This window comes from Bos indicus x Bos taurus, chromosome 11 (assembly GCF_003369695.1).
Source record: "Bos indicus x Bos taurus breed Angus x Brahman F1 hybrid chromosome 11, Bos_hybrid_MaternalHap_v2.0, whole genome shotgun sequence".
In the NCBI taxonomy this organism is placed as follows: domain Eukaryota; kingdom Metazoa; phylum Chordata; class Mammalia; order Artiodactyla; family Bovidae; genus Bos; species Bos indicus x Bos taurus.
In genome coordinates, this window is record NC_040086.1 from 47,957,331 (window position 1) to 48,025,754 (window position 68,424).

Below are 68,424 nucleotides of genomic sequence, written 5' to 3' on the forward strand. Positions count from 1 at the left end.
TCAGACTCACGTCCATCGAGTCAGTGATGCCATCCAGCCATCTCATCCTCTGTCGTCCCCTTCTCCTCCTGCCCCCAATCCCTCCCAGCATCAGAGTCTTTTCCAATGAGTCAACTCTTCGCACGAGGTGGCCAAAGTACTGGAGTTTGACCTTCAGCATCAGTCCTTCCAAAGAAATTCCAGGGCTGATCTTCAGAATGGACTGGTTGGTTCTCCTTGCAGTCCAAGGGACTCTCAAGGGTCTTCTCCAACACCACACTTCAAAAGCATCAATTATTCGGCACTCAGCCTTCTTCACAGTCCAACTCTCACATCCATACATGACCACAGGAAAAACCATAGCCTTGACTAGACGGACCTTTGTTGGCAAAGTAATGTCTCTGCTTTTGAATATGCTATCTAGGTTGGTCATAACTTTCCTTCCAAGGAGTAAGCGTCTTTTAATTTAATGGCTGCAGTCACCATCTGCAGTGATTTTGGAGCCCAGAAAAATAAAGTCTGACACTGTTTCCACTGTTTCCCCATCTATTTCCCATGAAGTGGTGGGACCGGATGCCATGATCTTCGTTTTCTGAATGTTAAGCTTTAAGCCAACATTTTCACTCTCCACTTTCACTTTCATCAAGAAGCTTTTTAGTTCCTCTTCACTTTCTGCCATAAGGGTGGTGTCATCTGCATATCTGAGGTTATTGATATTTCTCCCAGAAATCTTGATTCCAGCTTGTGCTTCTTCCAGCCCAGCATTTCTCATGATGTACTCTGCATATAAGTTAAATAAGCAGGGTGACAATATATAGCCTTGACGTACTCCTTTTCCTATTTGGAACCAGTCTGTTGTTCCATGTCCAGTTCTAACTGTTGCTTCCTGACCTGCATACACATTTCTCAAGAGGCAGGTCAGGTGGTCTGGTATTCCCATCTCTTGTTTTAAAAAGTACTTTATTGCTTAAAAAATGCTATCACGTAAACCTCCAGCAAGTTGTAATCTTTGCAATATATTGAGTAGTATTAGCCCAGAAGATAAACCAGTCTCCTTACCACTGGCTTACAAGGCCCTGGCCTAACTTACACACATCGTGATTGTACTGCCTGCCTCTTTAGGGTCATGCTCTACTTGTTCTCAGCTTGGTGCTCGTCTGTCCCCTCTGCCTCATGTTCTCACCCCTCTTCTAGGCTTTATCTGGCTAGATCTCACTTTCTCCAGAAATGTTACATCTCCTACCCATCTTTTCTTTCCTCTCCAGGCTTATGAAGAGACACAGATATCTTTACAGTGAAAGCTCTGATGGCAGTCACCCTACTCAAATGATCAAACTTACCTTTGCAAATAATGGAGCAACCCCATTTCTCCTTGCCCTTTCCTCATATATGCCCTTCTTTTTTTTTTTTTTAAGGCCTCACCATTTGGCATGTGGGATGTTTGTTCCCCGACCAGGGATTGAACTCACACCTCCTGCATTGGGAGTGCAGAGTCTTAACCACTGGACCACCAGGGAAGTCCTGCCCTTCTTATATCCCAGAGATAGCTGGTATATGCCTGTCCTAGTTAGTTGCATTGTATTAAAACTACACACATGTCTTTTCCAGGTGAACTCCTTTAAGGTAGGAACTTGCTCTATTCATTAAATATATCAACATGCTTGGAATAAAATGGAGGTAATACCTTTGAATGCTAGACATGCTATGAAAGTATTACAGTAAGGTCAAGGAGTAAATAGTCGATAGAGGTTCAGGTCTTCAGGGAAGGTTGCATCAGTCAGTTCAGTTCAGTCGCGTCCGACTCTTTGCAACCCCATGAATCGCAGTGTGCCAGGCTTCCCTGTCCATCACCAACTCCCAGAGTTCACTCAGACTCACGTCCATCGAGTCAGTGATGCCATCCAGCCATCTCATCCTCTGTCGTCCCCTTCTCCTCCCACCCCCAATCCCTCCCAGCATCAGAGTCTTTTCCAATGAGTCAACTCTTTGCATGAGGTGGCCAAAGTATTGGAGTTTCAGCTTTAGCATCATTCCTTCCAAAGAAATCCCAGGGCTGATCTTCAGAATGGACTGGTTGGTTCTCCTTGCAGTCCAAGGGACTCTCAAGGGTCTTCTCCAACACCACAGTTCAAAAGCATCAATTCTTCAGTGCTCAGCTTTCTTCACAGTCCAACTCTCACATCCATACATGACCACTGGAAAAACCATAGCCTTGACTAGATGGACCTTTGTTGGCAAAGTAATGTCTCTGCCTTTGAATATGCTATCTGGGTTGATCATAACTTTCCTTCCAAGGAGTAAGCGTCTTTTAATTTCATGGCTGCAGTTGCATATGTACATGCTAAGTCACTTCAGTCATGTCCTACTCTGCAACCCTATCGACTGTAGCCCACCAGGCTCCTCTGTCTATGGGATTTCCCAGGCAAGAATACTGGGGTGGGTTGCCATTTCCTTCTCCAGGGGATCTTCCTGACCCAGGGATCCAACCCAGGTCTCCTATGTCTCCTGCATTAGCAGGCAGATTCTTTACCTCTGAGCCACCAAGGAAGCCTAGTCCATGGAAGCATGACTCATGCTTTAATTGTGAAGCATAGCAAACAATGCTTTTGTTTTCCTGGAGGTAGAGAATTGAAGGAGAAATTCAAGATTGACAGACTCTGAACTGTAACTTTTTTATGTTTGAATTCTTAGAGCGACCTAGTGAATTTAATTAAAAATTCCAAGTATGTAGGCTTTCTAATTACTGAACTCTGGTTAACTGTAATAGTGGGATGCACAATTGTGTTCTGCTCAAGAGTTTTTTCCTCTATCTTCTCTATTTCTTGTGGAAGTATTTTCTTTCTTTAAAAATGATAAGCTCCCTGAAGGCAGAAGTAATGCTATAATCTACTGTTATATCCTTAACATTTTAGACCCAGAGTAGATATTCAATAAAGAATATTTGCTTGAATTTTATAAATCTTCTCTAATTTTGCCCTTTACCAAACTGTTCACCACCTGTCTAGTATGTTTAGTCAGTGTTGCTATTCTTAGTAAAATTCTACAAACTTTTTCATTTGGGAATGGACTTTGAGAACATCATCTATTTGTTGATAAAGGGTCTGGTGACATGTTTCTGCCTGGGTAACAATCTGGAGTTTGAGGAGGTCTTTTCACAAAGACAGAGTCGTAGAGTTTCAGACACAGCAAGAGGGAAGTTAGAACTCTGATATTTTCAGGGCCACTTTTGTTATGTTGTTTAAATGCTCTCCATTTAGTTTTACTAATTTCCTGAGCCAAGTGGCTAAAAACAATAGGTTTCTGGAACAAAATGCCTCAAGCTGACTCCCAGCTTTGTTGCCAGAGGCTTGGATAGGAAGCATCCCTTAAAATGCCAAACAGGAATATCTTGGGCTTTTAAAACAGTATTATTCAAATTATTTGTTAGTATTGAGCATAGTGGACTGTAACCAATCTTAATATATAATATTTTGCTTTAATAGCACTTAATGGGGTTTTTAATGAGAAAAAAAGAGCATTCTTACAGTTTTATTGTTGAAAATAATAGAATCTGAGTGGCAGAAACAAGTGTGAAGGCCCCTTTGTCCAATATTATGCCTTGATTTAGATTGTTGATGTCTCTCTTATGAATGAACTGACACACTCATCATTTAACGAAAGATTTGCTACATTTGCAAGAATCTTCAAACAGTTCTCCTGCCAGGATCCACAGAAGAATATGCAGTTAACTGGCAGTAGAGCAACAGCAGGTGCTGGAGACCCAGATCTGGACAGGTGGCAGGACACTTCCCATGTCGCTATCTTTGGGAAGGAAGATGAGTCAGGAGTTCATCTGTTGACAAGAACTAGTTCTGATTAACCAACTTGCTCTGAAATATGTTATGCTACTTACATTTATTCATCAAAATGGCATCTATTTAACCAGAATTTTTATTCAGAGAGAAATCTGTGAACTATTAAAGACCATCCTCAAGAGTTTAGCACCAAACTCATCCCCTAGTATCTCCAAAACAGCAATCAGGAGACATGAGAGCATCTTTCTCCTGCTTCAGCCAAACATACTTTCTGCTGTATGGAGTGAGAGATGACAGAATTCCAGACCCTGCTGTATTTTCAGGGCTGTGGAAAGGATGAGAGGTAATATCACCACAGCAGAAGACAGTTCATGGTATAATATGCACCAGACTGGGCTATACAGAAATCAGAGAAAGGATCTTTTATAATTTCAAATTTTCTAAGGGCTAAAATAAGACTATAATAATTCATTCAGTTGCATTCCTTTAAGGAGGAATGTATCTAACCCATTTTGGAACAACATATGTGTTTTATTTAGAATCTGGTAATCAGAGACCTTGAGTTTGTTCAAACAGCTAGAAGTTTTAGTCTAGGAGAATGTGGTGTTAATTGTAAGTTGCTTATTTATCTGAAAATTATGCCATAGCCTGAGTGCAGTACTAGTATTTCCTGAAATAATATTCTTATAGAGTGAACCACAGGTGAGAAATGGAAAAGGCTTTTGATGCCTTGTAACATGTATTAATCAGCTTAAGAAAAAAGTAGAGGAGTAGGACAGGAGAGGTAGGGCTTCTCAGTTGGCTCAGTGGTAAGGAACTTGCCTGCAAATGCAGGAGATGCAAGAGACACAGGTTCAATATTTGGGTCAGGAAGAACCCCTGGAGTAGGAACTGGCAACGAACTCCAGTATTCTTGCTTGGAAAATTTCATAGACAGAGGAGCCTAGTGGCTCCTACAGTCCATGGGGTCGAAAAGAGATGGACATGACTGAGCAACTGATCACACCCATACAGGACAAGAAAAGGATGGAACAAATGAACAGTACCTTCTTTAACCATTTTCAGAAGGGAAAGGCTACCCACCCACTCCAGTATTGCCTGGAGAATTACATGGACTGTGTAGTCCATGGGGTCGCAGAGTCAGAGACGACTGAGCGACTTTCACAGGGAAAATGTGTTATTTTTTTCCCCTTTAAAGTTTTTACTGAAGGGCAATGTATCTCCACGCATGCATGCATGCTCAGTTGTGTACGACTCTTTGCAACCCCATGAACTATAGCCCCCCAGGCTCCTCTATCCATGGATTGCCTAGGCAAGAATACCAGAGTGCGTTGCCATTTCTTTCTTCAGGAGATCTTCCCTACCCAGGGATCGAACCCATGTCTCTTGCATTGGCAGACAGATTCTTTTAACACTGAGACACCTGGGAAGCCTGACTATATCTCCGTCAGTTCAGTTCAGTTCAGTCGCTCAGTCATGTCCGACTCTTTGCAACCCCATGAATTGCAGCACGCCAGGCCTCCCTGTCCATCACCAACACCTGGAGTTCACTCAAACTCAACATCCATCAAGTTGGTGATGCCATCCAGCCATCTTATCCTCTGTCATCCCCTTTTCCTCCTGCCCCCAATCCCTCCCAGCATCAGGGTCTTTTCCAATGAGTCAACTCTTCGCATGAGGTGGCCAAAGTACTGGAGTTTCACCTTCAGCATCATTCCTTCCAAAGAAATCCCAGGGCTGATCTCCTTTAGAATGGACTGGTTGGATCTCCTTGCAGTCCAAGGGACTCTCAAGAGTCTTCTCCAACACCACAGTTCAAAAGCACCAATTCTTCAGCGCTCAGCTTTCTTCACAGTCCAACTCTCACATCCATACATGACTACTGGAAAAACCATAGCCTTGACTAGACGGATAAATATTAAATGTCAAGATTATTAATTTATTACAAACTCAACACACTCATGTAACCCATTACCCAGATTAAGAAACTGAGCAATTGCCACATCCCAGCAACCTCCCTTGTTTACTTCTTAGTCATTACTTCCACCATCCTCCCCAAAGTTAATCTCTGTGATAACTTCCAAAACCATAGATTAGTTTGGCTTCTTTTTGAGTGTTACATAAATGGAATCATATAGTGTGTGGTATTTTGTGTGGTTAGGGTTAGGTCTCTCATTTATATGTTCATGAGGTTCATCTCTATTGTACGGAGCAGTCATTTGTTCATCATTATTACTGCATAGTATTGATGAACATGCGACAATTTATACATTCCATTATGGGGGACATTTAGCTTATTTCCAGTCTTTTACAAGTATAAATAGTGCTGCTATGAACATCCTTTTATGTGACTTGGGTCACATTTCTGTTGAGGGTGAAATTTCTGGGTTATTGAGTGTCCCTCAGTTCAGTTTTGATAAACACTGACAGTTTTCTAAAGTGGTTCTACCAATTTACACCCTCCCCAGCAGTGTATGAAACTTACAGTCGTTCCACACTCTTGTTAAAATTTGATGTTACAATTTTTTTCATTCTTATAATTAGTGGGTTTTGTTTGCATTTCTCCAATGACAGCTGACACTTGACACATTGTCACATGTTTATTGGTCATTTGAGTTACCTCTTTTGTGAAGTCCTTCTTCAAATCTTTTCCCCATTTTTCTATTGAGTTACTGTCTCATTGAATTATAGGAGTTATTTATATATTCTGTATGTAAGTCCTTTGTCAAATATACATATTACATATTTTCTCCCTGTCTGTAGCTGTCTCTTTAGGGGGCAGGATGGATTTTTTTTTTAAAAACATTTTTTCCCTCGGAAATTTTTAGCTATACACAAAAGTAAAGAGATTAATATAATAAAATCCCATGTACCCAATTTCAATAATCATCAACTCACAGCCAATCATTTTTCAGCTATATGACTATTAAAAATCATACTTTGTACTGCCTTAACCTGTCCTTTTATTTCCATTATTAATGCTTTAGGCCTTTATTACCTCCTTCAGTGTTCATTTGTTTATCCTTCCTATATTTATTGAAGTTGAACTAATAATAAAACCCAGTGAATGTATTTCTGTACTTACATTACCCGAGTTCTGTGCATACGGTGGCTCTGTTGATCACTCGCTTTTTTTTTGCTTAGCCTTCTCTGGTCCTCCTCTACCTGATTTTCCTTCCACTTCTCCTATCCTTTGTAATTTCCTTTCTGGGACCTCCTTCCTCCTTACCTCCTTCAGAGTTATTCTCCCAGGGTTCTTTTGCACTTCTCAATTCATTTGGGTGATTGCATTGATACTCATGTCCTTGACTCCCACTTATATACTGCTGACTTCTGAGTTTATGTCTCTAGTCCAGAACACTATTCAATACCAGATCTCCATACAGAGCTATCTTATGAGCAGTTCACTTGGGGAACCCACAAACATCCATGGCACACTTGTTGACTGTTGACCTCTTCACACCCTGTCACCAATCTATTCTCCCATTCTCCATTATACTAGAATTCTAGCTGAACAAATATCCAGCTATCAGTATCTCTCAGCTCCCACTGTAGTTAGGTGTGACCAATGTGAGTAATTCCTATCAATGCACTGTAAGCAAAAGCGATGCATGCCACTTCTGGATCTTGACTTAAAATATTGGGTATGTGTAGTATAACTAACTTTCTCCCCTACATCAGCTTGCCAGATAAGGTGATGACTTGAAAGTCAGGTGTGACCAGTGCACGGCGCTACCTCACCAGCCTGAGTCCTTGCATGACCTCACAGAGCAGAGCTCCCTGACTATGGAGACTAGACCATTCCACAAACAAGTACACTTAATATTTAGATCATTGCATTTTCAGGTCTCTCTGTTATAGTAGACTAGCCTTTAACTATTACAACATCTCAGTCATCTCATGTCATATCAATTACAGCATCTCAATCATATCGTATCAAAAATTTACTAATCTTCCTTCCACCTAAATATTCTGTGTCTTCGGTTCCAATACAAGTAAAGGCTCTTGCAGTTACGTTATCATTTTCCTCTCTCCATCCCTTCATTGAGTTTTCCTAAGTGCAATTCATATTATTTCTTAATAATGACACAGGACTTCTAGCCATGATGGAGGAATTGGTAATAGACTGGTCTTGCTGTAACTGTAAAGCCAGACCAAACTATATGAGCAATTGCTTTCAGGCAGTGGACAAACAGGCAGCACAAGACTGAAGATCCCTAAGAGAAGGGCAACTAACGGTAAGCTCCACAATTACCTAGCTCACTGCACAGAACAATTTCCTGATTGTATACAGAGAGCTTGATCTCAGCAGAACACAGTTGTCGCACCAAGATTCAACCATGATGTTCCATGTGTCTGTAGTTCATTTTTTGTATTGCTGATTAGTATGCTATTGTATAAATATACCACAATTTACATATTTATTTGCTGATGGATATCTGTTCCGTTTTTGCTATTATGAATAAATCTGCTTTGAATATCGCTATACAGTCATTTGATGGACATAAACATGTATGTTGAGTATATAACAAGGGATGGAGTTGCTCTAACATAAAGTTTTTACATCTTTAGCTTTAGTTGATACTGCTAAAGAATTTTCCAAACTAGTTGTACCAATGTACACTCTAGTCAGCAGTAGATATGAATTCTCATTTCGGGACTTCCCTGGCGATCCAGTGGTTAAGACACCACACTTCCACTGTGGGGGCATGGGTTTGATCCCTGGTTAGGGGACTACGATCCCGCATGCTGTGCTGCGCAGCCAAAAATGAGAAAAATTCTTGATTACTCCATATTGTTTTCCTGCACTTGATACTGTCAGTGTTTTAATATTAATCATTCTTTTTCTCCCACTTTAATTGAGATATGTGATGTATGACACTGTTTTAAGGTATACAGCATAATGATTTGACATTTATACATCATTAAATGATTAACACAATAAATTTAGTGAACATCCCTCATTGCATAGATACAAAATTAAAGAAATAAAAATGTCTTCTCTTGTGATAAGAATTCTTAACATGTACTCTCAACTTTCATATATAACACGTAGCAGTGTCAGTTATATTTATCGTGTTGTATATTACATCCCTTTGGAGAAGGCAATGGCACCCCACTCATGGGTGGAGGAGCCTGGTAGGCTGCAGTCCATGGGGTCACTGAGTCGTACACGACTGAGCGACTTCACTTTCACTTTTCACTTTCACTTTTCACTTTCATGCATTGGAGAAGGAAATGGCAACCCACTCCAGTGTTCTTGCCTGGAGAATCCCAGGGACGGGGGAGCCTGGTGGGCTGCCATCTATGGGGTCGCACAGAGTCGGACACGACTGAAGTGACTTAGCAGCAGCAGTTAGCGGTATTATTTTTGACTGGAAGTTGGTACCTTTTGAGTACTTGCATACAGTTCCTCCTTCCTCCATATCCTACCTCTGGAAACCACAAATATGATTTCTTTTTCTATGAGTTTGTTTGTTTGTTTTTGAAGTATAATTGATCTATAACACTATGATAATTCAGGGTGTACAACATGGTGATTCGATTTCTTTTTGCCAATTTTAAAAAGTCAAGGTGTAGTAGATACACAATATCATACAAGTTCAGTTCAGTTCAGTCGCTCAGTCGTGTCCGACTATTTGTGACCCCATGAATCGCAGCACGCCAGGCCTCCCTGTCTATCACCAACTCCAGGAGTTCACTCAGACTCATGTCCATCGAGTCAGTGATGCCATCCAGCCATCTCATCCTCTGTCATCCCCTTCTCCTCCTGCCCCCAATCCCTCCCAGCATCAGAGTCTTTTCCAATGAATCAACTCTTCGCATTAGGTGGCCAAAGTACTGGAGTTTCAGCTTTAGCATCATTCCTTCCAAAGAAATCCCAGGGCTGATCTCCTTCAAAATGGACTGGTTGGATCTCCTTGAAGTCCAAGGGACTCTCAAGAGTCTTCTCCAACACCACAGTTCAAAAGCATCAATTCTTCAGTGCTCAGCTTTCTTCACAGTCCAACTCTCACATCCATACATGACCACAGGAAAAACCATAGCCTTGACTAGACGGCCCTTTGTTGGCAAAGTAATGTCTCTGCTTTTGAATATGCTATCTAGGTTGGTCATAACTTTTCTTCCAAGGAGTAAGAGTCTTTTAATTTAATGGCTGCAGTCATCATCTGCAGTGATTTTGGAGCCCCAAAAAGTAAAGTCTGACACTGTTTCCCCATCTATTTCCCATGAAGTGATGGGACCAGATGCCATGATCTTTGTTTTCTGATTGTTCATACAAGTTACCGGTGTATGATACAGTGATTCACAATTTTATACTACATTAATATTACTATAAGGAGAAGGCACTGGCAACCCACTCTGGAAAATCCCATGGATGGAGGAGCCTGGTGGGCTGCAGTCCATGGGGTCGCTAAGAGTCAGACACAACTGAGCGACTTCACTTTCATGTTTCACTTTCATGCATTGAAGGAAATGGCAACCCATTCCAGTGTTAGTCGGACACGACTGATGTGACTTACCTGCAATATTCCTATAAAACATTGACTATATTCCCTGTGTTGTGCAATATACCATTGTACCTTATTATATATATATAACAGTTTGTATTTCTTAATCCCTGTTCTTTTAATGCCCCTTTCCCCTCCCTCTCCACTGTAATAACCACTAGTTTGTTCTCTATATCTGTGAGTCTGCCTTCTTTTTTGTTATATTCTTTTTTGTTATATTCACTAATTTGTTTGTGTTTTAGATTCCACATATAAGTGAGATCATACAATATTTGTCTTTCTCTGTCTGGCTTATTTCACTTAGCATAATACCTTTCAAGTCCATCCATGTTTTCACAAATGGCAAAATTTTATTCTTTTTATGGTTGAGTGGTAGCCCATGTGTAATCTGCTGTTTAATTCATTCACTGAGGTTTATTCAGTGACTAAGGTTTTTATTTCTGTTGTTATATTTTCTTACATCTAGAAATTCTTTGGTTCTTTTTCATTTTTATGGTCTCTTGTTTCTTTAAGTCCCTCTTTCATTTCTTTGAACATTTTAAGTATAGTATTTTTATTTTACATTTGAGAATTCTAATATCTGATGTGCTTTGGACTATAATTATGATTTCTTTTAAATTTACTCTTGGCCTCACATATTTGCATTTGGAAAATTTTGTTTATCTTAATATGTATGAGACACAGGTTTGATCCCTGGGTCAGGAAGATCCCTTGGAGTAGGAAATGGCAACCCACTCCAGTATTCCTGCCTGGAAAATTACAGGGACAGAGGAGCATGGTGGGCAACAGTCCATGGGATCACAAAGAGTTGGACATAAGACTGAATGACTAAGCATACAATCTGTAGGAATACTGCAGTGCCTGAATTTGGGGTATATTCTTTCAAAATGAGCTCAGAATGTTCTGACAGGTACTGATGATGCCGTCCACTAAAGAACAGTTTAAATTAATATCTAGGCTTGGGATTTCCAACACTGTGAGAATATAGTATGGCTTTAAATCCATATAAGGGCATATTTATAATGATGCTTTCTTAAGGAAGCCTTCTATTTTTATTTTTCCTTCAGAGCTGTGGCCTAAAACATTTCCTTCTTGGCTGCCTTTGCAAGCAGATAAGACTTTTTTCCTAGCCTATTCCTTCACTGAGGATAAGGTCATCATGGCTCCTAGCTTCGGGGTGGGGGGGTGTCTCAATTTTGCTTCACCATTTTATCCTGCCAAAGGCCTTGCCTTCTGTTCCTCTATCCAGTCATTAAAATCAAGCGTACTATTTGATTCCATTTACACAAAGTTCAAGAAGAGCTGAAACTAAATCTATAGAGATAGAAATCAGACTAATGGCTCTCTTTTGCGGATGTTGACTAGAAACAGGGATGATGGAGCCTTCTAAGATTTGGAAATGTTTTAAATATTGATCTATGGGGTCCCGCGGCGCTCGCAGAGCAGGAAAGAAGTGGTGTAGCGCTCGGCGCTCAGGGGGCCCTGTTCCCGGGGTGCCTCCGCCGAGGGGGACAAGCCCGAGGCGCGGCCAGCAGAGAGCCAGCGCACAGCAGCCGGTGCGCGGCCGCGGCGAAGGCGGGGGAAGAAAAACACCCTGTTTTCTCTCGGGCCCCCACCGCGGATCATGTACCAGGATTATCCCGGGAACTTTGACACCTCGTCCCGGGGCAGAAAAAAAAAAAAAAAAATTGATCTATGTAGTGATTCTGTAGGTTTACACATATGTACAAATGCACAGGACATACACTTATTTGAACACTTACTGTCTGTGTCATACTCTTTTTGCAGTACACAAACAGGGTTCTTGGTTTCTGTTATTGGCAGATATTACTGATTTCCCTTATTTTTCTGAGAGACCAACCATGCACATAAAATAGTGCAGCTGTATGTTATTAAAACTATGTGGTTTGCAGTGAGTTTTTCAGAATTTCCAGTCCCCAAAACGTTGAATGTGTGAGCTGCATGCTCACACTTTCCGATTCTGATACTGTTTCTTGGAGACTTTAGTAAAGTATTGCTTAAAAATTCAGTTTGATTTTTCTTATGGTTTAAAATAGAACTTGTCCAGTTATATTTTTGATCTGCTTTGCTTTTATTTTTAGTTTTTTATTGGAGTATAGTTGATTTATAATGCCACTTTCTGCTATACATAAAAGTGAGTCAGTTATACATATACATATCAGTTCAGTCGTGTTCAACTCTTTGCGACCCTATGGACTGCAGTACACCAGGCTTCCCTGTCCATCACCAACTCCTGGAACTTGCTCAAACTCATGTCCGTAGAGTCAGTAATGCTATCCAACCATCTCATCCTTTGTTGTCCCCTTCTTCTCCAGTCTTTAATCTTTCCCAGCATCAGGGTCTTTTCCAATGAGTCAGTTGTTTGCATCAGGTGGCCAAAGTATACATATATCTACTCTTTTAAAGATTCTTTTCCCATACAGGTTATTACAGAGTATAAGTACAGTTTCCTGTCGTTCGATTTTTTTTTAAGTTCAGGCTTTGTCCCTGCTGTGCTGTGGAGAAATAAGAAAAGGCATGTAGTCTCCCATGAGAGGAGCTTTGGTGATAGAAATGGTGCTCTAGAGGGCAATACAGGGTGGCTGCAGTGATTACTGTGATTTCCCAGGGATGGTACTCGCTTCAAGCCAGAGCCAGTCATCAGATATGTACTTACCCTTCCCAAATGGGAACTACCCCTACTTTGGGGCACGATGGAGGATAGAGGTTTGTTGTTGTTGTTTAAAGAATTCAGCTAACTGGTTTGCCTCCACCCTCTATCACTTTATTTCTTCTTTCAAGTGTAGGACCCACGTGTATATGTGAAGATTGTTGGAAGTTGAATTGTGCCCCTTCAAAAGATGACATTCTAAACCCCTAGTACCTCAGAATGTGACCTTATTTGGAAATAGGGTCATTGCAGATATAGTTAAGATGAGGTCATGCTGGATTAGGGTGAACCCTTCATACAGTAGGACTGCTGTGCTTACAAAGAGGAGAGTATCCCTGTGGACTGGATTGTGTCCTCCCCAAATCCATGATACATTGGAGCCCTAACCCGCTGTGTGATGGTATTTGGAGAAGGGTCCTTTGGGAGATGATTAGATTTAGATGAGGCCTTGAGGTGGGGACCTCATGACAGATTAGTACTCTTATAAGAGAAGGCTATGTCTCTACCATGTGAGATCCTAGCAAGAAGGCCAAGCCAGGAAGAGCGCTCTCCCCAGGCTGGCACTTATCTTGGACTTTCAGCCTCTAGAATTACTAGAAAATAAATTTCTGTTGTTTGAGCCACCCAGTCTTTGGTATTTAGTTTTGGCACCCCAAGCTGACTAACACAAACACTACATAGTAACGGAGGCAGAGATTGGAGTGATGCAGTGGCAAGCTGAGGAAAGCCAGTGCTTGATGGCCATCACCAGAACCTGGAAAAGGGCAAGGAATGATCCTCCCCAGAGTCTCAGATGGAGCATGGCCCTATTGAATGGCCCTACTGATACCTTGCTTTTGGATTTCTGGCCCCAGAACTGTGAAAGAATAAATTTATCTGGTTTAAACCACCTGATTTGTCATACTTTGTTAAAGTAGCCTCGTAGAATCTAATGAAAGTTGCTCAGTCATGTCCAGCTGTATGTGACCTTATGGACTGTAGCCTGCCAGGCTCCTCTGTCCATGGGATTCTCCAGGCGATACTAGAATGGGTTGCCATTTCCTACTTCAGGGGATCTTCTGAACCCAGGGATCGAACCCAGGTCCCCTGCATTGCAGGCAGATTCTTTACTGTCTGAGCTTGAAGGAAGCCCTAAAATAGGAGTCTTAATACTAGAGTCATTGTAAGGTTGGTGGAGGAAGGTTGGAAATGGGCAGGAGATGATTCAAAGTTTCTCTTTGCCTTATCTCAAGTCATAAACTGTGGTCAGGAGTCCCTCACACTGGAGGTTAGTCAGAAATTAAGAAATCCACTCCAAAATTATTATATAAGGTATGGGAGGGAATTCAGTTTCCCAAAGGTCAGTTTATAGCTAAAATTTTGAGAGTCCATCTGTTGTATAAAACAAGGTATATCTTGTTTTTATTAGGTCAACATTCCTCCTAGGAATTGGATTGTGACTTTCTTGCCCAAAGCATTTCATCAAACTGTCTACCTGGTGTATGAGGAACAGTTGTAAGCCAGGAAGCTCTCTAAGGTAGGAAATCTTACCGAAATAAGCAAGGACAAACTGGGGGAAGGAAGGCAACAGTACTTTCTATTTGTCATTTCAAATTTAGGGAAATTTTAAAGCACTGGGCATTGAGACACCTTTCAGAACATCTGTTTATAATATTTTTCAGGGATCAGGAGGAGAGTGCATATAAAACCTTAAAAATGTGTGTGAATAAATGTCTGTGTGAACATATGGAAGGGAGTGCAATCCTGTTAAACACTTGCGGTGCTTGGCAGGAGTAAAGAGCCAGAATGCCTGCTCACTTAGTTCTTCCCACCCCCTCAGATGTGAGTCTCAGCAGGTGGGAGGATCTGGTGCAAGCTTCCTGAGGCCTGTGTAGGAAGGATAAATTACAGCCACAGCCACAGCACTGTTTGAAGTGTTAGTCACTCAATCATGTCCAACTCTTTGCAACTCCATGGTCTGTCCATAGAATTCTCCAGGCAAGAATACTGGAGGGGATAGCCATTCCCTTCTCCTGGAAATCTTCCCGACCTAGGGATCGAACCCAGGTTTTCTGCATTGCGGGCAGATTCTTTACCATCTGAGCTAACAGGGTTGTCCAATGCCAAGGCAGTATCAGAAGACGAATAGAGAGTATATGTTGCTGTAAGAGTGGAGTCCTGAAAATGTGTGGAGGGTGCACAGTGCCCTTCCAGTCACTGAGTAGCAACTGTATTGATGTATTTTTAAGGCTCTGTCAGTAGCTATGGGTGGCGTATTTCCATAGGCTGCCACATGCCAAATCAAATGTCCTATACACTCTGACCTCTCTGTCCTTGAGGACCAACTTTATTTTTATTTACTTTTATTTCTTTGGCTCTGTTGGGTCTTGGTTGTGGCACATGGGGTCTTTAGTTGCAGCACATGAACTCCTAGATGCAGCATATAGGATCTAGTTTACTGAGCAGGGATTGAAACCAGGGCCCTTGCATTGGGAGTGAAGAGGCGATGACCAGCTTTAGACAAGTGCATTTAGTAAATGAAATGCTTGTGATCCCAAACCCCCATCCAGTAACTGGGAAGGCTCTAGGCACATGCTGTTTCTTTTGCACTGGAAACTCTTCATCTCTCCGCTTGCTCATCCGTCAGGGCTCAGCTTATACAGGCATACCTTGGAGTTACTGCGAGTTGATTCCAGACCACCTCGATAAAGCGAATAATGCAAGAAAGCTTGTCACATGAATTTTTTGGTTTCCCAGTGTATATAAAAGTTATGTTTACACTACACTGTAGTCCATTAAATATGCAATGGCATTATGTCTAAAAAATGTACATATAAAAAATACTTTATTGCTAAAAAAGGCTAACCATTATCTGAGGCTTCAATAAGTTGTATTACTTTTGCAATAGTAACATCAAAGGTCACTGATCACAGATCATAACAAATATATAGTAATAGTGAAGAAGTTTGAAATGTTGCTAGAATTACCAAAATGTGACACAGAAACAATGTGAGCAAATGTCATTGAAAAAATGGTGCCAAGAGACTTGGTGATGCAAGGTTGCCACAAACTAACTGTTAAAAAAAAAAAGCAGTATCTGTGAGGCACAATAAAGCAAAATAGGCTCAGAGAAGGGTCACTATTCATCATGTGCTTCCTATAGTCAGAATTTTACACATTTGTGGTAATTCACTTGATTTTACTTATCACCATTATTTAGTACTTGTCCTTCTCATCAGATTGTATGGGGTTCTTTTTGTTCATTGTTGTTTTCTTAGAGCCTATAGAGTGCTTAATATATAGTAAGTATTTGATAAATATCATTGACTAACTGGGGTCCAGTGTCCCCCCGCCTGAAAAATTGCCGCTTTATAGTTCATGCTCAAAAAAAAAAAAAAAAAAAAGAAGAAGAGGGGTATGGTGAAGGAGACTTCAAAACATTTCCACAGATCTCTTATCTTCAGAGAGCTCCATCATACTAAAAAAAACCAGAAACAAAAAAAAAAAAAAAGGAAGGGAGACAATTCAATGGAAAACGGGCAAAGGATACAAAGAGGCAATTCACAAAAAAGATTCAAATAGCCAAAAAATATACAAAAAGATGCTCATCTAGACTAGTAATCAGATAAATGAAAATTTAAAACAATATGCCCTTGAATTGGCAAACATATAAGTGATTAATAATATTCATTGTCAGCAAGCATTTAGGGAAAAGAGAACTCTAGTACACTGTTGGTAGCTCAAACTGTGCAACCTATACAGAGTATATAGTTAGTACTTTAAAACTTGTGCTTTAAACTGTGTCTATTGTTAAAGGGGAAAATTGGAAACCACATTGCGTTATACGATAGGGAAATGGTTAAATAAATAATAGTACATTCCTGCTTTGGAATCCCTTAGCTCTAGATATTAACATCAAAGAAAATCTATGCAAAATTTTTTAAAAACAAGATTGCAAAACAGTATGTAGGATATGATCCCAAAGAAGTAAAACTATATTAAAAACATATTCTCCAAAGTAAAAGCCACAAAGAATTCACACCAATTATTTAAATAACCATAAATAATTTGAGAACTTTTTCCCTGAGAGAGTGTGGAAGTTTTACTTTTTACAATGAACATGTACTGCTATTTTTTAGAACATTATTGAAGTATATTGATGTAAAGTGTACAAATTCAAGTGTCTGTTTTTATTGAAGTACAGTTGATTCACAGTGTGTGAGTTTCAGGTGTACAGAAAGTGATTCAGTTATATATCTTTTTCAGATTCTTTTCCATTTTTGGTTATTACAACATATTGAATATAGTCCCGTGTGCTATACAGTAGGTCCTGTTGTTTTATATACAGCAGTGTGTATCTCTTGCCCATCCTCCTTTCCTTGTGGGAACCATGAGTTTGTTTTCTATGTCTGTGAGACTGTTTATTTTACAAACAAGTTCATTTGATTGTTTTTTAGATTCAGCACGTAAGTGATATTGTATGGTATTTGGCCTCTTCTGTCTGACTTACTTCACTTAGTACAATAATCTCTAGGTCCATCCATGTTGCTACAAATGGCATCATTTCATTCTTTTTTATGGCTCAGTAATACTCCATTGTATTATCCATATCTACAATATCTTCTTTATCCATTCATCTGTTAATGGACATTTAGGCTGGTTCCATGGTGAAGTGTCCAATTTTTAACAAAAGCATATATCTGTGATACTGTTGCCACAAGCAAGATAATGTCCATCACCTCCCCAAATATCCTTTACGTCCCTTTGCAATCTCTCCTTCTTGCCTCTTTTAAAAACAACCCCTGTCCCCTAGCAACCACTGATCTACTAGCACTAGAGTTTGCATTTTCTAGAATGTCATAGAAATGAAATCATACAGAATGTACTTTATTTCCTGGCTTCTTTCACTCAGCATAACTATTTTGAGATTCATCTATGTTGACGCAGATATTAAGTTTGTTCTATTTTTATTATCTACCACAACTGGTTTATCCATTTACTTGTTGATGGACCATTGGATTATTTCCATTTCTCAGCAAATACAAATAAGGATGCCAGTACAAGTCTTTGTAATCACATGTGCTTTTCCTCCTCTTGGATAAATAACTAGCAGTGGAAATGGCATGAGGCAGATATATGTTTATCATTTAAAGAACCTGCCAAAGTATTTTCAGAATGGTTGTACCATTTTACAGTCCCACCAGAGATGGGAGTATGGGGTTGAGGTCGTAAATAAGTGGATTCTTCACCATCATGAGACAAGGTAATGAGAAGAACCAGCAGCTCACCAGTGTAGATTCAGAGATTGCCCAGCTAAAATGCAACTACTTCTTTCTAGTCACAGAGTCCTTTGAGAATTTTATTAAGGTTATATGGTTTATGTGGGCTTCCCAGGTAGTGCTAGTGTTAAAGAATCTGCCTACCAATGCAGGAGACATAAGAGACCCGAATTTGATCCCTTAGTCAGGAAGATCCCCTGGAGGAGGGCATGGCAACCAACTCCAGTATTCTTGCCTGGAGAATCCCACGGACAGAGGAGCCTGGCAGGTTATGGTCCATGGGGTCGCAAAGGGTCAGACATTACTGAAGTGACTTAGCACCCCCACGGTCTATGCAGACTGTTGCTGCTGCTAAGTCACTTCAGTCGTGTCCGACTCTGTGCATAGACGGCAGCCCACCAGGCTCCACCGTCCCTGGGATTCTCCAGGCAAGAACACTGGAGTGGGTTGCCATTTCCTTCTCCAGTGCATGAAAGTGAAAATTGAGAGTGAAGTCGCTTAGTCATGTCCGATTCTTCGCGACCCCATGGACTGCAGCCTACCAGGCTCCGCCGTCCCTGGGATTTTCCAGGCAAGAGTACTGGAGTGGGGTGCCATTGCCTTTTCCGATGCAGACTGCAGGACCACACAAACACACGCATACACACAGGCACAAGGCATGTAGGAATTATCCCCGTTGGAAATTGCCATGGCCTGAACAAAAGCTGTGACACTGGAGATGAAAGGGGAGGGCTGGAGTTCCTTAAAAAATTGAAAAGTTACAACTGTTGGGACTTGAAAGGAGAAGGGAGAAAGAATGATGCCCCGGTTTTAGTGACTAGGCCATGGTGGAGACAACAGAGGGGAGGAGCAGCTCTAGCGGGAGGAAGCGGTCGTTTCTGGCTCGCTGCATGTGAGGTGCTTACGATCTTAGGAAAGTGGTTATAAAAGTATCTTGCTTGGGCGGAGATACAGACTTCCGGACAGTAAGGAGATCAAACCAGTCAATCCTAAAGGAAATCAACCCTGAATATTCACCGGAAAGACTGAAGGTGAAGCTCCAATCCTTTCGCCACCTGATGTAAAGATCCGACTCTTTGGAAAAGACCCTGCTGCTGGGAAAGACTGCGGGCAGGAGAAACGGATGACAGTGGATGAGATGGTTGGATGGCATCACCCGACTCAACAGACGTGAGTCTGAGCAAAGTCCGGGAGATGGTGAAGGACAGGGAAACCTGGCGTGCTGCAGTCCCTGGGGTCACAAAGTCAGACACGACTGAGGGACTGAAAAAACAGACTTCCGGGACAACAAAATACAGATTTAGGTGAGCAGGTGCAGCTGTTATCACCGGGTTCAGTCAGTAAGTTCGCATCCTTCGGAGGAATCACCTCTACGCCTCAGAAAAACACACCTAGCTCCTCACCTGGGTCCACAAGTCCCCTCCCCGAAAGTGCGCGATTGCGTCAACCTTTCTGACAAAACCTCCGCCCCGAGTCTGCGCATGAGTTCGGCGCATGCGCACCAGGCTCCCCGCGGCCGCTCCCTGCTCCTGGCGCCCAGACTCCTTGCCTCTCAGCGGCCCCGCCCAGGCGGCTGCCCGTGACCTGCCACGGCGCGGGGAACGGAAAGCCGGGAGGGGCGAGACGAGGTCAGTTCGCCATGGGGCTGTTTGGAAAAACCCAGGAGAAGCCGCCCAAAGAGCTGGTAAGGGCAGCGGCGGCGGCACCGGAGTGGGTGCGTTTGCGTGGGGGTGCGGTGGAGTTGGTAAACGACTGGACACTTCCACCGCGGCTGGCTAGGTGCCGCTCGGCCCCCATTTCCGGGGCCTCCCACTCGACCGAGGGGCCGGAGGAAGTCTTTAAGGAAGCGGCTGTGGGGAAAGAGAACCCCGGAGTCCCATTTCCACAAGGGGGCCGAGGGCCGGGTGAAGGGGTTCCGTGGTATCGGCTAGGGGCGCGGAGGCAGCAGCGCCGGCCCGGCCTCTGGAACCCCTTCCCCGGCGCGCGGTGGTACGTCCCGCGCGGAACCTTTAGCTGGCGCAGGCCCCGCCCCCTCCCGGCGATCTGCGGACGGCGGGCGGACCTGCAGGGTCCCTAGCATCTTCCCTAGGAGCCCATCCCGAAGTCGAGAAGGTTCAGGCACCTGTCGTCCCTTCCCCGCAGCCGCGCCTTATTGAGAGGGAGACTCGGGGTCTCTTTCCTCTGCCCTTCAACGTTGACAACCAGACGCACAATGATAGCAGGGACCCTACTTTTGGAAGAGTGGTACCTTAGTAACTACATCTGGTGTAGAATTCTGAATCTCCCTGTCAACTTCCATCACTTCCCGATACTGTGGAGCGCTTTAAGAGTGCCCTGCCGAGTCCGGAGCCTAAGTTCGTATCCAGGTTCCGCACATAATCAGCTTTGTGATCTAGGGAAAGTTCATTTCTGCGTGCCTTAGTCTTGTGTGTTGAGTAGGAATGACAGTGTATCACTTTAGAGTCATAGAAGACGGAAGGACGTTAAGTTTTATTAGCTAGTAGTGTGCTGCTGCTGCTAAGTCGCTTCAGTCGTGTCCGAGTCTGTGCGACCCCATAGACGGCAGCCCACCAGGCATCCCACCTGGGATTTTCCAGGCAAGAATACTGGAGTGGGTTGTCATTTCCTTCTCCAATGCATGCATGCATGCTAAGTCGCTTCAGTCGTGGCCGACTCTGTGCGACCCCATTGACAGCGGCCCACCAGGCTCCTCTGTCCACGGAATTCTCTAGGCAAGAACAGTGGAGTGGGTTGCCATTTCTTTCTCCCAGCTAGTAGTGCTAGTTTCGGTAAATATGTTTGTTTTAGGCCGCCCCATGCGGCTTGCGGGATCTCAGTTCCCTGACCAGGGATCAAACCAAGTCCGTGGCAGTGAAATCCGGAACCCTAATCACCGGACCACCAGGGAACTCCCAGAGTAAATTATACATCAAGGGTCCCCAACCTCTGGAATCTAATTCTTGATCTGAGGTGGAGCTGACCCACAGTACTCGTATTGCTCTTCAGTGGTTCTGAAACCATCCTCATCCTCCTTCAGTGGAAAATTTGTCTCCCACGAAAACAGTCCCTGGTGCCAGAAAGACTGGGGACCGTTTTTGTACCTTACTTTCAAAGTGCAGACCAACAGCATCACCTGGCACCTTGTTAGAAATCTCAAGCCCCATCTGTTGAACCATAATTTGAATTCTGACAACATCCCCGGTGATAAGTATGCATATTAAAGTTTGAGAAGCATTACAACACCCAGTACATACTTATTCATAATGGGAAAAAAAAAAAAATCTTTCATTTAATAGGTGATCTCACCTGTTCAGCTGTGTGTGTGTGTGTGTGTAAGTCGCTCAGTCGTGTCTGACTCTTTGTAACACCATGGACTGTAGCCGGCCAGACTCCTCTGTCCATGGGATTTTCCGGGCAACAATACTGGAGTGGGTTGTTTTTTCCTTCTCCAGGAGGTCTTCCCTTCCCAGAGATTGAATGTCTCCTGCGTTGCAGGCAGATTCTTTACAGTTTGTGCCACCAGGGAAGCCTGTTCAGCCCTAGCAGGCGTATTTCAAACCATTGTCATGCATCAGGAGGTTGCTGGCACATCCTGTGTGTGTTGATGTTGATTGTATTCAATAATCATAGGTACTAAAACAGTGTTGTTGTTCAGTTGCCATGTCGTGTCCCACTCTTTGCAACCCCAAGGACTACAACGCCAGGCCTCCCTGTCCCTCACCATCTCCCAAAGTTTGCCTGAGTTAATGTCCATTGCATCGGTGATGCCATCCAGCCATCTCATCCTCTGATGCCCTCTTCTTCTGCCCTCAATCTTTCCCAGCATCAGGGACTTTTCCAATGACTCGGCTGTTCACATCAGGTGAAAGACCCTGATGCTGGGAAAGATTGGAAGGACTGATGCTGAAGCTGAAACTCCAATACTTTGGCCACCTCATGTGAAGAGTTGACTCATTTGAAAAGACCCTGATGCTGGGAAGGATTGGGGGCAGGAGGAGAAGGGGACGACAGAGGATGAGATGGCTGAGGGCATCACTGACTCGATGGACGTGAGTCTGAGTGAACTCTGGGAGTTGGTGATGGACAGGGAGGCCTGGTGTGCTGGAATTCATGGGGTCACAAAGAGTCGGACACGACTGAGCGACTGAACTGAACATCAAAAATTCAGTTCTACGACAAGCATCTTAGAATACATACAAGCCACAAAATGTTCATTATATTATGCTATTCAGTTTGCAAAGTAATGTCATACTCTTACTTCATTTAAGCACCCTAGTTTCTGTTTTACCAGCGAGTAAAGCTGAGTAAGTTGCCCTAGGGAACTAATATTTACTGTTCTAGTGTCTACTCCAGTCTAGTATCTGCTCTAGTATTTTGGTCAGTTCAGTTCAGTCACTCAGTCGTTTCCGACTCTTTGCGACCCCATGGATTACAGCACGCCAGGCCTCCCTGTCCATCACCAGCTCCCAGAGTTCACCCAAACTCAAGTCCATTGAGTCGGTGATGCCATCCAGCCATCTCATCCTCCGTTGTCCCCTTCTCCTCCTGCCCCCAATCCCTCCCAGCATCAGGGTCTTTTCCAATGAGTCAACTCTTCGCATGAGGTGGCCAAAGTACTGGAGTTTCAGCTTCAGCATCAGTCCTTCCAACGAACACCCAGGACTGATCTTCTTTAGGATGGACTGGTTGGATCTCCTTGCAGTCCAAGGGACTCTCAAGAGTCTTCTCCAACACCACGGTTCAAAAGCATCAATTCTTTGGTGCTCAGTTTCTTCACAGTCCAACTCTCACATCCATACATGACCACAGGAAAAGCCATAGCCTTGACTAGACCGACCTTTGTTGACAAAGTAATGTCTCTGCTTTTCAATATGCTATCTAGGTTGGTCATAACTTTCCTTCCAAGGAGTAAGCGTCTTTTAATTTCATGGTTGCAATCACCATCTGCAGTGATTTTGTTATCTTCAATGTTTGGCCTTAGTTTTGCTGTTCATAAAATGAGAAGATTCTGAGGAAATAGTCTCATTACCATTTAAACTAGTGCAAACTGTGCAGTAAGATTGATAACTACTGATCTGAGCTGTGGCTGGATGATCTTGATTATTCCCATTTCTCTTACATAACTTTTTCTTTCACAAAATCCCTTTCCATTTTGTAAGTTAATGAAAAAATTTTGATGGGTTTAATGGACCTTTTTCTCTGACATTTAAAGACACATGTATAAAGTTTCTGTAGTTTTTTGATAAGTGTTTCTGATGACTGAATTTTTATGGCTCTTCTTCACAACACATGTTTTATGCAGTTAAATTCAACAGATATTTATCGAGCATTTCCTTTGTGTAAGACATTGCACAAGGATTTAGTGAATAAGAAAAGGTCTTTGACCTTCTGGAGTGTACAGTCTATAATGTGTATGCACATTAATATCACTGTGTTAGTTGTATATAATTATATTAGTTTAATATAATTAACATAGTGATTACAAAAGAGACTCAATGGACATGAGTTTGAGTAAACTCCAGGAGTTGGTGATGGATAGGGAGGCCTGGCGTGCTGCAGTCCATGGGGTTGCAAGAATCGGACACGACTGAGCGACTGGACTGAACTGAACTGATAGGGTTCTGTCTAGTTATACTACAGACGGGTGTAACTTACCCTAGGGGTCACAGAAGGCCTCCCAAAGTAACAATTAAGCTGAGACTTGAAGACCAAATTCAGAAAATATATTCTTTAACTACTTTTCTGACTATTGTTAACATTTGGGGAAAGCAAGATTTTCTGGTACTTGTGTGAAATTGTTGTTCCGTTAGTTGCCACCTTTTACATAGTTATTGAATTGTTCCAATTCATACTTCAATGCTTCTAATTATAGATATACTTTAAGTATAAACAAAGTAGGATTTATCATTTTTGGGTGTTAATAAAATGGACATTGTGCTTAATCAGCATTATTGGGAAGATTTGAATGTAGGGCATCCCAAAACTAGTTACTGTCCATTGTGATAAATATCTATTTGTTACATGATCAGTTGAGTATATTTGTGTGGGTCTAATTCTAGGCACTCTATTCTGTTCCATTGATCTGTGTGTCTATTCTTTAGACAACTACTCTGTCCCAAATATTGTGCCAAGTTGCTCAGTCATGTCTGACTCTTTGCACCCTAATGTACTGTAGCCCACCAGATTCCTCTGTCCATGGGATTTTTCAGGCAAGAATACTAGAGTGGGTTGCCATTTCCTTCTCCAGGGCATCTTCCTAACCCAGGGGTTGAACCTCCATCTCCTGTGTCTCCTGGATTGCAGGTAGATTCTTGACCTATTGAGCCATCAGGGAAGCTCGAATACTGTAGCTTTATATTAAGTCTTGAAATTGGGTAATAGGGCATCTTCCAGCTTTGTTTCTCTTCACTTTTATCAGGGCATTTGCCTTTCCATATAAACTTTTAAATCAGTTTGTTGATATCTACAAAATAGACTTTGGTGATTTGATTGAGATTGCATTGTATCTACAAATGAAGTTGGAAAGAACTGATATCTTAATGTTCAGTCTTCTAATACATGAACATGGAATATCTCTCCATTTATTTATATGTTTTTTTTTCCTTTCATTAGTGTTTTGTGGTTTTCTACTGGTAGATCCTATACATATTGTTAATTTATACCCAAGTGTTTTATTGTTTTCTTTGGTGCTCTGCTAAATGTTTTTAAATTTTCTGATCACTTATTACTGTGTATTTGAAAGTGGTTAACTTTTGTGTATTAACCTTATGCCCTACGACCCTGCTGTATTTGCTTGTTAGTTCTTGGAGTCCCTGGTGATTTTTTTGGATATATGTATGTGTATGTATATATATATATATCCAACCCAAAGAATCAACAGAAAATATCACTTTAATTGTTTTGTCCCAAATTTGTATACCTTTTATTTCCTTTTCTTATTGTGCTAGCTAGGACTTCATTACACATTGAATAGGATTAGACAGAAATTATATCCTTGCCTTGTTCCTGATATTAGCAGGGAAGGCTTCTAATTTCTTGCCCTTGGTTATATTGTTACCTATAGTTTGGGGTGGAGGAAGCTGCAGTTTTTAAAAGTTAAATTGAGGGATTTTCATTTTATTCACGTTTATAATTCAGTTTAGTCACTCAGTTGTGTCAGACTCTTTGCAATCCCATGGACTGCAGTATGCCAGGCTTCCCTGTCAATCACCAACTCCTGGAGTTTACTCAAACTCCTGTCCATCGAGTTGGTGATGCCATCCAACGATCTCATCCTCTGTCATCCCCTTCTCCTCTGGCCTTCAGTCTTTTCCAGCATCAGGGTCTTTTCAAATGAGTCAGTTCTTCACATCAGGTGGCCAAAGTATTGGAGTTTCAGCTTCAGCATCAGTCCTTCCAATGAGTATTCTGGACTGATTTCCTTTAGGATGGACTGGTTGAATCTCCTTGCTGTCCAAGGGACTCTCAAGAGTCTTCTCCAACACCACAATTCAAAAGCATCAATTCTTCGGTGCTTAGGTTTCTTTATAGCCCAACTCTTACATCCATACATGACTACTGGAAAAACCAAAACTTTGACTAGATGGACCATTGTCAGCAAAGTAATGTTTCTGCTTTTTAAGGTGCTGTCTAGGTTGGTCATAACTTTTCTTTCAAGGAGCAAGCATCTTTTAATTTCATGGCTGCAGTCACTATTGGCAGTGATTTTGGAGCCCCCCAAAATAGTCTGTCACTGTTCCCCTTGTTTCCCCATCTATTTGCCATGAAGTGATGGGACCAGATGCCATCATCTTCGTTTTCTGAATGTTGAACTTTAAGCCAGCTTTTCACTCTCTCCTTTCACTTTCATCAAGACACTCTTTAGTTCTTCCTCACTTCGTGCCATAAGGGTGGTGTCATCTGCATATCTGAGGTTATTGATATTTCTCCCAGCAGTCTTAATTCCAGCTTGTGCTTCATCCAGCCCAGCGTTTCTCATGATGTACTCTGTATATATGTTAAATAAGCAGGATGACAATATACAGCCTTGATGTACTCCTTTCCCGATTTGGAACCAGTCTATTGTTCATGTTCAGTTCTAACTGTTGCTTCTTGACCTGCATACAGATTTCTCAGGAGGCAGGTAAGGTGGTCTGGTATTCCCATCTCTTGAAGAATTTTCCAGTTTGTTGTGATCCACACAGTCAAAGGCTTTGGCATAGTCAATAAAGCAGAAATAGATGTTTTTCTGGAACTCTGTCATTTTTTCAATGATCCAGCAGATGTTGGCAATTTGATATCTGGTTCCTCTGCCTTTTCTAAATCCAGCTTGAACATCTGGAAGTTCACGGTTCACGTACTATTGAAGCCTGGGTTGGAGAATTTTGAGCAGTACTTTGCTAGCATGTGAGATGAGTGCAGTTGTGTGGTAGTTTGAGCATTCTTTGGCATTGCCTTTCTTTGGGATTGGAATGAAAACTGACCTTTTCCAGTCCTGTGGCCACTGCTGAGTTTTCCAAATTTGCTGGCATATTGAGTGCAGCACTTTCACAGCATCATCTTTTAGGATTTGAAATAGCTTAACTGGAATTCCATCACCTCCACTAGCTTTGTTTGTAGTGATTCTTCCTAAGGCCCACTTGACTTCACATTCCAGGATGTCTGGCCTTAGGTGAGTGATCACACCATCATGATTATCTGGGTCATGAAGATCTTTTTTGTACAGTTTTTCTGTGTATTCTTGCCACGTCTTCTTAATATCTTCTGCTTTGCATGAAATGTTCCCTTGGTATCACTAATTTTCTTGAAGAAATCTCTAATCTTTCCCCTTCTATTGTTTTCCTCTATTTCTTTGCATTGATCAACGAGGAAGGCTTTCTTATCTCTCCTTGCTATTCTTTGGAACTGTGCATTCAAATGGGTATATCTTTCCTTTTCTCCTTTGCCTTTCACTTCTCTTCTATTCACAGCTATTTGTAAAGCCTCCTCAGACAACCATTTTGCCTTTTTGCATTTCTTTTTATTGGGGATGGTCCTGCCTCCTGTACAGTGTCACAAACATCCGTCCATAATTCTTCAGGGACTCTATCAGATCTGATCCCTTGAATCTGTTTTTCATTTCCAATGTATAATCGTAAGGGATTTGATTTAGGTCATACCTGAATGGTCTAGTGGATTTCCCTACTTTCTTCAGTTTAAGTCTGAATTTGGCAATAAGGAGTTCATGATCTGAGCCACAGTCAATTCCCAGTCTCTTTATAGTTTTTGCTGACTGTATAGAACTTCTCCATTTTTGGCTGCAAAGAATGTAGTCAGTCTGATTTTGGTATTGACCATCTGGTGATGTCCATGTGTAGAGTCTTCTCCTGTGTTATTGGAAGAGGGTGTTTGCTATGAGTGGTGCGTTCTCTTGGCAAAACTCTATTAGTCCTTGCCCTGCTTCATTCTGTACTCCAAGGCCAAATTTGCCTGTTATTCCAGGTAGCTCTTGACTTCTTACTTTTGCATTCCAGTCCCCTATAATGAAAAGGACATCTTTTTTGGGTGTTAGTTCTAGAAGTTCTTGTAGGTCCTCATAGAACCATTGAACTTCAACTTCTTCAGCATTACTCGTCGGGGCATAGACTTGGGTTGCTGTGGTATTGAATGGTTTGCCTTGGAAACAAACAGAGATCATTCACGGAGAGTTTTTATTGTGTATATAGAATATTGTCAAATGGTTTTTTCATGTCAATGCATATGATTTTTCTTATCTATTGATGTGTAGTGGATTATGGTGGCCAATTTTTGAATGTTGAACCAGCCTTGCCTACCTAGAATAAATCACACTTGGTTATGGTTTATAATTCTTTTTATATAATTTTGCATTCAATTTGCTAACATTTTGTTGAGTATTTTTGCATTCATGATATATACTGGTCTGTAGTTTTCCCTTCTTGTAATGTCTTTATCTCGTTCTGATACTAGGATTATGCTAGCCTCGTAGAATGAGTTAAGAAGTATTCCCTCATATTTTCTTGAAGATTTTGTAGAGAACTGGTATTTCTTCCATAAGTCTGGTAGAATTCAGCAGTGAAACTGTCTGGGCCTGTTACTTTCTTTGTTGGCAAGTTATTAACTACTGATTCAATTGTTTTAATAATGATAGGCCTATTCAGATAATCTACTTCTCATGGATTTTAGTAGGCTTTCAAGTAGTTGGTCCCTTTCATCTAATTTACTAAACTTGTGAGCATAGAATTGTTCATAATATTCTTTCATTTTTTATTCTCCATGGACTTATTAGCTGATGACCCCTTTTGTACTTCTGATATTGGTAAACTTGTCTTCTCTTTTTTTTCTTTGTTAGTTTGGCTAAAGGCTTATTTATTTTACTGATCTGTTTAAAGAGCCCAAATTTTTGGCTTCATTGATTTTGTGTTACTCTCCTCTCTTCAATTTCATTGCTTCTCTTAATTTTTTAATTTCTTTTTTTCTGCTTGCTTGATGCTTAAATTTCTATTCTTTCTTTCGTTTCCTAAGGTGGAATCTTAGGTTATTGATGGTTAGATCTCTTGTTTTCTAATACATGCATTTAATGCCATAAATTAATTTCCTAATGCTTTTGCTGCATCCTGTACATTTTCATAAGTAGTATTTATTTTCACTTTCATTTAATTCAAAATAATTTTAGATTTCTATTGAGACTTTTTCTTTGACCCATCTGTTATTTATATTTATGGTGTTTAATCTCCAAATATTTGGGGATTTTTCTGGTACTGATTTCTAGCTTCATTCCATCATGGTCTCATAACACAGTTTGTATGATTTCTGTTTTTTTAAATTGTTGGAGTATGTGCATTATGGCCCAGAAAGAGGTCTGTCTTGAGAAGTGTTTGCCTGAAAGCTTGAGAAGTGTATGCATTCTGTTGTTAGAATATTCTGTAAATGTTAACTAGATCAAGTTGATTGATAGTTCTGATTAGGTCAGCTATATCCTTACTTATTTGCTCTCTGTTCCATCTGTCAAATTATATCAAGAGAGGTTTTGGTATATTGTAAATGTTGTGTTTATATGGAAATGTTGAATTACTCTTTTAAAAGTGTATCACAGTGATTTGATACCTGTCAATGTTCATTTATTTGGAGAAGGAAATGGCAACCCACTCCAGTGTTCTTGCCTGGAGAATCCCAGGGACGGGAGTAACCCCAGTGGGCTGCCGTCCCTGGGGTCACACAGTTGGACACGACTGAAGTGACTTAGCAGGAATGTTCATTTATAATCAGACATTTTTATTTCAGACATTTTTATTTTCTTTCTCCTTGAAAGGGGAATTTCTTTTTTTTTTTTTACATTGTACTTTCTCCCATAGATTTCTCCTAAAGTAATACTTCTATGCTTAAAATAATTTATTATACTTAGAACAAAAGTATGTACATACTTTTTATGATAAAAATACTCAGAAAACTAGGAATAGAAGGAAACTTTCCTAACATGATAAAGGTCATTTATAAAAATTTGCAGCTAACATGATACTTAGTTATACGTTATAAATTGTGAAAGATTGAAAACTTTTCCCATAAGATCAGGAGCAAGACAGAGATACCAGCTTTGCTACTACTAATCAACATTGCATTAGAAGCCCTAGCCAGTGCAGTTGGGCAAGAGAAAAAAATAAAAGGCATCCACACTTATAAGAAGTAAACCTGTTAATTTGTTGATAACATGATTCCACAAATAGAGCACTCTAAAGATTCCTGATGCACCAGAAAATTAGTTGTAGGTGATTCAACAGAGTTGCAGGTTTCAAGGTATTTTAAAAAATCAGTTGTGTTTTTTACACTCACAGTGAAAAATCTAAAAAAGGAAATTTTGAAATTTCATTTACAGTAGTATCCAAAAGGATAAAATACGAGGAATAAATGTAACCAAAGAAGCAAAACATTTATACACTGAAAATTGCAAAAAAGTTGCAAGAAGAAATCCCAAGTTTATAGATTGCAAGACTTAATGTTGTGAAAGTGTCAGTACTTCCAAAAGTGATCTGCAGATTCAGTGCAGTGCCTATCAAAATTCCAAATGTCTTTCTTGGAGAAATGGAGAAGTTGAGCTTCAAATTCATATGGAATACAACAAATTCCAAATAGCCAAAGCCATACTGCAAAAGAAAAACAAATTTGAAGGACTCATAGTTCATAACTACAAAACTTACTATAAAGCTACTGTAATTAAAATAGTGTGCAATTAGCATAAGGTTAGATATATAGATCAATCAGTAGAATAGGATTGAGACTCCAGAAGTAAAACCATACACCTGTGGCCAGTTGATTTTCTGTAAGAGTGCCAGGATCATTCAGTGAAAGATTGTCTCTTCAATAAAAGGTCTGTGACAAGTGGGTATCCACATGTAAAGAAATGAAGCTGAGCTCTTATCTCACTCCATACACAGAGATTAACTCAAAATGGATCAAAGACCTAAATTAAAGTCTTTGACCTAAAACTATAAAACTCTTAGAAAAAAATGTAAGGGTGAGTCTTCATGACCTCATATCTGACAGTGGATTCTTTTGTTATAACACCAGAAGCACAAGCAACAGAAGAAAGACAAATTGGAATTTCTCAGAATTAGTGCCTTTGTGCACCAAAGGACATTATCAAGAAAGTGGAAAAGATGACCTGTGGAATGGGAGAAAATATTTGCAAATTATATGTCCAGTGAGGATCTACTATCAGAATATATAAAAAATTCATACACTCAACAATAAAAAGGCAACTGAACTTAAAAATGGATAGAAGACATTAACAGACATTTCTCCATGGGAGATACATTGAAACAAATGGCCAACAAGCACATGAAAAGGTATTCAGCTTCATTGGTTATTAAGGAAATGCAAGTCAAATTCACATTGAGATACTCTTTCAATAGTTTCAGCAGATTTGCTGTAATTAAACAGTTGAAAAATAACAAGTGTTGACAAGGACATGGAGAAGTAGGAACCTTTGTACATTGCTTGTGGGAATGTAAAATGGTGAAGCCCCTTTGAAAAAGAGTTTTGGAGTTTCTCAAAAATATAAAATAGAATTAACGTTTTTTGTTCAGTCACCCAGTCATGTCCGACTCTTTTGCGACCCCATGGACTGCAGCATGCCAGGCCTCCCTGTTCCTCACCATCTCCAGAAGTTTGTCCAAGTTCATGTCCATTGCATGGGTGATGCCATCCAACCATCTCGTTCTTGGATGCCCTCTTCTCCTTCTGTCCTTGGTCTTCCCCAACATCAGGGACTTTTCCAGTGAGTCGGCTGTTTGCCTCAGGTGACCAAAATTATCACGTGACCCAGCAATTCCACTCCTATGTGTATACCCAAAAGAATTGAAAATAGTTACTCAAACAAATACTTGTGTTTGTTCATAGCAGCACTATTCACCAGAAAATGAAACCAACCCAAATGTTCATCAGTAGATGAATGGCTAAATAAGTGGTGTTGTATGTACATACCATGCAATATTATTCAGCCATAAAAAGGACTGACGTATTGATACGTGCTACAACATGGAGGAACCTCAAAACCACTATACTAAATGAAAGAAGCCAGACATGAAAGACTGCATATTCTATGATTTATTTTATATTAAATATCCCAAATAAGCATATCAAAAGATTAGAATAGCAAATTAGTAGTCACCAGAGAATGGGAAGGAGGGTGGTCATAGGGGAAGATTATTTATAGGGTATAGTGTGTTCTTCTGACACACTGAAAAAGTTCTGAGACTAGAGGGAGTTGGTTTTCAAATAAAGTGAAGGCACTAAATGCCACTGAATTATACATTTTAAAATGGCTAAGTGTGTGCTATGTGATTTTCACTTTAAAAAACATATAAACCTAACATTAACTTTTTAAATTGTATAACTATGCAGTTTTAAGTTCTTTAATATTTCATTTGGGAATTAGAGTTGTTGTATAATAAATATTTTATAGATTTTGTTAAATAGTGGTTTTAAAGTCATTATAAATAAAATTTATTGACAATTCATCCTAAGGGTATGAATTTTTTAGTGCCGTTTAGTTCATGTATCCATGGATAAGTGCTAAAGGGTTCAGCATCAATTCCATTCCTGTTTTATTTTTATTTTTGACCTTAAATCCCACAACCATTGTTTATTATAAAGGTTAACCCTGATCGTCATGATTGGTAGAATTTCTGGTAGTAATCGTGGGCACCAGGGTCTCCAGACTTTTGAATTTGCAGCTATTAGCAGTGTTCAATGTCCTCATCTTGGTTGAGGATGTCTTTGATCTTTTTTTTTTGGAAACCTATCTACATATTTCTGACAGTAAGATCACCAGGGGTTTGAAGGTGAACTGGTGGATTGCAAAAATCTGGGGTATGTGACCACCACCCTTCACATGGACACTGAGGTCCATGCCAGCTAATTGCTCCTCCCCAAGAAGTAGAACCGTTGCTGGGAGCTTGTATTATAGCTGTGCATGGGTGGATCAACTCTGGGGGTAACCCATTCACCTACAGAGACTGTTGCCCTCTTTGCAGTGTGCCGTGACTATGGCCATCTTCTTGTGTCTGAAGATCTGTGCCAGGTGCCAGGGGCCCTTGGATGACATGACACTGGTGTAGACAAGAGATCTTCATTGTGAGGTGCCTCAACTAGAAGAAAGTCCTATTTTATGTTTTATTAGACTTGAATGTTGGGAAACATTGTTAATATTAATAAGTAGATGGTAGTGGAAAGGATTTTGTACATCAGCATCACATAGTTCTTTGAACTTCTGGATCATATGCCAGAAAGCACATATTGATTTAATGTAAAGTTTAGTTTTAATGATTTATCAACTGATAAATGATTTTCCTTCATTTTTGAAATTGAAGGACTAGGGAAAAATGCGTAAAAATGTGGCAATCATGAGTCATTCACTACTTTCTCAACACCTACACCAGTATTTCTAGTTGGCTCTATGTTAAGTGCTTCAGAGGTTTTTGCCTCTCAGGGAAATCTATCATAGTAAAAGACATGGAGGCTGGAGAAATATTTCTTCTGTAAAATGAAGTGGTGTAATTGTTAAAGGGAAGAAAGAAAAGGTGAACTTTTATGACACAGGTACAGCAGTTTTTAAAATAATTATGTATAGAAATAAAAAAATCTGTTGCCCATAAAACCTTTCTATCCCCATGTACCTCTTGAAAAATTGTATATACCTGCAGGGTGTTGAACTCTCTCAGAGATTTTGTACAAAGTGCTTCATACTGCCTTCAGAATAGGAATCTTTGAATAGTTTGAGAATTCTATGTACTATGAATAAAAAGACTAAAAAAAAATAGAATTTGGCCCCAAGGCAGTTTCTTTCAAAATAAGCTTATTTTGTTTCTAGATTGTGTCAGGATTAAATGTAAAATTGGCTTCTCTTATAATTCCTTTTCTAAAATTTTTCCCAGGTCAATGAATGGTCATTGAAGATAAGAAAGGAAATGAGAGTTGTTGACAGGCAAATAAGAGGTAAATTACTATTTTATGTCTCTTATCCTGTTGCTGTATTTTGCATTAGTTCATAAAAATAAGCTGAATCTACATGCAGAAAACATAGTTTATATTATTTATAGCTCTAATTATTTGCTTTCTAATTATAAGAAAAATAAGATATAATCAACTCAAAGAAACTTTACATTTTAAAAGAAGTAAATCTTTCCTGGAGCCTGAAATTCAGCTATTCAAGGGGAAGGGACCATGTTCATTCAGCTCTGATATCCTAGAGTCTAGGTTCGTGTTGGAAACAAAGCAGGTGCTCACGTTCTATGATAGAATAATGGCCTCCCAAAGATGTCCATGTCCTAATACCCAGAACCTGTGAATATGTTACCTTACATGGCAAAAAGGAACTTGCACATTTGATTAGAGATCTTGAGATGGGGAGATTATCCTGGGTTCTCTGGGTGGGCCCATTGTAATCACAAGAGTCCTTATAAAAGGGAAGCAGTATGTTGAGGAAAGGAGTTGTGACCACAGAACCAGATGGTGGAATGGTTTGCTTTGAAGATGAAGGAAGAAGACATAAGCTAAGGAATGCATTTGACCTCTAGAAACTAGAAAAGGCAAGGAAATGGATTCTTTCTTGAAGCTTCCAGAAGAAATGCAGCTTTTCCAACACCTTGATTTTATTATATATTTATTTGTGGTTGCTCTGGGTCTTTGTTGCTGGGCGTGGGCTTTCTCTAGTTGTCGTGAGCAGGCTTCTCTGCAGTGGTTTCTCTTGTGCAGCACAGGCTCTGGGCGCATGGACTTCAGTAATTGTGGCAGGCGGGCTCAGCAGTTGCCGAGTGTGGGCTCTAGATCATGCAGGCTTCATTAGCTGTGGCACACTGACTCAGTAGTTATGGCTCATGGGCCCTAGGGTGAGCTCAGTAGTTGTTGTGAACAGGCTTTAGTTGCTCTGTGGCATGTGAAATCTTCCTAGACCATGGGTCAAACCCATGTCCCCTGCACTGGCGGGTGGGTTCTTATTCACTATACCATCAGGGAAGTCCAACAATACTTTGATTTTAGACTTCTGTTCACCAGAATTAAAGAATAAATTTTTGTTGTTTTAAGCATTTAAAAAAAAACACCTAAATAAACTTCTTCCTATTATAAAGAAATGGTTTTATGGAAGTCAGATTAAATAAATTGTACACTCATGTTCATAACAGCATAATTATCAATAGCAGAAGGTATAAATAACCCAAATTTCTACTGACAGATGAATACATAAACAAAATGAAGTATATACATACAATGGGATATTTATTCAGTCTTTAAAAAGAAGGAAATTCTGATACATGCTAGCACATAAATGAGTCATGAAAGCATTATGAAGTAAAATAAGCCAGACACAATGGGACAAATACTCTGATTACACTGAGTCTAATTTATAGAGAAGAAAGCAGAATAATGATTACCAGGGAATGTGAAGAAGGAAAAATGGAGAGTCACTGTTAATGTGAACAGAGTTTCAACATGAGATGGAGGGAAAGTTCAGGACATAGTGGTGATGGCTGTACAACAGTGTAAGTGTACTTGATATCAATGAACTGTATATTTTTAAATGGTTTGCATTCATCAGTTTATGTACATAGGATATCAGTTATATGTGGAATGTAAGCTATGATACAAATGAACATAACTATGAGACAGAAACAGACTCAGAGATAGAGAACAGACTTGTGGTTGCTGGGTGGTGAGGAAGGTTTAGGAGAGGGAAGGATTGGTCACATGGTAATTAATTCTGTATCTAAATAAATTTTGGGGGGGGTGGTGGGCATTAGGAGAGGGAAAGATTGGTCAAGTGGTAATTAATTCTGTATTTAATTTTAGATACTAATTTTAGCCATGATAGCATTTTCCACAGCACTGTACCATTTTACATCCCTGACATCAAGGACTAAGACAATCAGAAACAACCACAGGGACTTCCCTGGTGGTCCAGTGGCTTAGACACTGTACTTCCACTGCAGAGGGCCTGGGTTTGATCTCTGGTCATGGAAGTAGATCCCACATGCCACCACTAAGACTTGGTATGGCCAAATAAATAAAATATTTTAAAAATAACAAAGAGAAGCAACCACATGTACTGAGGAATATAGGTGGTCACTGTGCATGCCCAGGGAAATACACAGGTTCTGAAAAGACCTGAAAAGGCTAAGTTTACATCTCAGGATGAACTCAGTACAGAGATACCCTACAGCAATAAAACCAAACAAAAAAGCCTGTCAAACCCTGGGGAAGTAGGGAAATCTAATTTCCAGAGTTATCATCTTAAAAAGCTTAAATGTCCAGTTTTCAAAATAGCAACAAGATCACAAGGTATCAAAAAAAAAAAACAGGGAAGTATGGACCATTGAAAGGAATGAACAGAAAACTTCCCTGAAAAAGACCAGATTGACAGATTTACTAAACAAGACTTTAAAACAACCATCTTAAAGACATGCAAAGAACTAAAGTAAGGTGGAACAAAGTCAAGAAAATGATAATAAGCAAAATGGAAGTATCAGTAAAGAGACAGAAAACATGAACAAGAAGCAAAAGGAAATTATGCACTTGGAAAATATAATATTCAATGAAAAAATTTCTATAGTTATTCAGAAGCAGAGTTGAGCAGGCAGAAGAATTAATGAACTTGAAAATAGTACAATTGAAAGGGTCAAGCCTGAGGAACAGAAGGAAAAAAAAAATGAAGCAAACAGAGCCTAAGGGACCTGTTGGAAACCATCAGTTGGGGCAGCATACACATTGTGGATGTCCCAGAAGGAAAGGAAAGAGAGAAGGTGCAAAGAGATTATTTGAGGAAATAAAGATAAAAACTTAACATATTTCATGAAAAATGTGAATATAACCACCCAAGAAGCTCCACACACTCTAAGGTGGAATAAACTCAAGAGGCCCATGCCAAGGCATATTATAATCAAACTATAGAAAGACAAGGGGTGAATGTTTAAAGCAGCAAGAATGGCTTGTCACATACAAGGGATCCTGAATAAGACTTTCAACAGATTTCTCATCAGAAATATTGAGCGCCAGAAGGAAGTGAGTTTATATATTTAAAGTGCTGGAAGAAGATACCTGTATATCAAGAATCCTATATCCAGCAAAACAAAGGAGTGACCGTCCTACTTAAACGAAAGCTCATTGGGTGTGTTATCACTAGACCTGCCTGGCAAGAAATGCTAAAGCATGTCCTTCAGGTTGATAGATAGTAACAAACTGTTACTGTAGATAGTTACAATAGATAGTAACTTGAAGCTATAATGAAAAAATAAATATCTCCATTAAAGATAAATACATGGGCAATTTTGAAAGCTAATATTTTTGTAACTTTGGTTTGTAACTTCATTTTTTGTTTTCACATGATTTAGGAAACTTGTGCATTTAAAAATATGTTAGGCTTTATTTTGTAACATATAGTGCAGAAAGATGTACTTTTGTGACATTAGTAACTGAATGGGGGTGCAGACAAAACTGTAAAGAAGTAAAGATTTTGTATAATATTAAAGTTAAGCTCATATAAATTCAAATTAGTGTTATCACGTTAGTATATTAAGTGCATTTACCATGATAATCACAAAGAAAGTAGCTGTAAATTATACTCAAAAGCAAATGAAAAGGAACTTGAAATAAGACACATAAGCACAGAAGAAGATAATGTAGGAAATCAAAGTTAAAAAACTGTAAGACCTACAGACAAAAGAGGCAAAATGGAAGAATTAAGCTCCTGCTCATCAGTAATTACTTTTTTTAAATTAATTTTTGTTGGCATATAGTTGCTTTACAATGTTGTGTTAGTTTCTGCTGTACAGAAACTAACACAACATTGTATACATATATGTATACAATGTATACACATTGTATATTATGTATATTATATGTATACATATCTCCTCTTTTTTAAAGATTTCCTTCCCATATTAATTACTTTAAATGTAAATAAATTAAATTCTCCAATCAAAAATAGATCTTGGCAGAATGGGAGAAAATGACCCTAGTGTGTCCTGTATATAAGAGATTCACTTTAGATCCAAAGATACAAATAGGTTTTGAAAGTGAAAGAAAGGAAAAAAGATATGCCATGGAAATAGTAACTTAAAGGATGGAGGTTGCTGTACTAATATAAGATAAACTTTAAATCAGAAAAGATTATAAGAGTCAAAGAAGGACATTATATTTTAACACAATAAGATGTAACAGTTACGTACATCTATGCACCTAATGACACATGGTTAAAATATATGAAGCAAAGTAGATTCTACAACAGTAGTTGAAGACTTTAATATAACTCATTTTCAAAAGTGAATATATAACAATCAGACAGATTAGTAAGGATCAAAGATGACTTGAACAACACAACAATCAACTAGATCCAAGAGACATATATAGAATATTCAATGCAACAACAACAGAATATACATTCTTAAGTGCACAAGGTACATTATCCAGGATAGATTTTCAAATTGTGGATGAAGAAGTTAAATTATCTGTTTGCCAGTAATGTGATCTTACATGTATAAAACCCTAAAGATTTCACAACCCAACTATTAGAACTAGTAAATGAATTTAGCAAAGTAGCAAGATACAAAACAAAAATCAGTTGTATTATTCTGTATGCTAGTAGCTGGAAAAGAAAATTAAGAAAACAGTGCCATTTATAATAGTACCAAAAATAAAATACTTAGGAATTACCTTAACCTAGGAGGTGAAAGGCTTATGATGAAAGCTATAAGATATTGCTGAAAGAAATTAAAGGCATAAATACATGGGAAGACATCCTATATTCATGGATTAGAATAATTAACTGTTAAGATGTCGTAGCAGTCAGTGTGATCTATAGAGTCAATGCAATCCTTATCAAAATCCCAATAAAGTTTTTTGAAGAAATGGAAAAAGATCTGTCCTAAACTTCATATGGGATCTCAAGGGATTCCAGAGAGCAAAAAAAATAAACATTGAAAAAGAACAAAATTGGAAATTCACACCTCTTTATTTCAAACCCTATTGGATATTTACAGAACATTTTAAAAATGGGCAGAGAACCTGAATAGGCATTTTTCCAAAGAAGACATACAGATGGCCAACAAACAAATGAAAAGATGCTCAGCATCACTAATCATCAGGAAAATGCAAATCAAAACCAGAGTGAGACACTATCTCACACCTGTGAAAAATGGCTATTATTAAAACGACAACAAATAAAAATTGTTGGATTGGGATGGGGAGAATGGGGAACCCTTGTGCAATATTGATGGAAACGTAAATTGGTGTAGCAACTGGAAAACAGCACGGAGGTTCTTCAAAAAACTAGAACTACCATATAATGCAGCAGTTACATGTCTGGGTATTTTCCCAAAGGAAACAAAGACACTAATTTGGAATGATATATTCATCCCTATGTTTACTGCAGCATTACTCACAGTAGCCAAGATATGAAAGCAACCTCAGTACCCATGATAGATGAATAGCTAATGATGTTGTATGTGTATACATATATATGCTAGAATATTACTCAGCCATAAAAAGGAATGAAATCTTGTTGTTTGTGACAGCATGATGGACCTCAAGGGAATTATGCTAAGTGAAATGAGACAAAGAAAACACTATATGATTTCACATATATGTGGAATCTAAAAAACAACAAATGAACAAACATAGCAAAACAGAAACAGTTATTGAAGCAGAGAGCAAACGGTGGTCAGAGGGAGGGGTGCAGGGGAATGAGTGAAACAGATAAGGGAGATCACGAGGTACAAACTTCCAGTTACAAAATAAATGAATCACAGGGATGAAATGTACAGAGTGGGAAATATAATCAATAATAATAATATATCTTTTATGATGATGGGTGGTAACTAGACTTGTGGTGATCATTTTGTAATGTACAGAAACACCAAATCACTCTGCTGTGCACCAGGACCTATCATAGTGCTATAGGTCACTTATAGTTCAAAAAACCACAAACAAGCAAATTCATAGAAAAAGAGATAAGATCTGTGGTCACCAGAGGTCGAGTTTGCAGGGAGTGAGAATTGGATGAAGGTGGTCAAAAGGTACCAACTTCCAGTATAAGATAAATAAGCACTAGGGATGTCATGTATGACAGGATAAATATAATTAATACTGCTGTATGTTATATATGAAAGCTGTTAAGAGAGTAAATCCTGAGTTCTTATCACAAGGAAGAAATGTTTTTCTGTGTTTTGTATCTGTATGAGATGATGGATGTTAACTAAACTTACCATGATCATTTCATGATGTATGTCAGTAAGTCATCACGCTGTTTTGTAATACTTTTAGCATGTTCAGGCTTTCCTTAAGTTGCAGGTTCCTTAATACCAGTACCAACAGATGTTAGAATGGGCTTGCAAAAGCAGTCTTGAAATTTTGTCTGGTGTAATAGGATTTATTTTTCTGTTTAACTTATATTGCTTTAATGTGATATTGGAAATAATATTAGAAATAATTTATTATTTTTATTTGGTTTATATCCTCCTGTTTCCTACTTGACACATTTAGATCACAATGAGAACAGATTTCAGTGCTAGTAAATCTCCTTGTTCTTCAGTCACTAAGTCATGTCCAACTCCTTGCAACCCCATGGAATGCTGCACGCCAGGCTTCGCTGTCCTTCAGTATCTCCCCAAGTTTGCTCAAACTCATCCATTGAGTCAGTGATGCCATCTCCTGGTTTACCCTTAATCTTTTGGTGTTTTGTGTTCTGTTCTAAATTTAGATATCCAAAGAGAAGAAGAAAAAGTGAAACGATCTGTGAAAGATGCTGCCAAGAAGGGTCAGAAGGATGTCTGTGTGGTTCTGGCCAAGGAGATGATCAGGTCAAGGAAGGCCGTGAGCAAGCTCTATGCATCCAAAGCGCACATGAACTCCGTGCTCATGGGGATGAAGAACCAGCTGGGTAAGACAGCAGTTCTTACAACCACCTCATTAACTGAGGCTCTTGCCATATCCTAACACTAGTTTCCTTGAATAGGAAGAACAGTCTCAGTTCTGGCATTTACTCTTTATATTGTCTTAGGTGGGGAGTTACACGAATGCAAAATAATACTTACTATTTTCATTTTTTATTTTACTGTTATTGATTTTCTTTTGCCAGTGTTGTTGAAGTAATGGGAACGTCTACAGCTTAACCTGCTTCATTTAGAATTTAGACTATTTCCTCATGTGAACAGTGTTGAAAAATGACCTGAAGGTTGAGTCCTAGGAATAAGAAGTGGGCCCAGGACTTAGAGAGAGGACAAAGAAAGAGCTTCCTCTGTCCTGGACCCAGAGCTGCCTCAAGTAGGATTTTAAATAGTCTAAGCTTGGCTTTGGCTTTTACTCCCCTCCTTCTCTTCCTCATCTCTGGCTCTCAGCCTGAGGCTTTCTTACATCTTAGGAACCTGCTGGCCTTGTGTTAGGTATTCAGCGTACATATGGACTTAATTTTTTTTTTTTAACTCATAATATTTAAGAAGAAACCTACTAATCTACTTAGCTTTCAGGATCCAGTATAATATGGTTTGCCATCTTTCACAGGCATCTGTCTCCAGGTCACTGACAGCTTGAGGCATAGGTTACATTTTACATCCAGTTGGTTTCTTTTCTTACTTAATTTTGGCTAAATGAAGAAATCCTAACCCAGAACTAGAGTTCTTTGAGAATGAATGGCAGCAAATGACTGTCAGATAATTTGACAGAGTACAGACTCTGAAATTACAGGGAAATTTTTCCACTAAAGAATATCTTCAGGGAATTCCCTGGTGGTCCAATGGTTAGGACCTCATGCTTTCACTGCCAGGGCCAAGTTCAAGCCTTGGTCTCGGAAACTAAGATCTCACAAGCTGTATGGCGTGGCCAGAAAAAAAAACAAACAGCATCTTCAACTCTGTCAGTTACTATTCTGATGAGTACATCACATTCAAGAATTAGAAGACTTGAATGTTTCAGTGTAGAGGCTGGTGCCACATGAGTGCCTGATTCATTATTTGGTTGTATTTGGCTCTGAAAGTATTTCTTTATGTTCAATTTTAACATTTGGATGTGGGTTTTTATTTTTACTATGCCTAATAGTGAATATATCAGTTTCTTTCTCCAGATACTGAAGAAATAATCTATGAATTGAGAAAGAGTTTAAAAAAAATGAGCTATTTATACTGTAGCTTCTTAAGTTTTAAAAACTGTGTTATTTCAGCCCTAAAGTGATGTATTTAGGCTGTTTAAATATTGGATAAATAACCTACATATATGCCTTTTGGACAAGCCAGGTATTCAGTACCAGAGAGAAACAGTGTAATCTTACTGTTATTTTGAAAACTAAATACACTTTATAGCCATCAGTGAAATCTTCATATTCACTTCTGTTTTTTTCTGCAGCCAGCTGAAAAGGTACGTGTTCAATTGACTGTAATAAGATTATTTAAAATTTTTTCAGCATTTGCTTTAGTGGATCAACATCAGAAAATGTTTAGCTTATTTTGCGTTTTCTCTTCCTATGAATAAGGCCCTAGAAGGCAATGGCACCCCACTCCAGTACTCTTGCCTGGAAAATCCCATAGATGGAGGAGCCTGGTAGGCTGCAGTCCATGGGGTCGCTAAGAGTCAGACACAACTGAGCAGCTTCACTTTCACTTTTCACTTTCATGCGTTGGAGAAGGAAATGGCAACCCACTCCAGTGTTCTTGCCTGGAGAATCCCAGGGATGGGGGAGCCTGGTAGGCTACCGTCTATGGGGTCACACAGAGTCGGACACGACTGAAGTGACTTAGCATAGCATAGCATAGCATACATAGACTCTTCTCCTCAGTTGCAAAGATAATATATTGGATGCTTATGTACCTAACAAGGGCTTCCCTTGTAGCTCAGCTGGTAAAGAATCCACTTGCAATGCAGGAGACCCTGCTTCGATTCCTGGGTCAGGCAGATCCACTGGAGAAGGGATAGGCCACGCACTCCAGTATTCTTGGGCTTCCCTGGTGGCTCAGCTGGTAAAGAATCCACTTGCAATGTGGGAGACCTGGGTTCGATCCCTGGGTTGGGAAGATCCTGTGGAGAAGGGAACAGCTATTCACTCCAGTATTCTGGCCTGGAGAATTCCATGGACTGTATATCCATGGGGCCGCAAAGGTCGGATAGACTGAGTGACTTTCACATGTACCTAACACCCAGAACCAATAAAATTTGACATTTTATTATATTTGCTTCAGTTTTTATATTAGAAAGCAGTATTACTAAACTTGAAGCTTCTCTGATATATCTTTCCAACCCCATTCCTTTCTCTTTCAGTCTCCCCAGAGGTAACCATTATCATAACTATTAAATATATAAAAATGGTATTATATTTTGTGTTTCATTCTGCATTGTTTGCCATTTATCATTGTAAGGTTGAAATATACCCATATAATAATATATTTTGGTATGATATTTACCATACCAACTTAATGATGAGTATGTTTTGAGATGATAAATACATATTTTTAAGTCCTAGGTCGTATTGCATCCTTTGAATGTATCACATTTTATTTTTCTTTTCCCTATTGATGGACACTTAAGCTTTTCTCAGTTTTTACTATTACTAACAGTGCTGCTATGAATGTCTTCACTTTTGCACATGTGTTTCTTTAGGACAGTTATATCCTCAGAAGTGGAATTGCTGCATTAAAAATAGCTGGGTTTAAATTTTACTAGAACTGCAAAATTGCTCTCCAAAGAGGCTAATTTGTGTTCCCACCAGCAGCGGATGAGGGTTCTTTTTTTGAACCTTTTCATCAGTCCTTGTCAGACTTTTTAATTTTTTTTTTTTTTAGACTTTTTAATTTTTGAGAAATGTTATAACATGTCTCTGGGAACTAGTGGGCTTGATCATGCTCTTCTGTTCACCTTTTCTTCCTATATACTGAATCCAAAATATCTTTTCAAGGAATTACAGCTCACAAATATTCACTAATCTATATGAAAAAAATCTCTTGTAGCATGTACTTCCAATAGTGAACATAACACACAAACAGCGTAGTTAAGAGCCTATTATTCTTTTTTTTTTTTTTTTAACTTTACAATATTGTATTGGTTTTGCCATATATCAACATGAATCCGCCACAGGTATACACGTGTTCCCCATCCTGAACCCTCCTCCCTCCTCCCTCCCCTTACCATCCCTCTGGGTCATCCCAGTGCACCAGCCCCAAGCATCCAGTATCGTGCATCAAACCTGGACTGGCAACTCGTTTCATATATGATATTATATATGTTTCAATGCCATTCTCCCAAATCATCCCACCCTCTCCCTCTTCCACAGAGTCCAAAAGACTGTTCTATACATCAGTGTCTCTTTTGCTGTCTCGTATACAGGGTTATTGTTATTCTTTAAATATACACCCATAACAACATATATTGTTGTTTCAAATATATAGTCTTTGTGGCTTTATCACACCTGCAAAGTAAAATATTTGCTATTTGATACTTATGTTAAAATACTCTTTTCTAGCTCCTCTCCTCTTTTCCATCTTTCCTTTCTCCCTGTAGGTGAGCTCATCTAACCTCGTGCCTTTAAACGCCATTGATTTCCAGATTTTTATCTTCAGGCCTGACTTGTAGGGTATAGCTGGCATCTCCACTCATTCTTAATGGGTATGTCAAAACTAATATGCCCATCCAAGCATCTTGGCTAGCCTTACTTCATCCATATCCCCGACTTCGCCCTATGTTCCCCCCTGAGAATCCAAGACTTCATGTAGTTTCTTCTGCACATGTTTCCACACGGGTTTCTAAAAGACAAAGAGTTCCATCCTTTGTGTTCCTTGGTCTTTCAAGTCTTGGGTATGTTAATGTGATCATTTCATTTCCACTGTATTTTCTGTTTCTTTCTGATAGGAAAAGATTTTAGTCAAATGCTAGATTTCCTGGGCTGATCCTTTATAATTTTTTTTTTAATCTTTCCTGTTTTCACTTTGGAAATAATAATAGTACCTTCCTTATAGGGTAATTGTGAGGCTTAATTCAGTGCCTGGCCCTTGGTAATTGCTATATGTGTGGGCTCTAAATATAATTTTTGTTACCATCATCAATTTTGTCTTTGTGTTCTGCCTTCTGAACACACTTCCTAAATTTTCTCTATTTTTTATTTCTTTTCTTGAATTTATCTATCTTAATTTTAATTTTTGGAAAAGAGTTCTCTGATCTTTATTTGAAAAATATCATTTTATTCTTATTTCCTGAATATAATATTTCTTATTGATAGTCTTAAAATATGCATTCTTTTTTATTATGGTTTACCCAGGACATTGAATATCGCTCCCTGTGCCATAAGGTAGTAGGACCTTGTTTTCCATCTATTCTGTATGTAATAGTTTGCATCTACTAACCCTAACTCCTAGTCCATTCCTTCTCTACCTCCTTAATAGCTTAAAAAAATTTTTTTTATGTTCCTTGCATTGTTTCTCAGAGTGCCTTCTTCCCACCACCCTTTTCTTCCTTATCTCTTTCCTCTTTTTACGAGAGAGGGAGGGAAGAGAGTGGAGAGGTTGGATTAAGTATGAGTTTCATAAGAAGCTTCTGCAGTCTTCTCAGGTAGGTAGCTTAAGCTACAAAGAGAAAAATTATAATTCATGTAATAAATCCATTTCTTTTAGCCACTATTATATGCCAGATGTATTTGGGGGCACCAGACATAAAATAATGAACTGTAAAGACAGTCATTGGCCTCTAGTTTTGGAGTAAAAAGCAAAAATACATAAATTTAATAAAAAGAAGCATACCTAATAAAATAATAAACTTAATAAGTAAATGGGTATTTATAAATGCACATTGTAATGAGCACTAGGAGACTATAAAAGGGAAATGCACTCAAGGGTGGCTCCTTTCAGTCTCTGATGATATCTGAAGGATGAGTAATTAAGGGGGGACTTATTCCAACCAGAGTGTCAGTGACCTGTGTGAAGGCCTTAGGGCCAAAAGAACTATGTATTTGAACCCTGAAGGAAGTAGTTCTGGGAGATTGGGGTACCTGGGCGCAAGGGAGAAGGATGGCTGAAAAGGATGAGCAGGGAGGTGAAGAAGACAGTTGGGACAGCTGTAAGAAGAGCAGGGCTTTTCAGATTCCAGTGTGGAGGCCCTGCAGATCAGCTGCAGTGGGGGTGCAGAAGCAGAGCTCTGAGGGAGAACTAGAGGCGTCCGGGTAGATGAGTGGGGGCCCGGAGGCACAGGGGAAGTAGTTCAGACTGTGCTCAGCAAAGCCCTTGATTCAGTGTGACACGAGTGCTTGACAGGGGAGTGGGAGGTGAGGCTGGAAAGGTAATCTGCAGTCAGAGTTTGGAGCTCTCAGCTGAGGGTGGTGACTTCATCTCCTAAACAGGAGAGAGCCTCATCGAGTACTGTGAGCACAACTGCAGGTGCAGCCAGGCAGGAGGCCGGGGGACCTGAGAGGGGATGGTCAGGGCCCAGCTGGGTTAGTCTGGTAGGATGAGTGGGAGAGAGGACATTGGAGAACTGCTCTGGATGCCAAGTAAGTGAACGTGGTGAAGGTAGAAATAAGCCTAAGGTGCTCCAAACCCTGAACCCAGAAAGAGCACAGGGCATTTAAAGACTCTGGAAACCCAGAAGGAGGGAGAAGCAGGCCTAAGAGAGACAGAAGACTCTACTTGGGGATGTCAGACTGGCTCCGTGCAGGTCGCCCTGCTTCCCCAGCACCTCAGCACAGTGCCTGGCCGGAGGAATCCCCAGGGAGGGTTGTTGAGGGGGTTTATAGTTGGATGTTGTCTGTTGGCAAATTAAATACAACAGAGAAGGTAACTGATAATAGAACCCAGAATAGAGAGGGAGAGGGACGTCTACATTTTGGGAGTGAGAAAAGAGAAAACTAGAAATACTGTGACATGAGTTCCCATGTCCCCATCCCACCCTGAGCCTGTTATTGTTTGAAAAGTCACCATTTGATGAAGTCATTTCTTCTCCTTAAGATGTTTCTCTTTTCAAATGTAGATGTCCCTGGGAGGGGTGGTGTATTAAGTCCTGTCAGCTATTAATACATTGTCATGATTAGATGTTTTCCAAGTGTTACTTTCTGACAGCAGCTTCTTGCAGAACAAGACAGATGATGAGTATGTTTTGGTTGGGAGAGAAAGTTAAGAGAAGCTAAGAAGGTGGGGCGGGAAACAAAATTATCATATGGTCCAGAAATTCCACTTCTGGATAAGTAAGAATTGAAAGCAGGGACTCCAAACAGATGTTTTTACATCCATGTTTATAGCAGCATTATTCATAACAGGCAAAAGGTAAAGACAATTCAGTTGTCCACTGAAGGATGAGTGGATAAACAAAACATGGTATATATAGTTCAGTGGACTACTGTTCAGCCTTAAAAAGGAAGGAGGTTTTGGGGACTTCCCTGGGTTCGATCTCTGGGTTGGGAAGACCCCCTGGAGAAGGGAAAGGCTATCCACTCCAGTATTCTGGCCTGGAGAATTCCATGGACTATATATATGTATAGCCCATGGGGTCACAAAGAGTCAGACACAACGGAGGAACTTTCACTTTCACTGGTGGTCCAGTAGTTAATACTCTGCCTTCCGATGCAGGGGGCGATGGTTCAATTCCTGTTCAGGAAACTAATATCTCACATGCTGCAGGGTGCAGCCAAATATTTAAAATATAAAAAAGAAGGAGGAAGTTCTGACACATTACAACTTTGGGTACCTTGAAGGCTAAGGTTATGCTAAGTGCAGTATGCTTGTCACCAAAGGCCAGATGCTATGAGATTCCACTTCTGTGAGGTATGGAGAATAGTCAGAATCATAGAGAAAGTGGGATGGTGGTTGCCAAGAGGTGGAGGGAGAGGGGAATGGGGAGTTAAGAGTTTAATGGGGACGAAACTTTATAAATTCAAATTCTGTAGTGCTTCATCATTTTCATATGAAATATTTTTCCTTTGCACAAACAAAATACAATATAAACAGAAAAATTTTTAAGGGTAAAAAACATCTCCTTCGTGAATTGATTGTCTCCATTTGTTTTATAGTTGATTTTTGTCATTATTCATATGAATACTTACTTTACTCAGCTGTAGGTGTAGTGTGAGCGCCCATGGTTGGCATTAGGTGAGAGTGGCTGGAGGTAATCAGCCCTCTGGAATCTTAAGCCTTATCTATCCCTGTAGTGGGCTTCCCTGGTGACTCAGCTGGTAAAGAATCCTGCAATGTGGGAGACCTGGGTTCGATCCCTGGGTTGCAAAGATCCCCTGGAGAAGGGAAAGGCTACCTACTCTAGTATTCTGGCCTGGAGAATTCCATGGATTGTATGGTCCATGGGGTCAGAAAGAGTTGGACACTTTGTGACTTTAACTTAATTTTATGAAACTTTATTGTAAGACTCCATATTTTCTTATAACTATTCATTCTGCTTATAATGGCCATGTTTAAGATGGCTTTTGTGAATGTGTTGCTCCCCTGGGCCCTTGCTCTCAGGGAATTGCATTTCGCTATTGATGCCATTTTTAATATTTTTTTCTGATTTATTTAAATTTAGCTATAATTGCCACAAGAACCTATGATAAGTGGAAACAACTTTGTAATTTTGTTGCTTTAATTATTGAAATCAGACTCAGAATATTCCCATTGGTCTTTGTATCTATGATTATGAAGCTAAATCTGTATTTAGCTGCTTTGTTTCCATATTTGGTTATTGTTATAATTTATAGCAGAACTTGTATTTGTGTGTGTGTTTCATTTGTATCTCTAGCAGGCATGGTAACATAATGTTGCTTTGTTTTTATATACTCTTTTCTGAGGGTTTTTTAAAATTAAGCTTTTTGAGAGAATTGTAGATTCACATACATGGAGTTGTAAGAAATAATACAGAGAGATTCTGTGTATACCCCTTACCCATTTTCCCCCAGTGGTAACATTTTGCAGAGTTAAAGTAAGTATTATACCCAGGAGGTCGGCATTGATACAGTCAAGCTTTAGAATTCTTCCAGTTTCCATCTTTACAGGGATATCTCATGCTGCACATCTGTAACCACACCCACTTCCCTCCCATCCCCACCCCCTCTTTATATCTGGCAATCATTAGTCTGTTTTTTTTTTCTAACTTTTTATTTTGTATTGGCGTATAGCAGGTTAACAAAAAATAGTTTCAGGTGAACAGCTAAGGGGCTTAGCCATACATATACATATATCCATTCTCCCCCAAACTCCCCTCCCCTCCTGGCTGCCACATTAATTTTATAATTTTACTATTTCAAAAATGTTATATAAATGGAATCAGCCCATATGTAAGTAACCTCTTAGGATTGGCTTTTTTTCTTTTTTATTGAAGTGTAATCAACATACACTATTATACTAGTTTCAGATGTACAGAATAGTGATTTGACATTTATATACTTTATAACTTGATCACCTCAGTAAATCTAATAACTTATCCTACAAAGTTATTGCATTATTACTGACTATAATTCCCTGTGCTGTACATTACATTCCCATGACTTATTTTATATTAAATACTATACTTATTTTATATTAAATTACTAGAAGCTGCCTGGAAAATCCCATGGACAGAGGAGCCTGGTGGGCAGCAGTCCATGGGGTCGCTAAGAGTCAGACATGACTGAGCGACTTCACTTCACTTCATGGGCACCTTGTCTTTGACAAAGGAGGCAAGAATATACAGCAGAGAAAAGACAGCCTCTTTAGTATGTTGGTGCTGGGAAAACTGGACAGCTGCATGTAAAGGAATGAAACTAGAACATCTCCTAACACCATACACAAAAATAAACTCAAAATGCACTAAAGACTTAAATGTAAGGCCAAAAACTATAAAGCTCTTAGAGGAAATCATAGGCAGTACACTTCTTGACATAAATCACAGCAAGATCCTCTGTGACTGACCTCCTAGAGTAATAGAAATAAAAACAAAAATAAACAGGTAGGACCTAATTAAACTTAAAAGCTTTTGCACAGCAAAGGAAACTATAAACAAGGTGAAAAGACAGCCCTCAGAATAGGAGAAAGTAATAGCAAGTGAAAAGTATTAATCTCCAAAATATACAAGCAGCTCATGCAGCTCAATACCAGAAAAACAACCCAATCAAAAAGTGGGCAAAAGATCTAAACAGACATTTCTCCAAAGAAGACATACAGATGGCTGATAAACACAGGGAAAGACGCTCAGCATGGCTCATTATTAGAGAAATACAAATCAAAACTACATTGAGGTATCACCTCGCACCAGTCAGAATAGCCATCATCCAAAGCACAGAGCGCTCTAAGCATGAAGTGCTCATGTGCTTCACAAGCCCCTCTGTGTGACTGTGACCTTTCTCAGTTTAAATGTCAGCTAGCTTTTATCATGCTAGCTCTATGTTTTCTGTAGAATACTAACCTTTTTATTTTTGGAGATTCTTATTTTACTGTGAAATGTATACAGCTGAAAATTTTCTGTGCTCTGCCTTTCATCCCTCCCACCTTTAACTCCTGGCAATCACTGATCTTTTTACTGTCTCCATAATTTTCCCTTTTTTGAGAATGTCATATATATACTTGGAATCATACTGTATGTAGCCTTTTAGATTTTCTTTTTTAAAAAAATATTTATTTAATCTTCGGCTGTGCTAGGTCTCCATTGCTGCGCATGGGCTTTCTCTCATTGCCGCTAGTGGGGGTACTCTCTCACTGTAGTGCACAGACTTCTCGTTGCAGTGGCTTCTCTGGTTGTGGAGTACAGGCTCTAGGCCACATGGGTTCAGTAGTTGTAGTGCATGGGCTTATTAGTTGCTCCATGGCATATGAAATCTTCCCAGACTAGAGATTGAACCCATGTCCCCTGCATTGGCAGGTGAATTTTTAACCACTGGACCACCAGGGAATTCCTAGATTGACTTCCTTCACTTAGTAATATACATAAAAGGTTTCCTCCATGTTTTTTCAAGAAAGCTCATTTGTTTTTAATGTTGATTAATAGTCACTGTGTTGATGTCCCACACTCTGTTATCCATTATTGTTCACTTGCAAGGCACATCTTGGTTGATTCTGAGTTTTGGCAATTATGAATAAAGTTCTTGTAAACATTCACATGCAAGTTTTTGTGTGGACATAAGTTTTTAACTTCTTTGAGTAAATACCAAGGAGGGCTATTGTCGGATCATATGTTAAGAGTGTATTTAGTTTTGTAAGGAGCTGACAAACTGTCTTCTGAAGTGGCTGTACCATTTTGCATTCCCACCAGCAATGATTGAGAGTTCCTATTGCTCCACATCCTCACCAGCATTTGATATCAGTGTTTTGGGTTTTGTCCAGTCTAATAGGTGTGTACTGGTACCTCGTTGTTGTTTCAATTTGCATTTCCCTAATGACGTAGGATGTTGAACGTCTTTTTATGTGCACTTTTTTTGCCATCTGTATGTCTTCTCTGAGTTGCTTGTTTAGGTATCCTGCCTATTTTTAATTGGGTTGTTCATTTCCTTATTGATGATAAATATAGATACTTAGATAATAAATATGACATAGATGATATTTATCATTGATGGTAAATATGACACTTTAAAAGCTTTAAGAGTTCTTTCTATATGTTAGACCACAATCTTTTTCATCATAAATGGCTGATGAAAATCTTTTCTTCCAGCTTTTGGCTTGTTTTCTCATTCTGTTGTGGGGATAACTGTGTTTACTTATAAAATAATTTTTTTCTGACACGTGCTTTTCTTCCTTGTGTAACATAATTTGTTACTACCATGATTTCTTTTAAAGAATATAGGGATTTCCCTGAAGGTCCAGGGGTTAAGAATCCACCTTCCGGTGCAGGGGATGTAGTTTTGATCCCTGGTTGGGGAACTGAGATCCCACACGCCTCAGGGCAACTAAGCCTGCATGCTGCACAAAAGATCTTGTGTGCCTCAACTAAGACTCCACACAGTCAAATAAATAAATATTGAAAAGAAGAATATATAGTATGTGTATGGTCTTGGACTACAGAGAATGTTTTCTAACTGTCACCACCTTACACTGACACACATTTTCTCTTATTTTCCTGTTGACCAGTGGCAGGTCCCTCCCAGAGCAGCTGCGATCCATCAACTGGTGTGTGGGAAGCGTTGCTTGCGTTGCCTAAAGCCTCTTTTCCAGTCTGGCCCTGGCAAGGCCTAGAGACATTCTTCTGTGTGTGACTTGTCCTGATGTCACAGTTGTTCCTAGCTAGCTTCGTTCCCTCAGGGTCAGACTCTGGCCTTCAGGTGTGAGTCTTGGTGTGCCTGAAGAATTTGTACCTATTGGAGCCAGAGTAGCACCCAGTTTAGCAAAGTCTGCTTCGGTCAGCCAGCACAGTCATGCAGTCCACAAGCACATGAATAGCCCTGGGAGCCCGCCCACTCCCGCTGACCTTTATTAGAGCAGCCTGTGATTTGCCTGTCTGTCTTTATTCCATCCTGTGCTGCATTGTGTTGAGCGATCCTGTCATCTTTGCCTTTCAGCGGTTTTGCGAGTGGCTGGTTCCCTGCAGAAGAGCACAGAAGTGATGAAGGCCATGCAGAGTCTTGTGAAGATCCCGGAAATCCAGGCCACCATGCGGGAGCTGTCCAAAGAGATGATGAAGGTGACCTGGGGCTGACCCTGTGTCCTCTTCCAGAGCACTAGGAGTCAGCCAGCGGCAGAGCCTGGGCCAGTGTGCACGGGAGCAGACAGGTCATTGTGTTGTGGCCCGGCAGAAATGATTTTGAGGATAGAAGCTGTGGGTTTTGTTTTTTTTTTTAACACCAGGACAAAATACAAAACAAAACAAAAATTGTATTGGTATATATATGTATTGGCCAATTAACAATGTTGTGATAGTTTCTGGTGAAGTGAAGGGACTCAGCCATTCTTATACATATATCCATTCTATGCCACACCCGCTTCCCATCCATGCTGGCACATAACATTGAGCAGAGTTCCATGTGCTATACAATAGGTTTTTGTTTGTTATCCATTTTAAATATAGCAGTGTGTACATGACATTCCCCCCAACAACCGTGAGTTCCTTTTCTCAGTCTGTTAGTCTCTCTCTGTTTTGTGAGTAAGTTCGTTTGGGTCATTTCTTTTTAGATTCCACACATAAGGGATGTCATATGATATTTCTCCTTCTCTCTCTGACTGACTTCACTCAATATGACACTCTCTAGGTCCATCCATGTTACTGCAAATGGCCTTATTTCATTCTTTTTAATGGCTGAGTAATATTCCATTGTATTTATGTACCACATCGTCTTTATCCAGTCCTCTGGAGGACAGAGGCTGTGAACACTGAAATTGTCTGAGCCGAGCATGGCAGAGGCTGGGTCAGATTGCCATTTTGCCTTAGAAGGAGCAATGGTATGTCTAGATCTCCAGGGGAGGTGGGTGACCCAGGAAGCAACTGTCTGTAGAGTTTGGGGAGCTCAGGATTATGGGCTCTGAGGTGAACAAGGAAACAGAAGAAAACCCAGGTTCCTCTGTTTGTACCAGAGGAGTGTTAGTGAAACAGGTGGTTCAAGACCAGGGGTTGGCAAAGTTTTTTTGTAAAGGGCTGGATAGTAAATGTATTTTTTATTCCCTGGGCCATAGGTCTCTGTTGTAACTACTCAACTCTACTTTGTAGTTTAAAAGTAGCTGTAGATAATATGTAAACAAATGAGCATGACTGTGTTCTCATAAAACATTATTTCTAAAAGTCAGCAGTGGATTGGGTTTGGCCTGTAGCTGGCTGACCCCTGTCTTAGACCAGAAAGTGAAAATTTCTCAGTTGTGTTAGACTCTTTGTGACCCCATGGACTTAGCCCACCAGGCTCCCCTGTCCATGGGATTCTCCAGGCAAGAATACTGAAGTGGGTTGCCATTCCTTCTCCAGGGGATCTTCCCAACCCAGGGATCAAACCTAGGTCTCCTGCATTACAGGTGGATTCTTTACCATCTGAGCCACCAGGGAAGCCCAGATAAAGGAACTGAGAACCAAATAGAAAGCAGTAAACTGCTGCTGCCCCAGGACCAGGGCCTGGCAGGGACCTGCACCAGTGGCCTTTGGGTGGGGGACAGGGCTTAGGAGGGTGCTGTTACTGAGCCCCCAGCTGCCTGTGGTGCAGCACACACGCTCTCCTGGAGAGTTCTCCCGGTCACCTTGAGATGTTGGTATTTTTTTCCCCTATTTTACACAGGAGTAGGAAACTGAGTCTTCAAGTTGCCAGGTGACTTGCCTGAGTGGCCTTGGTAGGAGAGGACAGGTCTGGGGTTGGAGCACAAAGGCCTGAGCTGCACCAGAGGACTTGGTGCTAGGCGGGCCCCACCAGTGCTGCCTCACAGCTGTGAGCATGTGGCCTGAGAATCCTCGTGTGTGGCTGTGCAGAGAAGCTGCCTCCCTTCCTCCCAGGGGATTTGATGTATGAACTTGGGTTGTAAACAGGGCTCCTGGGCCCAGGAGAGGGGAACAGGAGAAGAAAGTTGATAGAAAAGAAAGGCAGCATCAAAAGCCCAGAACCCAGGTCTTTGGAAGGAGAAATCCCTGAGCAGTGATCAGGATGGAACCAGGTTAGTGGGATGTATCCTCTGAGAGTGATACGTGGGTGTCTCACCTCACATTGTGATGTCTGTCTATCTAGAGCTGGGTAACACAGTCATTCTTCGAGTGACTTCATGCCTGCTCACTGACCCATAAGCCACTGAGATCTGAGGGTGGGGTCTTGATTATAGAATCTGGAATCTCTTCCACAAAAGTTTCTAAGCACTGAAAATAATATAGCTTTGGAGGAAGGCATATATGTAGTAGATAATATTTCCTGAATTCATACAAGGATGCCTCTCCAGGTGCAAACGGAAGCCTCTGCTGGGGTCCCAGCACATCAAGGGCAAAGACACAGTCTTACTCATTCCATGAGTCCCCAGACCCAGGGCTATCTGTGGCACAAAGCAGACATTTGGTGAATGAATGGTTGCTAGCTGGATGGATGAGTAAATGAATGGCCACTTACTCCTCCAGGATGTGGAAGGCTGTTAAGAGTCAGGTTCCCCTGGGCTCTTTTAACTGAGTTAGTATGTATTGATCCAGCAGTAAGATCCATTCTCCTAGGCCAGAGGGCTCCACTTGTAACCTTGAATGTGAAATTGTTGGTTCATTTTGGTTGGGAGGAAAAGGGTCTGAGCATGGGCAGAATACAGAACTAGCTAGATTCATACATTAAGAATCACCTGAGTGGTCTGACAGCAGGACAGAGGGCTTGCTTTAAATCTGATGCCGTCAGCATGGTCAGTGAGGGTCATGCCCTGCCTGAGTGTGGTGGAGCAAGGGCTGGAGCTGCCGCACGTGATCTCATGCTCGCGTGACATTGCTCAGCGAGGGGGACCGTTGTCCGGTGTTAGAGAGCAGTTTTCTTGTGTCTGTAGTGGGGCTGTGCTCTTGAGAATGAAGTAGGTTAATTGGCTGGCGTCAGGCTGCTGGGCATGGGGCTCACTGTAGGGAGTGTGGGCACTGCCTTGTTGGGTCCAGAAATGTTGACTTATCAGTTCTCTCAGGTTTTGGTGAATTGACTGATCCTTACCAGACCCGTCAGGCTGACTCCGGGCCAGCAGCTATCACTTGGACCTGCTGAAGTACAGGCCTTTTCTGGGTTCTATGGAGCCCCACCCTGCTCTTGGTATTTGTTATCATAGTGTCTTCTGTGACTCCAGCCTACTTTGATACTGTGTCTCAACTCCTGCACTCATAGATTTGCGACATCAGGGCAAATGCTTCCTGAGACAGCACCCTCTTGTCTCAGCAGGTTGTTCCCCACATGCTGCATTATCGTCCGAGTTACTCTGTGAAACTCTGCTGATAGAGGCCCCCTTCCAACCTTAGTACTAAATTTGGAGAGCAGTTTCCCTTTGGCTTTTTGCTTCCTCCAGAGAGGGCAGATGGCATGTGGTGTTTCCTGTGGCTTAGACCTGGGAAGGGTGGACTGGACTCACAGACACCAGATCTCAGTTGTTGCGCTGGGCCCTCAGGGACATCTGTGAGGAATGGATTTAACAGTTGTGGGAAGTGACATGGTTTATTCTATATTTAGGCTGGGATCATAGAAGAGATGTTAGAGGACACTTTTGAAAGCATGGACGATCAAGAAGAAATGGAAGAAGCAGCAGAAATGGAAATTGACAGAATTCTGTTTGAAATCACCGCAGGTATGACCCAAGATCCTCCCTCTTTCTCCTCTCCTTTTATGGCCATCCTTCCTGCATTCACAAGATTAACTAGTAGTTTTTTCTTCAGATTCTAACTCCCTTCCACATTTCTTACATTATTTTTAAAATTTTCATTTATTTTATATTTAGCTGTGCTTGGTTTTTGTTGATGCCCACAGGCTTTTCTCTAGCTGCGGCAAGCACGGGGCCTCTCTAGTTGTGGTGTGTGGGCTTCTCATTGTGGTGGCTTCTCTTGTGGAGCATGGGCTCTAGGGCACACAGGCTGTAGTAGTTGTGGCACAAGAGCTCGGTGGTTGTGGCTTCTGGGCCCTAGAGCACAGGCTCAGTAGTTGTGGTGCACAGGCTTAGTTGCTCTGCAGCATGTGGGATCCTCCTAGACCTGTGTCTCCTTGATTGGCAGTCAGATTCTTTACCAGATTTCTTTACTGAGCCACCTGGGAAGCCCCTACATTTCTTACTTTAGATTATGCAAGTTATTACTTGAAAAACAAGTATCATATCTATAACCATATTTTATAAAATACAAAGATAAAGAAGTTTTTGGTCCTGTATTCTGCTGTCAGGCGCTTAATCTAGTATAGACTTTCTTGAAAGCAGTTTGGCAGTAGCAAAGCTCTTTAACTCACAGATTGGCTTCTGGGAACTTATTCTACAGATTGGCTTCTGGGAACTTATTCTAGTAATTTAAGATTTAGCTCAAGGATGTCTGTAGTATTATTGATAATATTGAAAAGTTTGAAACAAGCTAAGTGCCTAATAATAGAATATTGGTTAAGCCCATTGTGTTACATCTACGGTAATGGAATATGTCATAGTTGTTACACAGAGATGTATTTATTGACATGGAAAGATGTTCATAATATGCGAAGAGAGCACTGTTACTGAAATACACTATTGTTTAAAAAAACACATCTATTGAAAAAGTCTAGCAGGGGGATAAATAAAAATAATAGTTATCTATGAGGGATGGTTCATAAGCTTTTAAACTGTATTTTCACTTCTAGACTTTCTGAGTTTTATGTTTAATAACAAAACTCACTAGATTTAATTTTTATTTGTTTTCAACTATTGGGGGAATGAAGGCTACAAGAAAATGTTTTGTAATGATTTAGAAACAATTTAGTTTTACTGAGAGAGAATATTTAACATCTTCATGAATCTTGAAAATTAAGTATGCACTAGTGTTTAGGGATTTAGATCAAGAGGTTCAGAATCAAAATTCTTAAAATCTTTAGTTACTGTGACTTTGATATTAGAAGTTGGTGTTTGTGCACATTTGTCATAGTAGCCCCACCAAAACAGCTGTTTTGTTGCTCCTATTCTGTTCTTGTCAAAATGAACCAGGTATGAAGGACAGAGAAAATGAGGGACCGCTGCTTAAGCTGATGTTGTGTTGACCTGTGTACTGTTTCTTTACAGGGGCCTTAGGCAAAGCACCTAGTAAGGTGACGGACGCCCTCCCGGAGCCTGAACCTTTAGGAGCGATGGCTGCATCAGAAGATGAGGAGGAGGAGGAAGAGGCCCTTGAGGCCATGCAGTCCCGTCTGGCCACACTCCGCAGCTAGGGCACCCTAGCCGGCCGCAGGCTTTCCTCCTGGCCCCGTCACCGGGCGCGCACTCCTTGAAGCCTCTGCCATTTCTGTGTCTCTTGCACTACACCTCTGGGTGAGACACTGCATTCTGGAGAAGGTTCTCTGCTACTCTCTCTTCTCTCTCTGCAGAGGCTTGGGATTCAGTGAGATAGTTCTTGAGAGGTGGTGTAATAAATGCATCATTTTCAGGAGTATAAATAGAAGTTATCTTTTTAGGGGATGAGGCCAAAGAAGTCTTGTCTTCTCACAATGCACTTCAGAGAATAGAATTGATTGCCTGAATGTTGAGGACTCTGTACTTTCTTTTTTTGGTCTGCAAAACACTATATAAATGGATTTTAATAAATTTCTGCTTTAACACTTGGTCTTATCATAGATTGTCAGGTGCAGTGAACTTGCAAGGTGTCTCTTAGCCCAAATTATGTCCTGTGTCGGCCATGAAAAGAGGTGTTACAGCAGGGCATGTGGGACTCAGAAGCTCAGTGGAAGGCACTTCTGCTCAGTGGACGCTGCTCCTCAGCCTCCACAAGGTGCTGTGCCAGCTACTCTTCCTGTGTTTGTCAGCTTTGTATAAGCAAAAGGATGCCTGGGAATTGTGACCCCTTGTTTTGGGAGCTGGGTGGCTATATTACATTGACCTGAGGCAGGTGTATGTGTCTGCAGCTTTTTCCTTCCCACTGCAGATTATGGACAGCAGTGGGGTTAGGCCTCTCTCACCCTCTGATTGCCTTCTCCTGTGTTAAGCTGGTTGTCTTGGATGTATGGGATATGAGCATACATATCAGTGCTTTCTCAAAGCCAGGAGCTGACCAATGAGAAGGGCATGGTGCAGTCATGCAGTGTAAACGATTCACACATTTCTAAGTGACGTTTTTAAATCATTCAGCAGTAGCGACTTATATTTGTGTGGGCCTGACAGTTTACAAAGCTGTTGAACATATGTGATCATTCAGTCTTCACAAATTAGGAAAACACCTCAGCTTGCTGAAGTGACATACTCTAAATCATAAAATGGCAGAACTGGGGTTCAACCCAAATCCCTCTGGCCCATGTCTGATGTGCCCTACACAGGTAAGGAAAAAAACCCAGCCACTGTCCCCCCAGGTCAGTTTCCGTAGGTTGTGTGGAGAAATGCGAATGTATTGGACGTGCTGCAGTGAGGACCTTTTCCTCTCATCCTGCGAAATGGGACTCTCCAATCCAAGGCACTGTCCTCTTACTCTTGATCTCATCTTCAGGATGCAGTTCAGTTTTTAAGTAAACTTCTTTTGAAAGAAGTTTTAGATTCAGAGCAAAATTGAGCAGAAAAGAGAGTTCCCATAAATACCTCTTGCCCTGACACATGTAGTCTCCCACTTATATGTGTATATATACACATCCCAGAAGTATGTGTATTCCTGGAATCCTACAGTATGTAGCCCTTTAAGATTGTCTTCTTACATTTAGTAATATGCATGTAAGTTTCCTCCATGTCTTTTTCATGGCTTGATAGGTCCTTTTTAGTGCTGAATTATATTTCATTGCTCACAGGTACTACACTGTACATTCACCTGTGGAAGGACATTTTGGTCGCTCCAAAGTTTTAGCAGCTGTGAATAAAGCCATACATGTCTGTGTGCGGTCTTTGTGTAGACATACATTTCACTCATTTAGGTGAATAACAAGGAGCACAATTGCTGGATCATATGGTAAGAGTATGTCTGATTCTGTAAAAAGCTGACAGTTCCAAAGTGGCGGTATTGTTTTGCATTCCCACCAGCAGTAATGAGAGTTCCTACTGCTCCACGTCCTCACCAGCATTTGATGTTGTGTTTTGCATTTTGACTGTCCTAGTAAGTGTGAAACAGAATCTTGTTTTAATTTGCATTTCCCTGAAGATATATGATGTTGAACATCTTTTTATACACTTTTTTGCCATATGTATATATTCTTTGGTGAGATATTTGTTTAGAACTTTTGTCCATTTTTAATTGGGTTGTTCATTTTCTTATTGCTGAGGTTTAAGAGTTCTTTGTATACTATGGATAATAGTCCTTTATCAGAAATATCCTTTGCAAATGTTTTCTCCCAGTCTGTGGCTTGTTTTCTAATTCTCTTCATGCTTTTCTCACAGAGCAGTTTTTAGTATTAATGAAGTCCATCTTACCGGTTATTTCATGATAGTGCCTTTGATGTTGGATCTTAAAAGTCACTGCCATACCCAAGGTCACTTAGATTTTCTGTGTTATTTTATTAGTAGTCTTATAGTTTTGTATTTTACATTTGGGGTTCCCAGGTGGCTCATTGGTGAAGAATCTGCCTGCCAATGCAGGAGACACAGGTTTGATCCCTGGGTTGGGCAGATCTCCCAAAGGAGGAAATGGCAACCCACTGCAGTATGCTTGCTGGGATAATCCCATGGACAAAGGAGCCTGGTGGGCTATAGTACATGGGGTCGCAAAGAGTTGGACATGACTGAATGACTGAGCATGCATGCACTATGATCTGTGATTAATTCTTGTAAAGCATGTAAGGTCTGTGTCTAGATTTATTTCTTTGCATGTCCAGTTATTCCAGCCCTGTTTATTGAAAAGATGGTCTTTGCTGCAGTGTACTACCCTCACTACTTCATCAGAGATCCATTGACTGCATTTATGGGGGCCTATTTCAGGGCTCTCTGTTCTGTTCCATTGATACATTTGCCTATTATTTTGCCAGTACCACATTGTCTTGATTACCGTAGCGTTATAAGTAAGTCATGAGGTCAGGTAGCATCAGTCCTCCAACTTTGTTCTTCAGCATTGTATTGTCTGTTCTGGGTCTCTTGCCTCTCTAAACAAACTTTAGAATTCATGTGTCAATATGCACAAAATAACTTGCTGGGATTTTGATTAGGATTGCTTTGAATCTACAAGTGAAGTTGAGAGGAACCAACACATTGGCAGGATAGTTTTATGACTGCATTTATCTGGCTGATTTATTCACAGAGTGATTTTGGAACTAAGGAATGCTCATAATCTCTTGAGCACTTTTGTTCTTATGTGGATAATCAGAGTTTATCCAGGTGCATGGATGGATAGAATAATGACAACCACTCTTTCAGCGATTCAAATAAAATGATCTAAATATAGGGTTGGTTTGTTTTAATTGTTTGAGGGTTTTACTCCATTCCTATTTTCAGGCTAAGGAGAAAGCACTGTTGGCTCATTATTAGGCCACACATCCCATTTTCCCCCAGTACTCTGTTGGGTATCAGATATTCTTCTGGCCCGTCAAAGTCAACACCTGCAATAAAAGTTTTCCTCTAAACCTCAAGCCCTTGACTTAGTTCCAGCACCAGCTCCTACTTGCCCCACCCTAAACACAGATGATTCTACTTGGTGCCCCCCCCAAAAAAATTTCAAGGGTACTCAGAATAGCATTCTACACCACCAATTCATTTGTTTTGTTTTCTTCTCAAACACAGCTTACTCTTTAAAAACCACTGTCCAGCTTGTGGTGATCACCCAGCAGTTCACTCGAGGCAGATTATAACTTGACTTTCTCTGTCCCTGCCCATTCTCCCTATATTGTCCGCCAGAGACGACTTCCTGAGCGCCCTTGCCAGTTGTACAGCTCACATGGCCTTAGGCCCTCTTTCTTGTCTGATATATTTACAGGTATGTCTTAGAACTCCTGGAGAGAAGGGGTCATGACTTCTGTTTGTTCCAAAAGAGTACTAGTCTTGTCTGCCTCTGCACCTCTCCCCAAAATCCAGCCCCATAACTGTATTTATGGAAGCAACTGTGAAAAATCAAAGCTTTAAAAAATTGGACCATTTTTCTTGTCCTACCCTGGTGACAAATGCCCTTCAAAAGCTATTCTGTATTACCAGTAAGAAAGATTCTTAAGTGAAAATAAACTTGGGAAATGCTTGGTTGAAATAAATATAAAGCAGGCTTTAACTTTTCTTAGCCTTTCATGTGCTTTTACCAAATTTATTTAACCAAGCACTTTTCTTTTGAGATGCCAGAATGAACACTGCTTGGCCACTGAGCCATTTCAGAAATTCAAGTCTAAACCACAGTAGGGAAATACCTTTTCTTAAGCTATGGGAGTTCTCATTTACAAATAATTATATTTATGTAATATATGTACAGAATTATGTCAGCAAAATGGAGGAGTAGACAGTTTCAAACCCATATCCTTCCAAAGAAACATTGAAAAAGTCCCAGAAACTGTCAGAACTCGAAAACGAAGGTTTACAACAACCAACAAAATATTAAGGAAAAAGAAAAAACAGACAGCTTTGTGGCATTTTTATTTGCCCTTGGCAAAACTCTGTCACAGTTTGGCAGCATCTTGAAGACAGCAGCCCACGTTTTCAAATGTGAGACCCTGGCCCCTAGTTCCAGGAAAGAGAAGAGGACCTTATTCACAAATTACTGTGTTTGGCCCAATCTAAGGGCCATCCTGAAGGAATAACAAGGTGCCGATCTCTGGTTTGCCTATCTTGGAATTTATCCAGGGTGGAAGAGCATCAAGTATTGTTTGAAAAAATGTTATGGGTTTTTTTTTGTTTGTTTTGATTTTAATGTGCAGTCACCTGGGGCAAAATTTTTCAGCTGAAACGTACAAGAGACTGCTCAAAACCTGGGAGGAAAAGCCAGGGAGACGTTTTTTGTTGTTGGTTGTTTTTTTTTTTAATATTAGTGCATTCAACAACAACTGGGTATACTGGGGAATTTAGAAAGCCAGGATAGGAATTATGCTCAGAAAAGACCTGAAAAGACCCCTAGGTCTAGGCTTGGTGCATTCAGAAAGTGAAGGTTGAGTTAGAACCATAAATGGTCTGGCTAAGTGGTAAAGAGTATCCAAGCACACAGCCAATCCATAGAAGACCCGAACAGGTATTTTTGTTTGTTTTTTAAGTTTCTGGCATTCAAGGAGATCTCTGTTAAAATACTGGCTGAACACAGCTAAGCCTTCAGAAACTCAGAACAGAAAATCCTGGGGAAGTGAAAGATTCTGATTTTCAGTATTATTCAGGAATATTTAAATGTCCAGGTTTGAACAATAAAATTATAATGCATACAAAGAAATTTGGAAGTATGGCTCATTCAAAGGAAAAAAAAAATTTACACAAACCATCCCCGAGGAAGCCCAGACATCACACTAGACAAAGACTTTAAACCAACTGTCTCAGGTATGCTCAAGCAGTAAAGAAAACCAGGAAAATAATATATGAACAAAATGAGAATATCAATAGAGAAATTATAAAAAGGAACCACATAGAAATTCTGGAGCTGAAAAGCACAATAACATGAAAAAATACACTAAAGGGGTTCAGCATATTTGAGGAAGCAGAAGAAAAGTAAACTTGAATATAAAAAAACTGAAATAATCCAGTCTGAGAAGCAGAAAGAAAAATGAAGTGCACACAGCTCAAGGGATTTGTGGGAGACCATCAACTCACCAACATGTGCATTATAGGAGAACCAGAAGGATAAGAGAGAGAGGAGCAAAAAGAATATTTGAAGAAATGATGACTTAAAACCTCCCATATCTGAATTAATCTGTACATGCAAATAGCTCAACAAATTCCAAGTAAGACAAAAATCAAAGGGATCCACACTAAAACATTATAGTCCAGTTGTTGAACAATACAGACAGAATCGTAAAAGCAGCAGAAGAGAAGCAACTCCTCACATACTAGAGATCTTCAATAAGATTAACAGCCACTTTCTCATTGGATACCAGGGAAGCCAGAAACAGTGGAGTGACATATTTAACAAACGGAAAGCAAATATTGTCAATGAAGAGTATCATAAAAAGCAAACTTTAAGAATGAAGGAGGAAATAAGATATGCCCTGCTTTAAAACATAAAAAGCTAAAGGGGTTCATTACTAGTAGAACTGCCCTACATGAAATGCTAAAGAAAGTCTTTCTGGCTGTAATGAAGACACTAGATAGTAACTTAAAGCCATAAGCAAAAAAATAACACCAGTAAAGGAAACTACATTGGTAAAAGCCAGTACTGTACTTTTGGGTTTGTAACTCCTCTTTTTTCTTATAAAGGTTAACAGCAGATGCATACAAATATACATTCATGTTAAGGGACACACAATGTATAGAATCTGTGTCAAAACAATATAAAGAGGGAGTGACTGAGATGTATAAGAGTAGAGATTTTGTATACTATTGAAACAAAATTGATATTATTCAAACTTGGTCGTTGTAACTTTAAGATGTTAATTATAATCACTAAGGTAACTACTGAGATTAAAAGAAAAGGAAAGAAAATTTCAACTAAATGTGAAAAAAGGCAATAATGGAAAAACTAAACAAAAAATATATACAAAAACAAACAGGTAAACAGCTAAGTCCTTCCTTATTAGTAATATAAATGGATTAAAAGGAGATCAGTCCTGGGTGTTCATTGGAAGGACTGATGCTGAAGCTGAAACTCCAATACTTTGGCCACCTGATGCGAAGAGTTGACTCATTGGAAAAGACCTTGATGCTGGGAGGGATTGGGGGCAGGAGGAGAAGGGGACGACAGAGGATAAGATGGCGGGATGGCATCATCGACTCTATGGACATGAGTCTGAGTGAACTCCGGGAGTTGGTGATGGACAGGGAGGCCTGGAGTGCTGCGATTCATGGGGTCGCAAAGAGTCGGACACGACTGAATGACTGAACTGAACTGAACTGAACTGAAACCCCAATTAAAAGGCAAGAGATTGGAAGAACAAATAACATAATCCATCTATATGCTGATTCATTTTAGGTACTGTACAAAGATACAAAATATTGAAAGTAAAAAGATGGGAAAAGATATCGCATAGGAATAGTAATTGAAAAAGAAGTAGGATGTCTATGTTTATCAGATGGGCTTCCCTTGTGGCTCAGCTGGTAAAGAATCTGCTTGCAATATGGGAGACCTGGGTTGGGAAGATCCTCGGGAGAAAGGAAAGGCTATCTACTCCAGTATTCTGGCCTGGAGAATTCCATGGACTGTATAGTCCATGGAGTTGCAAAGAGTTGGACATGACTGAGCAACTTTCACTTTCATGTTTATCAGATAAAATAGATTTTAAGTTTAAAAAGATTACAAGATACAAAGGAGAACCTTAAATATTGACAAAAGGGTCAATCTGTCAAGAGGATATAACAATTACATGTGCACCTAATAATAGAGCCCCAAGATACATGAAGCAAAGATTGCCAGAAATGAAGAGAGCAATAGACAATTCTGCAATAGTAGAACTTTCAATAATGAACAGAACATCCAAGCATAAAATCAATAAGGAAACAGAAGAACTGAAAACACTATGTACCAATTTGATATATACAGAATACTATACCCCAAAACAGCAGAATACACATTGTTCTCAAATGGAATATTCTCCAGGAAAAACCCATATGTAAGGCCACAAAACAAGTCTCAAGAAATTTTAAATTATACTAAATTTAAACTGAAATTATACTAAATATCTTTTCTGACAACAAAAGATGAAACTAGAAATCAGTAACAGAGGGAAACTAGAAAACTCACCAATAAGTGAAAATGAAAGTCAAAAAATTAAAAGAACTACTACTTGATCCAGCGCTTATATTTCTGGGTATTTATCTGAAGAAAAGGGAAACACTAATGCAACAATACATGCACGCCCAAGTTCACTGCAGCATTATTTACAATAATCAAGATATAGAAACAACCAAAAAAGAAAAAGGTCACAAAAAAGACAAGGACACTTCCTTTTGCTATTTTTATTCAACATGGAACTAGAAGTTCTAGCCAGAGCAATTAGGCAAGAAAAAGAATTTAAAGGCACCCAGATTGAAAAGGAAGATGTAAAATTGTCCCTATTCATAGATGACATGATCTTATATGTAGAAAACTCAAGATTACACACACACACACACACACACACACACACACACACACACACACACACACACTGTTAGATACAAATCTGGCAAATCATAGTTTAGCCTTACCTACCTTGAATGTGCTCAGAACACATTAAACCAGAGTTAAGCAAAATCATCTAACCTAAGCCTATTTTATAATAAAGTATTGAAGGCTGAGCACTGAAGAATTGATGCTTTTGAACTGTGGTGCTGGAGAAGACTCTTGAGAGTCCACTGGACAGCAAGGAGATCAAACCAGTCAATCCTAAAGGAAATCAATCCTGAATATTTGTTGGAAGGACTGATGTTGAACCTGAAGCTCCAATAGTTTGTTCACTTAATGTGACAGCCAACTCACTGGAAAAAGACCCTGATGCTAGGAAAAATTGAGGGCAGGAGGAGAAGGGACGACAGAGGGTGAGATAGTTGGATGGCATCATTGACTCAATGGACATGAGTTTGAGCAAACTCTGCGAGAGAGTGAAGGACAGGGAAGCCCGGCATGCTGCAGTCCATGGGGTTGCAAAGAGTAGGACACAACTGAGCAACTGAACAACAATTGAATCTTATGTAACTAATTGAACACTGTACTGAAAGTGAAAAGCAGAATGGCTGTATGGGTAACACCGCTAGTGCTCACAGCTGAAAGCACACTGGGTCTGAAGAATGTTCAAAGCATCAAACTAAAATTAATTGCTGGATGATGATGCTACAGGGTCATCAGTCTTTCTATGAGGCTTGAGAATAGCTGGAAGGAGGAACTGGGGTACAGACCCTTGGTTTAGCAGATACAGTGTTCTTCAGGAAGATAACTAGCTTTGCAGTTTTTCTTCTCTATGGCAAGCAAGAGCTTCCTGAACCTACCTGCCAGGTCTTGCCAATCTCTTATAATTAACAACCATTTCTAACATCTGTACACCACTGGTGATAGTAGCAAACACCTCTGCTAAGTTTCTTTGCTGTGAACTTTTTTGGCGTCTCAGATAGAACTGTTCTTCCTCACCTCAACTTCTTTCTCCAGTTCAATCAGCTCTTCAGTGGAAGGCTCTTCAGCCTCAATGCCAATGGTACTGCAAGTTTTCTTATTATGGTGATAATGGGAAGTGTATTCTTACTCAGATTTCTGAATGCTCTAGGGTTTCTTAAATGGTACATTAGGAAAGACTTTAATTTGAACCCTGCAACATTTCCACCCAAAAACTTAAATGGTCTCTGAATGCCTTGAATACAGGCATTGTATTGAACTCTTGAATGTATGTATGTCCTGACATACAGTTCTCGAATAAGCTTGTTTCATCAGTATTAACTTTTTCTTCTGGCAATTAAAAAAAAACATTTATTTATTTGGCTGCAAGGGGTCAGTTGCAGCCATGGGATGTTCACTGCGTCACTCAGGATCTTTTGTTGCAGCACAAGGACTCTCTAGTTGTGTGTGGACTCAGTAGTTGTGGTCTGTGGACTTAGTTGCTCCGTGAGATGTGGGATAAGTTCCCCAACCAGGGATTGAACCTGCGTCCCTGGCATTGCAATGTGGATTCTGAACTGCTGGACCACCAGGGAAGTCTCTCTGGTGAGTACTTCTCACCCACAATTGTCCTATATAGCTCTTCCTTCAAATCATCAGCACCTTTTAGCATCAGTGCTGCGTCACTGCTGAATTTCACACTATGAAAATCATGATGCCCTTTGAAGCTCTGAAACCTAGCACACGTTGCTATAAACACTTAGGTATAAAGAGTGAATCGAAAAGCCTTCTTACCTTAGCCTAGGGCATCGTTGGCTAAGTGGTATAGCACGTGACAATTTTTCAGTATCATCATTAGACCAGCTCTTTTGTGATGACAGTGTGTTTAATTGATGCTATTCACTGCATCAGATTCACTTCTTAACCTTTAAAATAGTTGAGATCATCAATGGAAATTCCTAACTCATGTGCAGTGACCATTACTGACTGGCTTGCTGCCTTTGTGCTGGGCAATTATCCCGAGTTTTATCTCAAGAGTAATTGCCTTCTTCTTTTTCCCACTAGAAGCAGCAGATGCAGATGGGCATTTTGTAGACATCACAGGATGCAAAAACACAAACCAAGGTACATTTTAAAAAACGCCAGCAACACAGTACACTGAAGAGTATTGGTTGTTTACCCTTGAGGTCATATGGCTGACAGGGAGCTGTCAACATCCATTTCTAATGAAAGCTCTCAAAAGTGAATGTAGAGGGAATGTACCTGAATATATATCGTGTCATATATTACAAGGCCAGAGCTAACATAAAACATACAAAAAATATAAATCATAAAATCTGAAGTTTTAGATGTTGAAAAAATTGAAATCTATAGTTAAAATCTTTCAACTGCATGTTTTCACTGATGAAATGCTTCTACTACACATTTTAGAAATATTACTATAAATACATATAAATCTGTAAATTCCTATCAAAACACTGTTGTAAACTGAACTCATTTTTGAAAGTTGTATTTTTATTATTGTTTCAACTATCTAATTTCTTTCTGATTTCTTCTTGGTCATTCATTTACTTGGAAGTATGTTGCTTAATTTTTCAACATTTGAGGATTTTGTAGTTATTTCCATAGTCATCATAGAACATATTATTTTTTAATATTTAGTTGGCTGTGCCAGGTCTTAGTTGCAACATGTAGGATCTTCAGTTGCAGCTTGCAAACTCTTACTGTGGCCTGGGGGATCCAGGTACCTGACCAGGGATCAAACCCAGGCCCCCTGCCTTGGGAGTGCAGAGTCTTAACCACTAGACCACCAGGGAAGTCCCTATCCCCCACTTTTTGAAAGTCTGCTTTACACTATTTCACATTTATGAAATACCTATGTTAGTACCTGTTTTTGCTAATGGAAAGAAATCTGAAGAGGATTTTTTGTTTTTACAAAAAAAAAAAAAGGCAAAACGTGAAAACAGCATTCAGCGTTTTGTTTTGCAACAAGCTGGAACAGTGGCAGCATACACGCTGAGCCATGAAAGTGGCATTGCCATGCTCCTTTACACAAAACTACACTCGGCGTCAGGGTGCCACAGCTATGAACTGTGTCTGTGGCACCTGTGCCTGATGTCGACTTT

The 68,424-nt window shown here is 40.1% G+C and overlaps 1 protein-coding gene across 2 annotated transcripts; it reads left to right on the forward strand.

Moving 5' to 3' along the window:
* Positions 1–19,723: 19,723 nt before the first annotated feature.
* CHMP3 (charged multivesicular body protein 3) lies at positions 19,724–60,567 on the forward strand. 2 transcript variants are annotated; one of them, XM_027555500.1, is made up of 6 exons: positions 19,724–19,898; positions 33,622–33,682; positions 40,437–40,616; positions 52,152–52,273; positions 55,731–55,845; positions 57,286–60,567. In XM_027555500.1, exons 1-6 carry the CDS (start codon positions 19,854–19,856, stop codon positions 57,429–57,431), a joined length of 669 nt encoding a protein of 222 aa, XP_027411301.1. In that variant the 5' UTR covers positions 19,724–19,853; the 3' UTR covers positions 57,432–60,567. The 2 variants fall into 2 exon arrangements, with proteins under 2 accessions (XP_027411301.1, XP_027411300.1); XM_027555499.1 differs by lacking the exon at positions 33,622–33,682 and having other exon boundaries at positions 19,731–19,898.
* The last annotated feature ends 7,857 nt before the right edge of the window (positions 60,568–68,424 follow it).

Excerpts from the sequence above, each read along its gene's own strand:
- CHMP3 (XM_027555500.1), top strand. The coding sequence starts at position 19,854 with ATGGGGCTGTTTGGAAAAACCCAGGAGAAGCCGCCCAAAGAGCTG. Across the intron at positions 19,899-33,621 it reads AGAAGCCGCCCAAAGAGCTG|GTCAATGAATGGTCATTGAA; the intron begins GTAAGGGCAGCG and ends AATTTTTCCCAG. Across the intron at positions 52,274-55,730 it reads TGTCCAAAGAGATGATGAAG|GCTGGGATCATAGAAGAGAT; the intron begins GTGACCTGGGGC and ends TTCTATATTTAG.